General features: G+C 35.6%; 2 protein-coding genes across 2 annotated transcripts; one reads left to right on the top strand and one right to left on the bottom strand.

Moving 5' to 3' along the window:
- The first annotated feature begins 525 nt into the window (after positions 1-525).
- LOC121430601 (WSC domain-containing protein 2-like) lies at positions 526-13,997 on the top strand. Its single transcript, XM_041627919.1, has 8 exons — positions 526-544; positions 1,055-1,129; positions 3,688-3,990; positions 8,242-8,406; positions 9,405-9,704; positions 10,240-10,347; positions 12,194-12,275; positions 13,119-13,997. Exons 1-8 carry the CDS (start codon positions 526-528, stop codon positions 13,216-13,218), a joined length of 1,152 nt encoding a protein of 383 aa, XP_041483853.1. The 3' UTR covers positions 13,219-13,997.
- Positions 13,998-25,880: 11,883 nt separating this feature from the next.
- Positions 25,881-63,024, bottom strand: LOC121430600. Its single transcript, XM_041627918.1, has 9 exons — positions 62,910-63,024; positions 38,551-38,769; positions 35,716-35,790; positions 35,016-35,318; positions 33,661-33,804; positions 31,860-32,165; positions 30,946-31,080; positions 27,240-27,330; positions 25,881-26,314 (listed from the first exon to the last, which is right to left on the bottom strand). The coding sequence occupies exons 1-9, from the start codon at positions 63,022-63,024 to the stop codon at positions 26,035-26,037; spliced, it is 1,668 nt and encodes a 555-aa protein (XP_041483852.1). The 3' UTR covers positions 25,881-26,034.
- Positions 63,025-72,089: the final 9,065 nt, after the last annotated feature.

Genomic DNA, 72,089 nt, shown 5'->3' with positions numbered 1-72,089 from the left:
CAACTGAATGGCAGACAGTTTCTACATGGGGATTCTTTTACGATGAAGCGTCGGTTATTTGCCGAGAGCTCGGATACCCAGCCGCCAATAATGAAGATTCCTGGCAATTTGGGTTCGTAGATGACTCCAATTTAGAAATAGAATGTGTTGGGGGTAAGTGTGAAAATATATTTCCAGTCCGTATCTTTTTTGATTCCATGAAAAAAAGAAATAGAATGTAGATTTTCTTAGCAGGGAACTTCGGGCTGAAAGCGATTTTATCTGAGCAAAATCGAGTGAAATTCACCTTTTAAAATGCTGAAAATTTCCACAAAGTAAGGATATTATTGAATTCCATATTTTAGCAAAGTTTTGTGAAAACAGTTTTGTGCACGCCGTCATGAATATGCTTGATGACGTCATGACCCTAATTTCCCTTATCTTATTATTTCATATTTAAATATAAGTATGTGTGTGTGTGTGTGTGTGTGGGGGGGGGTATGTACCGTTGTAACAAAATAAGTTGCAGCAATTATTCAGTAGTCAATGCATTTTGCTTCATTTTGTGAAGGACAGAATTCGAGGAAATGCAATTTTATACAATGAAAAAAAAAGAACAATTATGACATAATCAGGTTGCATATCAATTTATGTTTCATCAAATTAATGTCAAAATTAAAAGTGTCATACTTTTGTCATAATTATCTTGACCAACTTTAATGAGATTTTCAATGTTTTGTTTATCTGATTTTACTTATCTGTTCAAATCGCATTATTTTTCAGCCTGTTGTACCGCCTTCAACCTGCATACTAATAACTTTTTTTGACAGCCAACGAACATAGACGGCAGCAAAACTGGCCGTGTTGTTTCATTGAAAAATAGAAATGAGAAATTACAAAAAAATATACTGCACAAAAGTTCGAAAGCGATTACTTATTATTTTTTTTAGTTGTCATAGAAAAGTTGACCATTTTACTAGCAACACTGCAACATACGGCTGCCCTTCTCATTTGCGCATCAACGCAAACGTATAAAGTAATCACTTTTCTATTCTATGTGTCTCTTTTATTTCAGATGAAGACAGCATTGCCGAGTGCTCTGCACATCCTGGTCAATTTAACTTTTTTACTTCAGAAGTGATATGCTACGGTAAGGATATTACCATTACCATAATTACTAGGGGGATCATTTCCAATAGAATCGTGTGTTAAAATGGCACTGTTGAAAATAATAATAAAAAAAGTTGAAATTCGTGGGTCGGATGCTTACCACCAGTGGAGATATATGTCTGACATTCCATATCTGACCAGAAAAGGGTACTTCGACCAATTCATTTGAAATCGGCTGATATGAATGCATCTCTTGACCGGATCATAGTCATCACGTGAAACAGTAAAGTGACCCTAATACTTCCGCGGCCCCAAATAGTTCCAGAGTCATCAATATTTCTTCCAAAAAGGTTCCTAAATCAAATTCCCAATTTGTGCAAAATTATGAAGCTCAGTAGTTGCCTTCCCTATAATAAGTATTAGATGGTAAATCATATTCATACACTTTTGTTAATCAGCAATATCAAATTAAAAAATGAAATTTTGGTTGGGTCGAATGAATATCTTGTGCCTTCGTGGCACCTAGGATACGATACCCAATGCCGAGGGTTAGAGCCTAGAGAACCATGTACTTTTAGGAGATGGAATGACAACGAAATGCAAATTAATCTATGTAGCTTCCACTTTTTAAATAAGTAGAAATTTTTTTTACCGGTGCACTGTACAGTGCGTATATAAAAAACGGGACAGATTTGAAAAGTCTATAAAACTTTTGTTTCAAATTATGATATTTTTATTTTGGTGTTAATAGTTGCTCTAAGGTCTTATCTTTTAATTGCAATTAAAAAAAGAAATTTTGTTCATGCTTGAGCGAACACGGGACGTTTTTGTTGGGGGCTCAAAAAGAGGCTTTCGCCAGAATATGAGTAATATGATGATCAAACTTCTTGCTAATCAGGAGACTTCCTCTTGACTTTTTCATTATCTGTGCCACAATTTTCGAATTATGCCGTCAAATTTCATTTACAAATTTATTTATTCAATTGAATTATCTTGTTTTTTTCATTTTAACGTCTCTTACCATTTAATTTTCCTTCATAGGTAACTGAGAAAAGAAGATTTTTTCCAACCCAAGCAAGAAGATTTGAATTATTAATTGGGAAAACTTGAGATTATTCAAATACCTTTATTACGTGAAACAAAATATGTTATGTACCTTTAAAGACATGACTCTGTTTTTCAAGGAGTCATTGATTCCTTGATCAAGTTTAATTGCTTGACAGGAAACACAAGAAGGAATTCATGTTTTTCAATAACAATGGTGTATTGAGTCAATTTTGAAGGAGCTAGATATGGCAGATCGGGTAAAATCTATTAAAAAGTTGTGAGTGAGCGAAGTGAGCACGCAAATATTCCCACTTTTTTATTACAATATCAAATTTTGTGAAAGATTTTGACATAATATTAAAAAAATAATATCATATCTTACTTGATACTTTTCCTTTTATTTCCTGTCCACTTTTTTTCTTGGTCATGATTTTTTTTATTGAGGGGGGGGGGGGGGCATCTCGAGCGCCCGCCCATCTGTATGACACTGTTCAAAAGGCACCATAACCTTTGTAGCACACAATGAATGGATTTTTAAAAAAAATCCACGCGCTCCCATAATTCGGTTGAAACAAAATTGTTTTAGCTTGAAGAAGGAATATTCAAACCTAACAGAGAGCATATTAAAAAGAAACAACAGAATAATTCTAGCAAATAAATAGATATGAAAATAAATTTTGACCGCATGATTTGAAAATTATGGCAAAGATAATGAAAAGGTTAAGAGGAAGTCTGCTGATTAGTAAGACTATGCCATTGTGACGCAAGCTTCCATTTCAACCCCAGACAAAAGCATTCCGTGTTCGCTCAAGCATGAACGAAACTATCTTTTTATGACATGGTCACATTTGTTCTACGGCGGCCGTACGGTGAGTCGAAAACAGCCATTTTAACATTTTTTTGTCCAACTACATACAGCTGGTTTGAATCAAAATTGATAAAACGGCTGTTTTCGACTCGCCGTACGGCCGCCGTAGAACAAATGTTATCATGGTATTACTAGCATTTGAAAGATAAGACATTAGAGCACCTATTAGCACCAAAATATAGACATCATAATTTGAAACATGAATTTTATAGACTTTTCAAATCTGTTCCGTTTTTTTTATACGCACTGTGTAGCCTTTGATGGTGCCAGTTTCATTGGAAAGCTGAAAAGTGACTGGATTAAAATAGCTAATCGGGGACATCTTCAATTTTATTGATCACAAAAAGTGATTATTAAACACAAAAAGAAAGCCCTGAAATTGCCATAGTGGGCGACGTTTTGTTTGATTTCGTACAGTTTCAAAATGTGAAAAACCCTCAGAATTTGACAATTTTAACTCATCATTTACAATTTTTCACACACTTCCGCATTACTGACACATAAAATTAGTCTTGAGGCGTTAAATCTATTTGTTGTGTTATATGATAACGGCCGCATAAAGTCTGTCGGGTAATTTCAAACCATATCTGAATAAATTTGCAACATTTAATTTCGCTTTCCAAGGTAAAAGGTAAAGGGCCATGAACCAATGTTAAAAGAACTTATTTTTATCGTTTCTGTAGAGAGTGGATATCTTGGATGTTACCCTCGTGATTTACCGGAGTTAACTGATCTTGAAGAGCCTTGGATAAACTCTGCTGACATAGAAACCGAAGTGACGATACCTGACTGCATTACCTGGTGCAATCGCTCTGAAAATGCCTATACCTATGCTGCGGTATACAGAGGTGGCACTTGCCTCTGTGGGAATGCATCGCTGGCCATTAATCAGTCTGCCAGCGTTGAAGAATCGATGTGCAACAGAAGATGTACCGGAAGACGCATTAACAACTGCGGAGGTCTTTTTCATGTCGCTCTCTTCGATAGTAAGAATGAGACCTATTTATTTTCCTTCTGCTCCCCGTGTCTACCCTGATACACATAGAGGTTTTGTGGCTCAGTGGATAAGTCTACGGACTTTGAACTAGAAGATCCGGGTCCGAATCCCACTACACGCGTCCTTTGACAGAGCGTTAATCTAAAAATGTTGAAATTATATAATTTTTATTCATAATTTACCCTAAACAGTTTGGTAGCTAGTAAGGAAATTGATGATGTCACACACTGTTATTGCTATTGCTTTTTTTTCAAAACTATATGATTATGTTGGAAATAACCCTTTCCCGGCCCCTCTGCTATGAGCGTCCGCCTCATGAATGGGAGGTCATGGGTTCGATGCTTGGGCCGAGTAATACCAAAGAATATAAAAAATTTCCCAAATCAATCGTGGTCAAGTTTGGGTACGTTTCAGACCATTTTGAGCATGTCAAGAATTTGCGCGCGAACAGGTATGTGTGCGCGTTCTTGCACCTACCATCAGTATACAAATAGCGAATAGGCATGATTGTGATGGTGCGAGATTTCGCATGAGGTGAAAGAAAGATGCTCTATTCAACAAGGCGTTAGCCGAGTTGAATAGAGCGTTTCTTTCTTTCACCGAATGCGAAATCTCGCACCATTGCACGAATAAGAATATTCGCTATTTGTGTTGTACAACGCCTCGGAATCTAGCGAAAATATGAAAAAAGAAAAGTTTTTCCCTCCAGTAATCTATGGAAAAGGAGCAAAAATATTGAAAGCGAAAAGCAAAATCCCACAAGCCGGGCCCACAAGCGCACATGATCTTGGACAGCAATGCGCATTTAGCCAGCGGGTTGTACGCGCATTGTCATCTTATTCAATGAAATCGCATTGTGACGTCACCTCCTAAAGCCGTGCAATGGTACATTTTGGATGGTACGTCTTGTGTGCAACGGTAGGAATGTGTGACATTCAGCCTCCCATTTGATCGCGTACAACAAGCTAAGTAGGCGTTGTACAATATGCATCATCGAGTCGTCATTCATTTTATGAATTTTTTTTTTATTGTCCATTATCTTCTGATTAATTTGATACCTCATTCAGCCTCTAACGACCAATAATACGGGAATGCGCGTCCATTCAAATCTGCATTACACGCGCGTGCAAACTCGCAAAAATATGCCTATATATAAAATTCACTGTAGCTCTTCAGGGAGTCCGTTGACCCCAAGTTTTTCCTCATTCTTGGATATATTCAAAACCCCATCTGGAGATTGCGTAGTTACGTCAAGATTACGTTAGAAATGAAAATTACACATTTTCGCAATTACGTCAACGTATTTATGTATATTTGACTGTATCTTCGTTATTAGTGGTCGATTTTCTCTCAAATTTTGATATGATGTAGTAAAGACAATTCCCTACAAATAACGTGGAATAATTGTAACTTTTGACCGCAGCATCAATGTGTTGTGACCTGTTTAAGTTTTTGCAAATTTTTTCTGGACCGAATTTTTGAGAATTTTTTTCAAGGAAATGTGTTATTAATCAAATCTAGGGTCTTGCTGAAAATTTCAAGCCCACTTGCTTCGCGGTTTTTATGTAGGACATTTTTTGTAACTTTGTCGGAACATTTTAAGGGGTAATTTTAACAATGTAAAACATCATATATGTCTTTTTTTTAGTAAACGCTGCAATATTGAAATGCTATTGGGTTGTAAGCATTCATTCCGGACATTTTGCGGAAATTTCCATATTTTTTTTTCTATTTGGTCATTTTTACTACATATAACGTATATCAAATTTTCAGGTACCTTCTGTGAAGTGAAAATTTTTGCAATTGAGTCAATTACACATATATCGAAATTTTACGGGAAAATTGCTGGTATTTGAATCTTTTACCAATTTCGGTCATTTTCGGTAATGAGATATCATGACGGACCACCTAATTCGTCCTCATGACGAATTAAAATCTAATTATTATTATTATTGTTATCAGGGTTCGACTTCTTGTTGAACATGAGCAATCACCGTCAGATTATTGTTTAATTAGATTCCCTTTTATCATGATATTCATTCCCGGGTCTCGACCCGGGTCTCGATCGCTCACAGCCCGTGTCCCTAAAGAGGTCCCATAAAACCAGTTCGTCTATGTTGTTATCTAGTTGATAAAATCGTGTACTCATTATATGCAATTTATGTATATATTTACTTGATTATAATGTGATGAAATCCACAACAAGTCGCCAGGGAAGGTTCTCTATAAATAGCCAAATAGTAATTTGGCCTTCAAAAAAAATCTTTAATAGGTTACTGATAATTCTTCTTATTTGTAGTGTCAACTTTGTAACGTTGAATAAAAAAACAAGACAAAAGTTTATTTGACAAAAGTTTTAGCGGACTGCATGGAATTTTCTGGAGATCGCACAGTTGCACATGTCATGCTTGAGTGAACTTAGAACTTCAAACACAGTTTCTTAGTTTGTGAAGTTCTCGCCATGGGGGGAGGGGCAGTTAAATATACTGCTGTACACACGCGTAACCGAGGTCATATTTTAGCGACAAATTATTTAGGGGCCAAAATGTGTAAATAAAGCCCGTGAAAAAACTTGTTCAGGGGTTTATTTTGCACACAGAGAACAACTCGTTTAGGAGGTGTTTGGAAATTACTTGGTCACGCGTGTGTATATATTTGACTGACCTCCCCCCCCGCCCGGGGTTCTCGCGTAGTTTCTACTACATCTGCATGCAATCAAGTACTTTTATGTGTAAATGGTGATCTATTTTGACATCATTTTAAAGCGTAGAATGTGCATTTTCTACTCAAAATAATTCAAATACTAATTTTGGGCGACTTATTAGTGGTTTTGGGGCTGCTGGTCACAAAATATTGTTATCAGTCGACGCTTACCGAAAGGACCTAGCTTCAGTTTTGATAATACCCATTATAACTTCCAAAATTGTATTTTTAGATTTTTATTCTCTGTCGGGACACCGTGGCCTGATTAAAGCTATTGATAATAATAAAAATGATAAAATAGATTTATTTAACCAGGGAAGCCGCTTCACTTCTAAGAACTCACACCGAGCCTTACTTTTATTATTACCCCGGCTTTAGCTGGGCTGCCTAGGCGCTCAAGCATTCAGGGAATTTCTTCCTACCGGGTACCCATTCACCTAACCTGGGTTGAGTGCAGCACAATGTCGATAAATTTCTTGCTGAAGGAAATTACGCCATGGCTGGGATTCGAACCCACGACCCTCTGTTTCAAAGTCAGAAGACTAATCCACTGGGCCACAACGCTCCATTATTGAGATCACTATAACATGTATAAGGAGATCCTCCTATTGGCACTGTAAACAAGATTTGTGATGTCACACGTGTACAAATTTTCCCTTTCGACAATGAATGCATATTCCCCATCCATAACTTTTTGGCTTATACTTATCATATGACAAACAATTCGTCCATGTGAAACCTCTATTACATTATCCTCTCATAAAAAGAACACTTGATCTTACTCCTTTCCATCCTGTGAAGTTTCCCCAACGTTGTTGAAAATGAAGTATAGAAATTCAAGGGGAAGTTTACCTAACAAAAGGTTTATCGTAAAAATAGCAGGAAAATACCAAAAATATTGACGAATGTTTGAGAAAAAATCTATCGAAGAAATGAAAATTAATAAGAATTTAAATTGTTTGATTTGAGACGTCATATGCGAGCAGCATTCCTTTAATATAGTAAATGGTTAAAAATCAATGTAATTTCATTTTCACAGAAAATTGAAAATTGTTATTACTGTACATTTTGTGTATCAATAGACAAATAATTTCACACCGATCAAAAGAAAATTAGTCATCAGGAGCTATAAAATAAAATTCATGAGTTTTTATAAACATAAAATATCGGGCAGCTGCTCGTTTATGACGTCAAAACAAAAAACAAAATTTAAAATTCTAATAACTTTCGTAACCTTTAACGAATTTTCCTCAAACCTTCAACAATATTTTTTATCATTCTTTTGCTATTTTGTTTTACAACAAACTTTGCTTCCGGGCAATCTTCCCCTTTAAAATGAAAAGCAATAAGGCCGAAAACCAGAAAAATAGGGGGAAACGAAAAAAAAAGAAGAAAGGAAAGTGTGAAAAAAGAGGAAAGGTAAATTTGGAAAAGACAACAATATATTGAACCTGCATGTACTTCAGGCCAGCAGAGAAATAAAAAGGACTCTAGCAAAAGATAATATGTGTTAAATCGCATCATTTTTTTTTTCTAGTCGAGACTTCTCCCGAGGCAGATGGCACAATATATGCTGGATTCGGCACCACCGAGTCGAGTTGGGATTTCGATAACTCGACTCTTTACCCTGAAACATCATCGACGTCATCTCTGTCTGGGAATGACGTGTGTAATCAGAAGACAGAAGTACAGCATTTCAAAGGTAGGAATGAATGGGTCCACTTCATTCTTACATTATTATCCAAGAAAATTGAAAAATTGTACCATTCATACAAAAACAAAAAACAACAAAATAAATGGGTATAGTGATTGACATCATCGACTCTCCCATTTGCATATCAATGAGTTGTGCATATTAAAGGTCAAGTCCACCCCAGGAAAATGTTGATTTGAATTAATAGAAAAAAAATGAAACCAGCATATTGCTGAAAATTTCATCAAAATCGGATGTAAAATAAGAAAGTCATGGCATTTTAAAATTTCGCTTATTTTTCATAAAAACAGTGATGCACAACTCATTAACATGCAAATGTGTCAGTTGATGTTTATCACTCACTATTTCTTTTGTTTTTATTGTTTGAATTACACATTATTTCATTTTTACAGATTTAACTAGAAGGACCAACTTGACTGAACCACATAGTATTAAACAATGCTAATTCCACATGTTCAGGGAGGAACCATAATTGTTTGACTTGACAATGAGGAGAAAATTAGAATATTTCATATTTCATATAATAAAATACAAGAGAAATAATGAGTGGATGACGTCATCAGTCTCCTCATTTGCATACCAGCCAGTGCATATAAGTGTTTTGTGAAAATAAGCGAAACTTTAAAATGTCATAACTTTCTCATTACACAGCCGATTTTTATGAAATTTTTAGTATTTTGCTTGTTGGATTTTTCTTTTTTTATTTGAATCAACTTTTTGTTGGGGATGGACTTGTCCTTTGATTACTGTTTTGTGAAAGTATATACAAATTTGAAATGTCATAACTTTTATCGTAAGGTCCATATTCTGTAATGCCTGATTGATTTTCTCTATCGAATGAGATCAACTTTTGATCCGGGGTGGACTTAACCTTTTTTAACGAAGTCGTTTGGGAGATTAGGCGGTGTTTTCCTTATGTAGGCCTATTTTCTTTTGCGTCGCAGTTGTAAATGTTCATACAAGACTTTTCGCCCTCTTTTATACAGATTGTGGATTTCTAGGATGCTATCCCTTTCATTTATCAGAGTTAACGAACCTTGAAACTCCTTTTGGAATCACATATGACATTCATGACATGACGATACCAAACTGCATTACCTGGTGTGAGCGATCTGGAAAGGCCTATCTCTACGCTGGTGTACTTACTGGTGCCACATGTCTATGTGGGAGTCCATTCATTGTCGTTGACCCGTCTGCTCGGGTACCTGAAACATTGTGTAATTCGCCATGTATCGGACGAAGGAGTGAATTTTGTGGAGGCCCATCTCACGTTGCTCTTTTCAACAGTAAGAATTCTATCCATTTCTCCTTCTAATACCGTTTTCAGTGATGAACTCGTGATTTTTTTGTCTCCACCGGCCTAAAATAGTCCGCCGCACAACAAGCGTTCAGTATCTGTAGTAGATCCGCGCTACTTTTACGATGGCGTTGGCATTCTGGTGCATAGTAGTAGGTTTCATGAATCATAGCATGAAGAAAAGGTTATGCATAATATCCATGTGATGATAGTGAAAACAATATGCATGAACTGGAAGAATATGTCCTCCAGTTTTCGTACGAACCTTCGTAATGAAGGCTATCCAGTATTACGTCACGAACTTCAGGTTCGTCGAAAATCACCACTAAGGCTTGCATTTTGCAATAAATTTGAATAATGAGATTAAGCGCTGGTTCTCAAGCAAAAAAGTACTCAACTGGATATCAATGTAATGTTGGATGTATTGGGAGACATGTTGAAAAAAAGAAAGACAAAAAAAAAAAACCATGCACATGCTTTTCCCATTTAATCGCACGTTTTTTTTTCACATTTTGTACATCCAGTCGAGACAACCCGCACACCATCAATATTGCCGGGCACTTACCCTTACCCTACCGTGATGACGGAAACGTATAATTGTACTCGAACGACAGAAGTACAATACTCCCAAGGTAAGATATCTAGAAAAGTAAGAACTCATGAGGGGTTGCAATCAATCGGAAATATTCTGTTGCAATCTTACAACTGATTGATCAATTTTAACAATGCCAAATCAGATTTCTCTCTCTTTGTTTCATGGAGCAGATTAGCAATCAATCGCAAATTTACAATTAATGGCATGTACGCTTGATTTTTGGAATGAAAATAGACTTGCAATTGAATTATTTCCCATTACTGAGAACCAAACTGATGAAGTCTAAGTTCTGTAACAGTCGGCAGACCTTTATTGGGGGGGTGTTCCAGCCAAAAATTAACGTTTATTGATGAGTATGAATATAAAGGATAATTAAATGAACAAGTCTTTAATGAAATGGAAAGTACAGCGAGTGATGTAGAACTGTTCCTTTAATAATGTTTTGAACCCTTTTGTATTTAGTACATGTATTTATTTCAGATCTCTTCGTAAAATTCCTTTTGCATGCATATTTTTATTTTGGGGGTATATATTCAAAATGAACTTTTGCTTGGCAAGCGCCTTGAACGTCTTCGCACTGCGGAAAATGTGTGCGCTTAAGAAATCACTATCATTATTATTATTATCATGATTATACCCGATTTTATTTTGTTTTTCAACTTTAATACGGCGTTTGAAGTTTCGCTCGTTATTTCGGTGAAATTTCTCTACCAAGATATCCATCTTTAGCTGCAAGCTCCCACAGAGCTGTTTTTTTTGATCCGCCTTGTATAGTCAATGCGATGCAGGATTTGTTTAGAGGCCATTGGATTAAATTGATTATTGCTATGTGAGTCAATCATATTGCGGTGTCATGTCGGAGTTTCACTTGAATCATGTCAGTACAAATGACCTTTATTTCTAGGTGCTCTGGGCCCTGTAAAAAAGCTTCCCTTGTAAAAAAGGAACATACAGTACCATGGTATTACTATGGTATTACCATAGTATTACCATAGTATCCATGGTAAATTCATTTGTACTATAGTACTATCACAGAAGTACCATACGGATTCGGAAAGTACTATTTGAGAATACACAAGTACCATAATACCATAGTAATATCATAGTAATACCATAGTAATGCCATTGTAATGTACCATAGACTGTGGTACATTACTACACTCTAAAAACACTGAGTAAAATTTTTTACCCAATATTGGGTGGGAAGGAAACATGCATGTTTCCTGGGTACAAATTTACCCCGTATTGGGCTATTTCAACGCAACTTTGCGTTAAATTTACAAAATATTAAGTATCTTTTTACCCAACCCACATGCATGTTCCCATTTTACCCTATACTGGGTAAATCTTTTTTTAGAGTGTAGCAATGCCATGATACTGTATGGAACATTTTAAAAAGGGTTAGCAATTTATCGCAAGGCTATACGATTGGTTGCATTGATTACGCATATTGTGTATGGTCGATCGGAAAGCTAAGCTACATGATCAGTTGCTACGTTCTGTGTTACTGGGCCCTGATGTACATTACAAACTCGCTAATTGGGTAATTGAGTGAGTTGACGTTATATATTTTATTTAGGCTCCTCACTTTTTTTACATTTTGTAGTGTACCTTACGCTTAAAAACTTATGTTAGATACTTAATTTTATCATTGATACACTATGTTTATGACCACATTTGTTACGTATATTATGATATTTGTTTTAAAAGTGGAATCAATAAAAAAAAATATATATATATATATATACATATATATATATATGTATATATATATATTAAATGCTTTTGTTTTTCTTTTAATCCGTTAAAACAATGGAAATAATGTATTTGGAAGAGGTTGCTGCAATAACATTTTATTTTTTCATTTGTTATATTTTTTACAGGAGGGCGAATTGGTTTGATCGTCGTAGTCGCAATTATTTTGCTGTATGCAGTTGTTGTTACTTTCTTACTTATTCGACAAAGGTAATTTTATATTCATGCAATGAAAAAAATATATGACGTACAATAGCAGTTTTGAATCCACATTTTGATTTGAATTTATTTTTCCACTGTTGATATATTTTACAATAATAAAAAACATGCATGATAAACTTGAAATAATAAAGTTACATAAACGTGGTAAATGTGAGCGTGACTGGAAAAAAGTGAAGTATTCAGTGACTCATATAAAATAAGTCGGAAAAGAAGTTTCTGCGGAAATCAAAAGTGGTTGAACCTAAATTCAACCAACAACCAAGGCTTTTCTTTTTTAGGTCCCTTAAACATACAAGCAGTAAAATGATTTTCATGATTAAATTTTCAATTTCATTCTCTCATTTAATTTCGCATGGACCACTTGGTTTAGCAATCTCTTAATTTTGTATAAGTTGAAATTATATCTATCATAAAAAAATAAAATTATATCTTTTTTCAAATTATTTCATGGTTCAAAATTACTCTAAAACTTATCATGAGAGACATAGGTGCAAATTTAAATAACAGTAAACTTGAATTCCTCTTTTCGCCCATTTAAAACACATCAGATTTTTTTAAGAATGCGTATTCATTCTTAGTAATTATATTAATACACCACATGATATTGATGTTTCATGTAATATCATTGACCTGTCAATGGTATTCTCTGTTCAATGCAGTCATCAATGTCATAAATAAAAATCACTTAGCGTATAAATGACACTGAAAATTTTGTTCTTAGTATGGGAGAAGACAAAGTAATTGACAAATGACTTGTTCGGTTAACAGCGCCACAAGTTTGTTACAGTAGTTAAGTGATATCACATTTTCCCTTATCATGTTTATGAATAGACGCAAGGGGCCAAGTTCCATGAGTATGAAAACTGTAGAAAAGGGACATGATCCTTCCATGGACCTACAGCCAAGACCTGTGGGAGACGGAACACACTAGGACGACTGTCATCTCAACAACTTTGTCGAAGAGTCCAGGGAAGTCTTTCATGAAAGGACTTGCCGGACGTTTAATCCGACAAGCCATATTTTATCATACAGTTACTGTAGTAACAGTACCACTCAGCCAATCAGAATCAAGGAAAGTTGTCAGATCAGACAACTTGTCGGACAACTATGTTGATGAAACGCTCCTTAGAAAACAGCGCGTGACCGCAGAAGCACAACCTGGTTCGGTTTACGCAGTGGCGAAATGAGCAAATAATTTTGACCTTTTTAAAACAAAAATCAAATTTGATTAAAGATTTTGACATAATGCTCAGAAATTAATATCGTATTTCACCTTCTCTTCTCTTTTCTTTAATTTTTTTTTCTTAGTCATGAACCCCCCCCCCCCATATCTCTCCGCCACTGACTCTATACGAGAATCAGAATGTTCGAATTCCATCGAAACAACCAGTGGTGCTTAAAGTTAGTGAACCACATCAGAAAATCGTTGTATATAAAGTGTTCAAGTTTTGGAATTGTCATTATGAAGTCAAGTAATAAAATATTACATTCAATAAAGTTTTTGTTGTTCTTGACTTCCCGAACATTGTAGTGTTGTTGCCTGCATTGAACACTCGGCATTGAGGAGTGCATTTTGTGGTGGGGTTCATTATTATTTTTTTAGCACAACTTTATTGGACGGAATGTACAAAATGGTTTCATTGCCGAATCAAGCAACTTTAAAGAGAAAGTTCACCCTCACGAAAATTTAATTGTAAAAATAAAAAAAATGGTTAATGGTGAAGTTTGAGGCAAATTTAAGATATCATGTATAAAAAAATATTAGAAATTTGATTTTTGTTTATCTGTGAAGTCATATACGAGCACCTTCCTTTCATATGCAGTTAAAGACAATGACATACCATTTACCTTAAAAAATAGGAAATTGTCTTTATGGACCCTCAGTATATCAACAGATAAATAATTTTTACACCATTTTTCCGAAAAAAATGTTCTCATCATGAACCATTAAAGTTAAACTTTGTATAAAGGAGCTTTAAACAGAAGCTCCTTGACATAATAAAAATCACCTATTAATGTTCTGTTTTTCTATAGTTCTTATTCTCTCTCCCCTAAACCTTTCGAGCAACATACCTGTCTCCACAGGCGTCGATCCTGGGGGGGGGGGGGCAAACATATCGTTTTGCCCCCCCAATAATCCCGCATGTGCTAAAAATAAAATGAGATTGTAATGTTACACAGAAATCAGCAAGCGAGATTGAGATACACAACTCGTTTTTCGTCTAAAATCGTGCTCAAAATGTCCACTTTTCAGATTGGAATATAACAAAATTTCAGCTCGCGTTTCGCGCTCGCATCATTTCTGTAACAAAAAAAACATACTTTTCATGATTAAATAGAATAAATATGGTCCCGCTTTCAGTTCTAAACCTCAAAAGAACTCCCACTTCGATGTGCAATAATCTTTTGTTGGATATATATATCTTGTCCATTAAACTCATTTTTTTCAGCTCGAAATATCAAAATTTTCAGATCGCGCTTCGCGATCGCATCAATTTGTTGGTGAGATATGTGTATATTTACATATGTGTGTGTGTGTGTATACATAAATATAAACATATGTACACACATATATATGCATATGTGTGCGTGTGTGTGTGAGTTTGTTTGTTTTGTGTGATCGAGCGCCTTTGGAAAGTTGATTCATGATTTTGCCCCCCCCCCATCTGAAAAATGGATCGACGCCCCTGCTTGTCTCCAAGGAGAGAACAACATTAAAGAGATGAAAATCAATATTCAGAAAGAACCTTATTAAGAGTCAGACAAAGGGCCTTTTTACTCGTGAATTTTGAATCATCATTGTTATGATGATTGCTATTGTAATCATGACTGTAATTACCGTTCGTAATGCTAATCATGTTCTAGTTTGTTTTACACGTGCGAGATATTCGTCACTGTACAACGCCTACTCAGTGAGAGCGGTGTTGGCTCAGTCGGTAACGCGTCTGCCCGTCGAACCAAAGATCGTGGGTTCGAGTCCACCCCGGGCGGATGACTGAAGCCAGTGCGTTGTGTGTAAACGTCTCTCCCATGTTTCATAGATGCAGGCTATGTTACAATGGAAAACACTCCGTCCCTCGGATAGGACGTTAAATGGAGGCCCCGTGTAGAGGAGAGTCACCACCTTTGCACGTTAAGAACCCATTGCACTATTCGTATAAGAGTAGGGGGAAACCCCGGTGTAGTGGTCCACCTGCATTCCCCCCAGTCAGTTATATCGGGAGGAGAGACCTGCGGGTCACAGTGATTCAGTTCGCTTTTCGCCTCCCAGGCACAGGTGACGCCAAAACAAATAATAATAATAATAATAATAGCTTGTTGTACGCGATCAAATGGGAGGCTGAATGTCACACATTCGTATCGTTGCACACAAGACGTACCATCCAAAATGTACCGTCCAAAATGTACCATTGCACGGCTTTAGAGGTGATCACAATGCGATTTCATTGAATAAGGTGACAATGCGCGTACAGCCCGCTGGCTAAATGCGCAACGCTGTCCAAGATCGATCATGTGCGCTTGTGGGATTTTGCTTTTTGCTTTCAATATTTTTGCTCCCTTGTCATAGATTACTGGAGGGAAAAACTTGTTTTTTTCATATTTTCGCTAGATTCCGAGGCGTTGTACAACACAAATAGCGAATATTCTTATTCGTGCAATGGTGCGAGATTTCGCATTCGGTGAAAGAAAGAAACGCTCTATTCAACTCGGCTACCGCCTCGTTGAATAGAGCATCTTTCTTTCACATCATGCGAAATCTCGCACCATCGCACTCATGCCTATTCGCTATTTGTATATTAGCCTTATTTTTCACTGGAATCGTCATTCACATTACGTTTTTTACGTGTGAAAGGGCGGTATAAGTTTTGTTTAATTTCGTTTGTCTGTTTATATTAAGCACTCTGTATTCGTAGCAAAATAATTCAATTTATATCTTTATTTTGTTACAAGGCTACATAAAACTGAGTTCACAAAGGAGTATTCTGTATTTTGGTATACCTGGATTATTGTTGCAATGAATATTTTTACCAGTGACATTATGTGCGCACCACTGTGTGAATCAAAGCTAGTGTATATCCTAGAAATTATGATACCCATACTGTAGCATATCACTTCTGCCAAAAAAAAAAACATAATGGGGATGTACATCATTGCAATTATAAAATTAATGTTTTTTTTTATTTTTCAAGGAAAGATTTTGAATAAATTATTCAATATTTGTCCTTGTAAAATGAAAAAAAAAAATGGATTAACTACTGATGCAATCGGTTAGATAATCATTGTTGCAACTAATTTTATTAAGAGTACAAAAAGCTGAGATCACATATAAGTATCTATTCGGTTATACGATGCATGTTTTTATGAGGGCGCGCGAATAGCTTGCATCGGACAATATTGTTAACTCATACCGAGGGTATTATTAGGAAATGCCGTATTATATATTATAGTGGGAATTGAATGTGGCAGATGATTTGCTGTGGTGAAATAAGTTAAAGGTCAAGTCTACCCCAGAAAAAAAATATTCGAATAAATAGTTAAAAATCAAACAAGAATAGTGCTAAAAACTTCATCAAAATCGAATGACAAATAAGAAAGTAATGAAATTTTTAATAAAGTTTTGCTTATTTTTCACAAAACAGTTATATGCACAATGTAGTGATATGCAAATGAGAGAGTCGATGATGTCACTCAACATTTATTTTGTTTTTTTGTTGTTTGAATTATACAATATTTCAATTCTTACGAATTTGACAAATAGGACCTTCTTGTTTGAACCACAAAATGTTAAAACAATGGAATCCCACATGTTCAGGGAGGAGTGATTTTTTTTTCACATGACAATGAGGAGAAAATTATAATATTTCATATTTCACATAATAAAATACAAAATAAATAGTGAGTGATGTCATCGGTCCCCTCATTTGCATACCGACCAGGATGTGCACGTAACTCTTTTGTGAAATTAAGCAAAACTTAAAAATGTCATTATTTTTTTTATTTTAGATCGGATTTTGATGAAATTTTGAGCGTTATGTTTGTCTGATTTTTCTCTTTCTATTCAAAGCAGATTTTCGTTGGGGTGGACTTGTCCGTTCAGTTGCGGATAAAATATTTTCTTGGTTCTCATCTGATTTAAATTTCATAGCACATGTCGTCATAATTAAGTTAATGTCAATCGCCCCCCTCCATTTTATTTTAATGACAAAACAATGTCTGATGCACATATTGCGTGATTTCAATGTGTGATCCTCATTTTTTTTTCTTGAAAGCACACGGTCAATGCTGTTGTGTAAAGTTGAACCATGTCTAATTCCTTAACCATTCTTATTATAAGTGAAAAACAATGAGGGCTATAGATTTAATTAAAGAAAACATTGTTTACAAAAACGATTTCTGTAGCATTTTACTTTTTAAATGAGTCCACACACAGTACCTATACATATACACACACTTGATAAAGACGGTCTTTTTGTGGACTTCAATAAATTTTGTTGAAAGAAAGCATAAAAGTTTCAACCTCTCTCTCTCTGTATATATATATGTATACATACACACACACCCACACACACACACACACACACACACATATATATATATATATATATATATATATATATATATATATATATATATATATATATATATATATGTTTATATATATAGTGTGAAAGAAATGGATGAAGAGAACAATGGTAGGCGTAGCTTAAATCAAGGTTTCTCAGAGCTACATGTATCTAACCTAGGAATGACAAAGAAGCATGTCACTACATAAAACTACAGGGGCGGATCCAGCCTTCGCCAATAGGGGGGGGGGCGGAAATTTTTTCAGCCATATTTCTCCCGATCGGCCGCTCGAATATGATTTTTGCCGGGATTTTTTGTTTCTTTGAAGGGGTAGTCCTAATGGTCACTTTTTAGCTTTATTCTTATGAAACATAAATGTATAATACCATAACCCTTATTTATATAATGCGAGCGCGAAGCGCGAGCTAAATTTTTTGGAAATCTTATGCACTTTTTCCTAAAATTTTGAACATTCTGGGAAATGTTTGTCTTCCTGAAAAAAAAGATGTGTATGCAAATTAATAATTACTACGAACGTAAAGAGTGAGCAGAAATGCCGTGATGGAAAAGGTCATGTTAAATACCTGCTTGCAATTAGCCATGAAGACGTTACACATTTTTAAAAATCAAATAATGCGAGCCCTGTACTTCCTTAATCGGAAGAACAGGTATTCTGTCAGTGTGCAGATTGCATTTTTAATATAAATGTAGACTCTGTTATGCCAGTCTGAACTTTTGGGGAAGGGTCGATAATGTGACTTGTACTCCTATCATCATTCCAATGTCACTAAAGTATAATAGCGGTCATTGACTATTTTTAAGCATTGAAATTTAGCATAATTGTTTTATTTAGCACCCTCTCTTTGTAATGTACTGTACAGTACTTATTTGTCCTTTAACCCTTTATAGCCCGGGGGGGGGGGCCTAAAAGGCCCCTCCTCGACATATTTCGCGATAATTTCTAAATGCAAAAAAATAATACGCTGAAATTTCATGACTTTTTTCTTTCACATCTCCGGCACATTTTGAGACCGTTTGTGAAAATCGGGGGTACACTTGCGGAGATATAGCACATATTCGTAACCAATGTCACCGAAAATGGCAATTTCCATTGACTTTTGTGTGTACAATGTATGGGTTTTACAATAAGTGTTGTCAGATGAATGTTTTTTTCTGTTTTTCCTCACATAAGTTTCTTTTGGGCTATCACCAACTATTCTAGATTAAAAAAAGCAATAAAAAGTAGAGATTTCAAAACAAAGAAATACATAATAAATTAAAAACAAAGAAATACATAAGAATTTGGAAACACGGAAGGAAACAAGAATATTATCGAGAAAAATTAGCATATGTGCATAATTAATTACTATTATAATCTAATAATTATACAATTTCAATACACTTGAGTGAGCTGTCTTTTAGATTACATGACTGGCTACTAACATGCTTGATTCCATTGCATTTTCTCAAAAATAGGGGGAAAACTACAAAAAAATGAAAATTCCTTGAAAAAATTTGAATATTTGCATAATTAATTAGATAAATAAAAAAATGATAATAAATATCACAAATTTGACAACGCATTCTTGTAAAATACATAATGAGACACCCACCCACCAAATTTGGTCGCAATTGGTTGATAAACGGCCGAGATCTGAGGGGGGCCTAATAGCCCCCCCCCCTGGGCTATGCAATTTCAAAATAGCCCGGGCTATATAGGGTTAATTATGCTCTTGAGCATTTTCCTTACAAATTCATTTATCTTGATATTAGACGCTACAGACTAAGAATTTAAGTGAGTCTTTCGATAATTGTGTTTGATATATCAACATATATACAAAATCTTATAATTCCATTGTATTTCTTTAAGTTAGAGAAGTGTGAAAATCATTCAAAGACCAGATCCTTCTAACTAGGTTTACTTTAAAAATAAATACTCACTTTCTTACTGTCATGCTCTTCGTGTATTTTTCAATTGATAATACCGAAGTCATATATCGATATTCAATAAATACTTAATCATCATACAGAGTGATGAATATAAGTACATTAATAACATAGATATAATATAGTATTACCCCTATCTGACGTCTGAGCTGGACATTTAAAATGTATGGCCCTAGTTTTCATGAATATTGATAATGAGTCAGGTACTGTATTATCTGTATACTATATTTGTTTTTCTTGGTCTTTATAGTACAATGTCATCCATTGCAACATAATTCCTAATTTATGAATAGATATGTCTATATACAGTTTTTATGATATCAATATTCAAATGAATTCTCCCAACCACATCAACAAATCAAGAACTTCTGTTATTTCTTTATCTATGAGTATTTAATATAATCTGCAGTACTGCTGATACAATATAAACCCCTCAAAAAAAGTTTGTAAATCTGTGTTTGGCAATTAATTTCTCCCAACTCCCAATTTCACGTAATGCATATTTGATATTGTTTTTTCAATGAAATTTGTTGGGGACTCTTCTGATAATAAACAGCATAAAATAAATACATTTAAACCAGCAAAGCTAAAAATAATCATACATTTATGATTTTTGGTTGAAAACATAATTTGCATTGATTTTGTACACGAAATCACGCTTTTGAGCAATTTTTGGTCTGACATAATGTTACGTAATTTCGGGACCGCGTACCCGGGTGACGCAAAACTGGTCTCATAAGTTGCGCAAGACTTGAAGGTAAAAGTCACAGAGCACGTTAAAAAAATATCGCGCTGCGAAAATATTGCATAAATCATTGAGGGGCGGGGGGGGGGGGGGCTCCGAGGCCTGTATAGGGTTGATGGTATTCCATGATAGTATGATGTATATAAATTATAAAAAAAAATTACAAGCATATCACTTGACTTGCAGAAAAATTAATTTTAACAGTCATAATCTATGTAATCATAGTTAAATAATCATGTAAAGTGTGGTTTTTCATGTGTGGAAAATGTTACAAAATAATATATTAAATTGTTGTCTGTTATCAAATTGAATTGATTGTGCTTTGAATTATTCCAGATGTTATTCCCATTCCTAAGAGTGATCATGGTGATGATATGTTTTTTTGTGTGTGTCAAAATCAAATATAATGCTGTGATATTTTAGATTAGGTGATGATGTTTAAGTATAAAGGATTGGAATGTCTGAAAACGTTATTCATGATTAGTTTTCTGATTGCATCATGATCATGGCGTGATTCAAAGTGAATTGGCAATCAGTGATTACCTTGTTCTTAAAGATGGATCCAGTGGTGCTTTAGTGATGTGGAATTGGTTGCTGTAAAAAGGATTGTGATTAGTTTCTCAGTTACATATCCTGTCTATCTGAGATTAACTCGATTAAATAATGGATTTCTGCTTTTTGCCACTTCAGGGCCATGGTTGATCAGGTGCAGCTAGCTGATGATGTGCTTATTTTTTTTTTGTGTGTGTAAAGATATACAACAATCAATGCCAGCAAACATAATTCTTGGGGAGGGGGGGGTACCAGCAAACATTTATTTTAGAATAATATTTTTTTGTATATTGTGTATATGCTGCAGATGTTTGTTTTCATGACACTGAGCATGCGCAGTGCAGTCTCAAAATGGGGAAGTCCCTAAATTTGATTGAAAATCCACGGTTGAATCCGTGGATTCGGTTGAGTCCACGGTTGAATCCATGGACTCAACCGTGGGTCTGGTAGAATCCGTGGATTTTTGAGTCCACTGTTTGTGAATCACAAACTGCAGAATCCGTGGATTTTCCAGAATCCATGGACTCAAAAATCCACGGATTCTAAAATCCGTGGATTTTGCAGAGTCCACCTTTGTGAATTCGGGCCATACAGTTCTACTCAAAGGTTAGTGAACAAATACAATTATAGGTCGAAAATTCACTCCTTCATGCCGAATGTTATTGTCGTTGTGTGATTTTCATAAAGTTGTCAGAATATCGCTTTTCAGGTGTGATTGTCAAGGCGTGGGCATATCACCTAGCGCTGCCCGCTCGCATTTTGATTTTCGAGTTTATGTATACCTTTTTACTAATTTTAAAACGAGCTACTTAAAACCCCTTTTCATTTCAGTTTATTAACAATTTCGGCTCGCAATTTGCATTAATTGTTCAAACATATTAACCCATGCGTCCTATTCATAACTACGAAATGCTTAAAATGTCCCGTTTTCAGGACTTCAAGCAAATACTAACCAATAGCGTCATCTCGAGTCCTCAACAACTTAACGTGTTCCTGGCCAGTTTCCTAACCCATAATGCTAGTGAAGTCTAGTAATGTAGACCCACTTGAATGATAGCATGCTAATTAACTACTCAATACATTTATTCCGATAATGTTACCAAAACATTTTAGTTTCTCTATACAAATACAATTATAGGTCAATTTATTCGCTGTATTATTAGTAGATATCTGAAAACGCATATTTTAAGATTTCAATGAGAGACCACACACTCTCCCCCTTTGATGGAATTCCAAGCTCTCACGAAGCAAATTAGATTAATTAATACAAAAATAACATTTTCATGAATTCCTAAAAACAAAATTCTTTAGAATGGAATGTCCACAGGTTTCATTTCGCGCTTAGGTATAATAGGAAGATAGTCATCATTTTGAAAAGATGACATAATGTCCTTAGAATGTCCCAGTCCTAGTTCAAAATATCAATAAAAAAATTAACTCGCGCTTCGAGCTCGAATCATTTATTAAGTGTGATCCACATCCACTTCACAATTTTCCTACACAATGCTTGAAACAGTGCTTAAATTTACTTCTTTTCAGATCAGCATATCAAATATTTTAAGAATGCCCAGATTCTAAGTATAAATCCCGATCTAAATCTAAAACACGTGCACGCATGTTGATTGAAAGACGCAGCTTGTTTAAAACGTGCTTGAATTACTGTATCTAGTTTCAGATCAAAATATTAATTTTGTGCTCGCGCTTCACGCTCGCATTACATGTATTAACATATAGAAATATATCAAATTACCTATCCTATTCATGATTTACAAAACATGAATAGAGTGCCTGGTTTTTCATAGGTCAAAATATCAATTTCTTCCATCAATTATTGGTTAGTTACATACCTATCCTTTTCATGATTACAAAGAGTGCCTGGATTGACTTTTTTTGGTCGGAATGTCAGAAATTTTCAGCTTGCGCTTCGCGCTCGCATTATTTAATTATTGAAATATATATACATGTATCATCTTCATGGGTAACTGCAAACAGTCACTGACAGGTCCCTTTTGATGAGACCAGAACGTTTATTTCCGCGTGCGCTTAGCGCTTGCAGTAATTATCTCGTTACATACGCATCTTGTTTAGGATCACAAACATTGCACAAAGTGTTAAATTTTCAGGACAAAATGCACGAAATTTCCTCGAAATATGTAATAGGACTTAATTTAAAAAATAATCGCCGACACCCCTGGAAAAACCATTTATGACTAATATCGCAACACATGCACACTAATATCTTATACATGTATTCCGATAAAGAACCCATAACCCCCTACACACACCGTCACCCTCCGTCAAATCCACTCTGTGGCAAAACATGCATACACTAATAAAATATATAGCAGAGTGACCGATTTCTTGAGAGTTTGAAAATAATTCAAAATGTTGGAAGGGACACCTCTTCTCCTTTGAACGCCGCTCATATGCTGCGAAATATCGACTGGTGTTTTTTTCTTCAAATTATCATCATATGCGATTATATTTCAGTATTATACATAAAACTAAATTTCACTGGCATCGCTCTGATAGTCTATCATCTATTAGGGATCCTCTTCCAGTTTTGATTGAACAAAAAAAAAAGAGATTAAAATCGCGACTACAAAGAAACCATGGTTCCGTCACCAAAGATCAGCGATCAATTGCTAATACCCTTTACACGTTGGAGAAAAAAAATGATGTGGTAATTTCGCACTTAAAGTGCTTGTATAGTGACTGCACTACGAGTGCTGATTATCTTGTTTAAATTTGAACAAAAAAAAAAATCAGCACTCTTAGTTCAGTCACTAAACAAGCACTTTAAGTCCTTAATAAGCACATCATTTTTACAGTGCACCAACACAGGCAGTTCTGGCTACGTCATTGAAAATGGCCTTGACGCAATGGGAGCTAGTACAGCGTACTGAGAGCGTAACGAGAACTTCTATTGACGAGGCATAGTCGGCACGATTTCCGGAGATCCATTTTCCGCAACGTGGACTTTGAACATGTCCAAAGTCCACGTAGAAGGAGCGCCGTCTGAACAGTGAGTAGCAATGACGCAAGCAAGGACCTCTTATATTGGACCTAATAATAGCCCAACGACGTAGCACAGACGTGATGGAGCGGAAAGAACGAAAAACAACGTTGTCCATGTCTACAGCGTGGGCCGCCTTGCACATTTAAATGTCACTACGTCCTATAAATCAGGTGAAGTTCCCGCTAGCTTCGAAGAAATCCTAGCACCCGGCGCCAGCTTCATTCGATTTTCTAAAAAAAAAAAAAATTGTCAAGTGCATGCAACGTCAGCGCCAGGTTATTCTCAAGTTCCCTCTAGGTTTATTTTGCGCGCAAAAGCGGCCCATGCTGCGTCGAAGCGGTTCCCGCTAGCTACGTTCAGTCTCCATCCAGCAGATTGCTGTACCTGTACCTTCGTCTATTCGGCGTAGCAGTAACTGGGTTTGCGTGATGACCGCGTTTTAGTCGCGTAGTAGCAGTACAATAGACATTGACAGAGTTGTTGCCACGTTGTTCCAGTGTCCTCAACGTCCATGCTACGTCAGTGAAGTTGTTAGTAGGTCCTTCCTGTGTCATTACTACGCATTGATCAGACTTCGGTCATGTTCAAAGTCCACATGGCGGAAAATTGATCTCCGGAGATCATGCAGACAATGCCACGTCAACAACAGTTCTCGCTACGCTCTCAGTACCCTGTAGCAGTTCCCAATGCGTCATGGTAATTTTTTTTTGACGGGACGATCTGCATGGACGTAGCTTTGGGGGTAATAAAGTATCATTTGGCGCTACGTCCAAATCGACGAGACAAGTCGCGCAATATGCTGGATGTAGTCAAAACGTAGCGGAAACCGTTTCGACGCAGCATGGACTGGTTCTTCGAACAGATCATAAGCTTGGTGGGCACACCACACATAAACTTTACAATAACGTAGCGCCGACGTAGCACGCACGTTAAAATTTCACATCATTCAAGAAAATCAAAAAAAGTTGGCGCCATGTCCTAGGGCTTCTTCTGAACTTACAAGAACGTAGCGGAAACTTCATCTGGTGTAAAGTGGGGTATACCCGACTGACCAATCATGATCAGTATTGCATGCGCTTTTATGTCAAAATACTGACCAGAAAACAATCGAAAGTGTTTTAAATCTTTCATACTAGCTATTTATTACAAAGCCTGTGCTATAGGACCCTTACTACTTCCAACATAAAGGAAATGAAACATATACAAAAGAATACTCAACCGGAACGTATAATGTTACGGATCTCAAAACGTGACAGGAAAACCGTACATACAATGGATTAGGATCCAGACTAGAGTAATGTAAATAATAAAAGAAATGGAGATGGGCTGGCCACCTTGCAAGCTCACATGACAAAAGATCTACCAAACGCATCACACAATGGAAACAATAGCTAGTATCACGAAATCGGGGTAGACAATAATTGAGATGGAGTGACGAGCTCACAAAGTTTATTGGCAAAAAGTGGATTGCATCAGCACAGCACCTTTGGCACCAACTTGAGGAGGCCTTCGCCTTGCAGTGGGCTGAAAATGGCTAATATGATGGTGGTGACTATTTATTAAGACATTTAACTTACGAAAGTCAAAAGGGGCCTAAGCTTTCGATCCTAGCAGAATCTTCGTCGGAGGCAAAATGACAATGTTTGTCATTTTGCTTCCGACGAAGATTCTGCTAGGATCGAAAGCTTAGGCCCCTTTTGACTTTCTAATTTACTCCATTGGCTCTCTTTTATTAGATAAGCAGTTTTCAGCAGCTTTTTTTTCGCCACATTTAACTTTCTGCACAAAAATATTGAAACATTAGTAGCTTTATTCTCTGACTTACTTTGTACTACAACAGAAGAATAATTTGACCCATTGATCCAGTTCCAACTGCTTTTCTTGCTACACGTAGAGTCGTCATAAACCCCTTGTATAGTTTAATATGCTTTATTTGTGGAGGAAACTGTTTCGTACATTTCGCCCTCATTGGTTCTATTTTGATAGCACGGAGCAGCAAACTGATTCTCGTAGACAAAACCAGTGAATGGGTGCGGCAGAGCTCTTTCTTCTGGACCGTTGGACAAAGTCTTTGGGATGATAGCCATCTCCTGGTATGCCCTGTCTTCCTCATGTCTGGGCTGTAGGCCGATGTAAGAATCATCTCCTTTTCCTTCAGCATGTTCAGTCTTCGTAGTCATGGTCATTGGTCTTTTGCGACTGTTAACATGACAAAGGGGGAAAATACATGCATGTTATCAGTTCCCAACTGTGGCGTGCTTTTTTTCAGCAAGAAATTTACCCACAATGTGCTGCACTCAACCCAGGGAAGGTGAATTGGCAGGAAAAAATCTTCGAATGCTTGAGCGCGTATATGGCGGCTCGGCTACAACCATGACAACCATGACAACCGGGGTAATAATGTAACGCGCAGTAGATTATAATAGTAGGCCTAGCTGTGCTAAACAAATGGTCCATAATATCAATATTATGTAGAGGTGTTGTGGCTCAGTGGATAAGTCTCCGGACTGCGAACCACAAAGTCTGGGGTTCAAATCCCACCGCAGCACTAACGTCCTTTGGCAAGTCGTTTATCTACATTTGCCACTCTCGACCCAGGTGTAGTAATTGGCTACCCGGTAGGATGAAATTCCTTGAAATGCTCGATGCGCCCGATCAGGGTAGACTTGCTAAAGCCGGGGTAATATTGTGCAGCGCTTACATTTGTATTAAGCGCTACATAAATGTTGCATATTTTTATTGTTATTATATTATCATGAAATTAACGTTCACACGAATATCCATTAGAAAGACAATGTTATGAAATTTAATCTTTCTCTGGAGATTTCACTGGAACGATTGGATTCAATCTGAAAGATTTTGATTTCGGACGAAGCCAAATTTAGAATAAGCCTGACTCTTATTCAAAATCAGAATTTTTAATATGATTTAGATAGGTTAAGAACAAAAGAATCTAAACGAAATTATAGAGCTTTGTTATCAATTAACAATTATGCAGCAGACGTTAATGAGGAATCATCTGATACATAATGAAATGAAATAATGAAACAAAAAATAATTTCTAATTTTGAAACAACATCGCTGTTCTTCCATATTTTTTTAAATTATATAAATGTAAAATTACCTCTGTCGAAAAAATAAGAAAGTAATGACAACTGCGTACAGCAACAGAACTACGACCAAGACTACCACGGTGATCAGACCAATTTGCCCTCCTGTAAAAAAGGAAAAAAAAATAAATGCGGCTTAAGTTTCTCCACCTGCTTCAACAATAATGCAACGGACCAGAAATTTTGAAGAAATCAGACGTGGCGTATGGGGGGGGGGGAGATTTCGAGCGAGCGAGCAAAATTTGTTCACCTTTTCAAATTTTATAATTTTTTAGACAATTGATATTCAGGAAAAAAAAATGATATTTCACTTTTTCCATCTGAGCGTGTGCAAACAAAGGTTATCTGTACCGATATCTCTTACCCCCCCCCCGATATATCTAGGAGGTTTGCGCGACATAGCAAAACTAAAGTTATGCAAACTGGATTTCAATCATTATTGACCCTCATGGATTGTTAAAACTTAGGTGAAGAGAATAGATAACTGCTAGCTGTTGTAGCTTCATTATTTTGTGCTTTCCTTGATGGATGTTCCCAGGGAGAGGTATACCCTTTTCATTTAGCTTATTTCTTCAAACCCCTGACGTTAGGAATGTTTTTTTATAATTACATAACTAAGCTAAACAACTTTACATACATGTACTATAAGTACATACTTTAATACGATAGTATAAATATGAACCATGAGAGAAATTCTAAATTAATGGGCCGCATAAATGACGTACTTCAAACAATAACAACAACAAATGTGGAGGAGATTTCATAAGCAGAATGCCAGGAAAAACGATTCCATGTGTTTTGGGGAAAGATTCACAACTCGCGTGACGATAAAATCAAAATTATTTTAATCCGAAAAAACAAAACAAGGAACAGCACAGTACGTGACAGAAACGTGACGAAAGAAAGAAAAAAAAAACAAAAGAATATAATAAAAGCAGATTCGACCAACAGAAATACAAATATTAATATAAATAACATCAGTTTGTTTCATCACACGTGCTATTTTGAAAAAAAAAGAACCTTTGATTTCAAATGATATTTGAAAATATTCAAATTTCTTAGTTGGCTGAATGTTAGATCTGAGGATTTCCAATAAACGGGACCACTTCAGTGCGTATAAGAAAACGGGACAGGTTTGAAGTCTATAAAATTTTGGTTTCAAATTATGATGTCTATATTTTGGTGTTAATATGTGCTCTCAGGTCTTATCTTTCAAATGCTGTAAAAAAAAATTGGTTTCGTTCATGCTTGAGCGAACACGGAATGTTTTTGTCTGGGGTTAAAAAGGAGGCTTGCCCCAAAATGGCAAAGAATTATAAGTATGATAATCGGACTTAATGCTAATTAGCAGACTTCCTCTTAACCTTTTCATTATCTTTGCCATAATTTTCAAATCACGCGGTCAAAATTCATTTTCAGATCTATTTATTTGTTTGAATTATTCTGTTGTTTCTTTTTCATATGCGCTCTGTTAGCTATGGATATTCCTTCTTCAAGCTAAAATATTTGTTTCAACCGAATTATGGGAGAGCAATCAGAGCATGTATTTTTTATTCAAATCCTTTCATTGTGTGCTACAAAGTTTATGGTGCCTTTTGAAAAGTGCCACACAGATGGGCGGGTGCTCGGGATGCTCCCCCCTCAATTAAAAAAAAATCCTGACCAAGAAAAAAAGTGGACAGGAAATAAAAGGAGAGATAGAAAGTAAAATATGATATTATTTTCTGAATATAATGTCAAAATCCATCACAAAATTTGATATTGTAATAAAAAAGTGGGAATATTTGCGTGCTCACTTCGCTCGCTCGCATCTTTTTAATACATGTTACCCGATCTGCCATATCCAGCTCCTTCAAAATTGACTCAATACACCATTGTCATTGAAAGACATGAATCCCTTCCTGTGTTCCCTGTCAAGCAATTAAACTTGGTCAAGGAATTAATGACACCTTGAAAAATAGATTCATGTCTTGTCAAGGTACATAACATAATTTGTTTCACATAATAAAAAGATTTAAATAATCACAAGTTTTCCTAATTAATAATTCAAATCTTCTTGCTTGGGTTGACAAAGAAAATCTTCTTTTCTCAGTTACTTATGAAGGAAAATTAAAAGGTAAGAGAAGTTTAAATAAAAAAAAACAAAATAATTCAATTATATAAATAAATTTGTAAATGAAACTTGACAACATAATTCGAAAATTGTGGCACAGATAATGAAAAGGTGAAGAGGAAGTCTCCCGATTAGCAAGAAGTCTGATCATCGTATTACTCATATTCTGCAATTCTGCAATTCTTTTTGAACCCCCAATAAAACGTCCCGTGTTCGCTCATGCATGAACAAAATTTATTTTTTTAAATTGCATTTTAAAGATGAGACATTAGAGCATTTATTAACACCAAAATATAGACATCATTATTTGAAACAAAAATTTTATAGAGTTTTCAAATCTGTCCCGTTTTTTTTTTGATACGCACTGTATTTACAACCTTTCCTCCTGAGCAAGGTTAATAACATATGCTAAATTAAAAAGTGAAGATTAATGGGTAGAGTAGTATGTAGCTGTTGGTTCTTTCAGGAAAAAGGGTGATGTAATTGCATAGGAAAAAATCGTCTGAATTCAACTTTCACAGAGAAAATCTAAAAAAAATATAAATCACGAATCTTTAATGTTCAAACCTGTCAGTATGACAAACTAATTGCAATGCACTTTTTTTTTGGGGGGGGGGGGGAATGAACAACTTCCAATTGATAACTAAACCAATTTTCCCATGGAAGCATGTCATTGTTAAAATAAGGGTTGCATAAGTGTAGAAATAAGATATCCGAAGGAAATGACGATCTAAGTTTATTCATTACCTCAACATTCCTTACAACCGTTTGACTTACATTCACTGTTTTATCCAAGAAAGTTTATTGTCAATGATAAGATCAAGAAATCTTAACTTATGCATTAAATATATAAAGATAAACATTACCAAATAACTGTGAGATAGAAATGCTGAAGATTATACACTCATTCTTGTTTATGGTTAGAAAAACATTATTTGCTCTTATCAACTCTTCAAGAAGTCTGAGTACATTATTACAAGTAACTTTTTAACAAGAAACTGATTTTTGTGAGAAAAAAAGTCATCAGGGAAAAAGGTAATTGACAAGGAATTTCGAAATGTCAATCATGTACAAAATGAAAAGTTAAGGCCTATGAAGGGATAACGAGGGACACCTTTTTGAAGTTTGAAGTTTTCATAATTTCAGTTACATAAGTCCTTCGTCTGAAGAAATATGATTCACAAAGAATCTTTATCAATTTGTGACTGCCTGATATTGATTGTCAAAAAACTTGTGTCCATGTTTGAAATTAATGTATATTTGCAAAATCTAGATACCCTAGACACCATTGCGACATGGGCAAACGACAAACCGTTTTTTCATGAAAACAAGGCCCCTAAGGGATATTACCCTACAAACTTTTCACCGAAATAGTGCAAAAACAAATATGCTTATAATGCTTTTAATTCACATCTTAATTATTATTAAATCACTTTTACCCTTTTTTATGTTTATATTCATCATTAAACATTAATTTTCGGCAGGAATACCACAATGAAGGTTTCACTGACTGTCACAGAAATAAGGCCCCATTCCACGTTTGTACAGTCATCATTGGGATACAACATTCGGTCTATAAAGAATAAGCCCATTACTTTAATTCTTACCTTGAGAGCATTGTACTTCTGCCATTTGATTGGTTTTTAAATTTCCTGACAGAGTCGAAGTGTCCATAATCTCTAGAGACGGGCAAGGGCTGGTAGTCTCCGCTAAAATTTCTGGACTGCTGCCGCGTGTCTCGACTGGGTGCATGGAATGCGAAAAAGAAATGTGAATTTTATGGAATTACTCGTTTTTAACATGTCTCCCAAAGATATAGCCAACATTATACTACACCTGTTTCTAATTCAAATACACAGACCGGAGTGAAAAAGTAAAACCGAAAGTCAATAAGAATCGAAGGTATATAAGCTACAAAATATACTGCGCAAAGATTTGGTTTTCTTGTTCATGTTGTTTATTCACATTATTAAACTCAGCGGAATTTAAGCATTTTGTTATCATTTTCGCCAATCTGAAGTCCGTGACGTGCAGGATTCGGGATTATTGTGGTTAGAAAGGTCCGTATGAAAACTGGATGGTTTTCTTTGTCTTTTTAGATTACGGATGTAAATTTTCTTAATTATTATAATAAAAATATCATTGCCCTTGCTTTAATTGATGAATTTCACAGCCTGGTAGTGTTTTGGGGCGCATTTTTCAGCTTTTTAGCGATTTCCGTATTAGGATTACGTATAACAGTTTTTTTGACATAGTACTCTTGGCCAAAAAGGGCCAAATTAACTACAAAAAACGTGACGAAGAGTTGCAAGTCTTTATTTAAGGACTATATTGCAATTGTCATTGCAAAATAAAAAAGTCAAAATCATAAAACGGAAATCGACAAAATTGTTGATCCTTACAATGTGCAAACGAAACCTGCTAATTTGAGTGTTTATTCAGAAACGTTGCTACGATGCCGTTTTATGTAACGTTTGAGACGGCGCAAACTGTATTGAGAGATATATAGGATCCTACTTACTATTGAATATAGCGACGTGAGACGAACCTCCACAAAATTCAATGCTCTTTCCGATACATGGGGTGTTACACGATGTTTCAGGTTCCCGGGCAGACTGGTTTATGGCAATGGATGCACCTCCACAAAGACATGTGGCACCATCAAGTACACCAGCATAGACGTAGGCGTCACCAGAGCGTTCACACCAGGTGATGCAGTTTGATATTGTTACATTTTGCCTGTCGTATTTGTTGTATCTGCCGCAAGGGGTTTCAAATTCACTAAACTCTGATAAATCTAATGGATAGCATCCAAGGAAACCACAGTCTGTAAAATGGATACAAAAGAGAAAAATAATCTTGTGCTATATTTTTTAAATGCGCTGCAGAAATAACTGCAAAGAGAAAACATCACATAATCTCCAAACGACTACGTCATTAAAGGTCAGGCCCTCCCAGAAAAAGAGTTGATTTGAATTAGCGCCCGCCTCACCCCCAAAAAATGAATGAATGAATAAAAAAAGATCAGACAACCTAAGGCCAAAAATTTCATCAAAATTGGTAAAATAATATTCTCCCCACTTTCACAAGACACTTGCAAAACTGTTGATACGCTACGCTACGTCACTCACTATTTCTTTTGCTTTTTTTTATTATATGAATGATTGAATATTTCAAATTTTGCAGATTTGGTCCTCGCTGTTGTATCACAAGATGTTAAGAACACAAGCCTATAACTGCTTTATGAAATCAAGAAAATTATCAAATTATAACTATTAATTATCATTTACACCCGGTTTGATTTGTTCATGTGTATTTCCCCTTTGATTCCCCGTGGAAAATGCAAAATCGATATTCCTTATTATACATGTAAGTTGATATGATAATGGAGATCTTTTGTCATGTAATCCATAAATATGTGAATGTTTTAGTTTTAATATAATGGTATACAAATTAAATGGTGAGTGTGTAACATCAGTTCCCTCATTTGCAAACTGATCAGGATGTACATGACTGTATCATGAAAATAATGCGAAACTTAATGATACCGCGCCATATATTGCTTAAAAGAGCTTTTGATGCAATATTAAATGATATTACATAGGTTATGTAGATTCGAATCAGTGATAGGTCAATACGCCATCACGTGACCATGGCTGCAAGGATCGCATTTCTTATATTCTAGGTTTTGACGTCACCTCAGGGAATATACCGCGTAGTATTTTCAATTGCGGCGTTATTTCCACTAAGGTGACGTCACTCGCTGCAAACAAGTTGCGCAACAAGAAAGTTGATGTACGCGCTAGTGTTAACGCGTCGATTGCATGAAGAACGCGCTTAATGTACATGTATTTAAAAAAAAACTATTATGACGTAGATGGATCAGAGCTGTAGCAAGAATTTCGGGTTTGAGCCAGATGATGAATGCCATTTCTGATGGCGAAACCACATACTATATAATATAACATATATTGCCTGGTCTATCGTTTTAATAAATAACATTTCAACTCCCCTCCGAAGCTATATTTTTCCCTCGGGATAACACTTTCCCTTGGGAAAAATATAACTCCGTCGGGGAGAGGAAATGTTATATTCAAACTCTAGGTAGGCAATATCTTTATATTATGCCCGTCAGATGTATCTCGTTTCCCGTTTAAACCAATTTTAGTCGATTTTAACTAAAACAACCATGCTAATTTGGTAAATATTGGCCACCTTTGAAGATTTTATGACGGCTACATCAGACCCAAAGAAAAACCTCCAAAAAGTTCAGGATATCTTTGCCTCTAATGTAAGAATGAAGTGAACCCATTCATTCTTACCTTTGAAATGCTGTACTTCTGTCTTCTGATTACATATGTAATTTCCAGACAGAGATGATGTCCCAGGAGAAAAAGATGAGTAATCTATTATCTCTCTAGAGTCGGTAGTGTCTGATACTCTTTGTGGTGTTTTTGTTGTCTCAACTGAAAAACAACAACAACAAAAATAGATAATTCATCACTTTAGTAGCCGTTTTACTCCTAATGGGAAATAAGCTTAAATTTTAAAATCTAAAACTCGTCTTTAACGTAGAATGAAACCCGATCCCAATGAACACGTTAACTTGTATGAAAAAAAAACCAACAACACAAAACTCAAAAGCTCAAATAAGATCAATGGATGTTTGATAACAATTGGAAAAACAATAAAAAGGCCATGAGCTTTCGAATTTCGACTTCAGTCATGCTTTGGAAATGTTCCCATTGGAAATGCGGCAAAGATTTGTGATGTCACCATAAAACTCTCCCTTGTACACTAAAAAAAACACGTTTCCTCACTCTTATAGTAAACTCTTGTCCATGATACATTTTACTTGTTTGTAAAACCTCCATTACATTTCTTCCCCATAAATAAAAAGAAAACACGTGATATATGGATAGACCTGATAAAAGTGACAATTTAAGTAAACTATGTAGAAAAATAATGGGGGGGATGTACAGATGTGACATCACACATTTTAGTCACATTGTCAAGGGGGAGGGGATAAGTCGATATCATTAGTGATCTCAACATTCAAAGACTCATTACCTTCTTATTATTTAATTTTTCTGAAAAAATTCTCTGTGTATTTTTTTTTCATATTAAACTAATTTCAATTGGCATATATACTGCATTTCATCGAGTCATAACTTATTTATTTTATCATCAAATATTACAATATAATAATAATAATGATAACCCATGTTAGCCACATCCGTAACTATGACACATTACACCACAACATAACGTATTCCAACAATCTAATTTCATTCCATTTGATTTTGTTTATCTTATCTTTGGCATTGTGGACATTTTTGTGGAACTTTGGAAAAAAAATTGATTTAAAATTTTTTCGAATGCTGATATGTTTTTTACGCTTTGAAACTGTAATAATACAGCATTTCGACCAATTTCAGGACACAATTAGACTTTTGATATACATTCCATTATGTATTTCATATTTTTTGTGATCAAATGAAGTGGTGTATATTCTCAATTATCTATATTAAACACAAGTCACTTTTTCCTCATAAAATGGCAGAATCGCACGTAGCCACCAAAGGCTGCAGTGCACCTGTGTATTCTTTTGTACGTCTCTACAAATGAATTTTCCCGTTTGTTGCCATTCAATTCTTGAAAACGTTTTGAATCTTACTGTTTAACAAAGCTACATACGACGAACCACCACAATTGTTTACTCTTCTTCCGGTACATCCAGAGCGACATGACGATTCAGATACCCTCGAAGACTGGTTGATGGCGAGAGACGCACTCCCACACAGGCAAGTGTCACCGTTGACTAAACCGGCATAGCTATAGATGTTTCCAGAGCGACGGCACCACAAAATGCAGTTTTCTACTGTCAGGTTAAGCCTGTCAGCATATCTGTTTCCGCAAGGGATTTGAAGCTTGGTAAACTCAGATGAATCAAGTGGGTAACATCCTATGTATCCCCTCTCTACCAAATAGTGAAAGATATTATAATCGTATTATTTTTACATTATACAATTTGAGCAGTCTTGGCCGCTAACATTCGTAACGTCTTTGAAATTCTGTCCGTTTATTAAGAGAAACATATCTTAAAAATATTTCATAGTAATCTATAATTGAAATGTATTCTATAGTTTTGATATTTTCACTTCATAAACCACGTATGCCCACTAACATGATCAATTTGTAATTTCTGTGTTATTTTTTTTGACATTTTTGATGAAGTATAAACAGAATAAACCTCAAACCCTTTATCACATTATGTGTGTGTGTGTCTGATTTAAAGTGTTGTATGGTTTTTTTCATGTGTCTATATTTATTGTTTTTATTGAGATTAACTTTCAAACAAACAGTGATACCCGTACCGTAGCACATCACTTCTGAGGCAAAAAAATTAGTATGATCGGGATCTACAGAACAGTCGGCAAGGTTCTCCTCATCTGAAATAAATGGGACAAAGAAAAGGTAAAATCATCACTTCACAGACGGCTGTGACCACGTGGACAAATGACTATCGCAATAATAAGCAACAGGTAAAACTTGGTCACGGTTTGCGCTACGATTCAAATGGCGTACGTAATCGTAGAGAAATTCTAGAAGATCATACTAGATCAGTCGTGGCAATCGTATTGATCTTAAAGTAGAAATAAATTGAAAATCGTAAAAATGAATAATTATATATCAAATCAAAGGGAAAAAGAGGAACACGATGGTGTAAATCATTTATCATGGAGCCCCATGTAACTCACTTAATTGATAGTTTCAAGTTCTCTCTCTGAAAGCTTCAAACACGCACAATTACGTCCGCGAAATTGTTTTTTTTTATAACGTGTATAAGTGTACGAGAGACGTGATTGGCTCTCCCACGTCAAGCTCCACTTGCATGCAAAACCTGTTCTGTTGCGAGGGTACGTTTTATCCACACTGTCACTGAATACTTCGATCACGAAATTAAAGAAAACCCAGAAGTTTATCTAGATTTTAGATTTTCGAATTGATGATTTTGAAGATGGAGAAAATTATGATGAAGTTTCTAGCTCCAGTAACGTGGATGGAGATAAATTAGGAGAATTACGTCTATGATGATGAGTCGGACAATTCAACTTGCATGCCGATTCGCTACCAACTCATGATCATGCAGCTGCTAGTGCTAGCTACATGAACCGCGTGCCAAAATAAATCCATAAAAATGAATTTATTTTTCGCACGCGGTTCATGTAGCTAGCACTAGCAACATGAACCGCGTGCCAAAATAAATCCATAAAAATGAATTTATTTTGGCACGCGGTTCATGCATGTCATGTAGCTAGTACTAGCAACATGAACCGCGTGCCAAAATAAATCCATAAAAATTAATTCCAGCCTGACCATCCAGACAGAGTCTCTTCCCTCTGTCAATAAAATTTACTCTAAAGAAGGAAAATGATATATCTGTACTTACAAACAAGTAAATATATCCGAATCTCAAGGCAAATCAACTCAACGAATAGCAGCAGACGATATGCACCGACGGTAAACTTCAAGTGGCTGCGACAAATTGTCACTCGTTCTGTTAGATATAATTTCTATCTCATTATTTTGACAAAATTACAAAACTCGGGGAATTATTCATTTATATAAAAATATAGTAACACCTCGTACTATTTTTAAATTACGATAAAATCGTTTTTGAAGCAAAAAGTTGAAGTAAATTAAAATTAGATGGAAAAGATCATCCCCATCATGCGTAGCTGATATGTGATTGTAAACAAACCATCCAAAATGCCGACTGAGAGCTGTGCAACACGTGCATCTACTCTCTCAGCCAAGGCCGAGCAAGCTATGGGTGTCTGTGATGATTTGTTTACAATCAAGCATGTTGGGGATGATCTTTTACATCTAGTTTTAATTTACCTCAACTTTTTGCTTCAAAATTTTTTTTATCGTAATTAAAAAATAGTAGGAGGTGTTACATATTCTTATGTATATGAATAATTCCCCGAGTTTCGTAATTTTGTCAAAATAATGAGATATAAATTATATCTAACAGAACGAGTGACAATTAATCCCAGCCACGTGAAGTTTATCGTCGGTGCATATAATTATATCGTCTGCTGCTATTCGTTGAGTTGATTTGCCTTCAGATTCGGGTATATTCACTTGTTTGTATTTATTTATTATTAATATTATTATAGTTATTATTTATTTACTTTCATTCATTTCTTCTCCACTCGTGCGCTGGATGGCCCTCTTCAGCCACAGGCTGTTCTTCTGAGGGGTCCAGTGGACACGTTTAAAAATACAAATATACCGTACCAACAAATACATATATAATAGAAAACGTAAATATATCCTATACAAATTAAGGTACGACTACAAATTACAATGGGAATTATACTAGATGTTGAGCTAATGTGGTCCGAATCTTTATCTTGAAGGCAGTAAGAGAATTTTCAGGAGGGATGTACGATATTAACTTGTTCCATAGCTTTCCGCCTTGAAACAGTAAACGTCTTATGCCATATTCAGTTTTGGAGCAGTTCAAAGCCAGACCTAGTTTTGTATATAGATTTACGTGAATATATATATATATCGCTAAGATATGGTGTGCCAAGACAATATATGGATTTAAACATGACAACGGCCAAGTGTTCGGCCTAGCAAATTTTTAGCTTATCCATATTAAGCGAAGAATAAAGGAGCTTCGATGGATATAGATGATCAACCTGCCATACAGTTTTCAATGCCCTATTTTGTAATGTTTGCAATTTCTTATAATTGGTTTGGGAAGTTTTTCCCCTATACATGATCGCACGACAGTGGTAGTGAGTAGGTTATACCTAGCTTCCACTTCACAACGCTACGATTGTCCTTTCGAAGCAGATCTAGGCCCCGTCTTACAAAGATTTAAGATTGATCTGACCAATCGCAACTATGGAAAGCCAGCAACGTCAACATCTGAGATGCAGGTTTATTCCAAATATTTTCTAAAGATGATGTATATTCATACGTTCATAGTTTTGTTTTTAATATTCATTGTGCTTCTGTGTGTTCAGAAAGTACATTGTCCAGATTTTCTGTCATGTCTGTAGAAAAAATTGATGACAATGATGGATTTCCATACAGCTGAGGTTGATCGGATCGATCGTAATTCTTTGTAAGACGAGGCCCTGATGATACTTTTAATTTATTTTCCATGAATTTAGAGGGGAAATACTCACCTCCATTACATTCTATCCCTAAACTTGAGTGAGGGACCCTCCCAAATCGCCAAGAAGCTTCATTGTTGGCGGCTGGGTATCCGAGCTCTCTGCAAATAACGGACGCTTCATCGTATCCGAATCGAAATGAAGAAACTGTCTGCCATTCAGTAGAGTAATCAGGTACAAGGACTTCTAATCGACCCTCGCTTGGTTTCTCCCCATCCACCAGCCTCACATCTATATATATATATATATAAAAAGAACAAATCGGTTTCTTTAATCTTACCTGCATAATTGTGCACTTTTTCGTTACCATACCTAACGATACAGTCACACCAAGGAAACCTATTTCAAGCCACTTGAATACTAATGACAAAGAGTAATTGACTAAGCTCATAGTCAATATGGTGACACGACATTTGCTCCTGCGACATTTGCTCCGGTCGTAATATCTTAGAGAGCATATGGTTAGAGTTAGGATTGTAATAAAGTTTCTGGTTTAGAATAATGTAAAGATAACAATTAGGGTTTATTTAGTTTTCGAAGTTAGGTATTATGCTTGGTTTAACGGGCGGATTTTCCATCGGAGCAATTGTCGCCGGAGCAAATGTCATGGATACCAGTAAATATACATTTATATTGATGACCTGTCATGGTGGCTCAGTGGTAATGATAATAATAATCATACTTGCTTATATAGCGCTTAATACTTACTCTGTCAGAAGTCTCTAAGCGCTCTACAGTATATGCAGCATAATTACCCTGGCTTTAGCAGTGTAGCTGTTACGCGCGCTGCGTTTCAAGCAATAGATTCCTGCCAGGTACCCATTTATCTCACCTGGGTTGAGTGCAGCACATTGTGGATCAATTTCTTGCTGAAGGAAATTACGCCATGACTGGGATTCGAACCCACGACTCTCTGTTTCAGAGTCCGGAGACTAATCCACTGGGCCACAACGCTCCACGTGGTAGAGCGTCCGCTTCATGAACGGGATGTCGTGGGTTCGATCCCGAGCCGAGTCATACCAAAGACCAGTGGTGGACCGTGACCCGGAGGAGACAAAGCATTGGAGGGGCACAGCATTGTTCACGAAACAATACATTTCCTATCAAATCATTGTCTCCTCCGGCTCACGGTCCGCCACTGCCAAAGACTTACAAAAATGGGACCTTCTGCCTTCTTGCTAGGCGCTCAGTATTTAGATTGGAGAAGGGTAATAAATAACATTATTATGTTATGCAGGGTCCGCTCGTAGAGCAGTTCCAACTGAAGTGGCTGCGCCGGGTAAATAAAACGTATATTTATTATTATTATTTACATTTAACAGAATATTGAATATCATATATGAACATATATATTTCAAGTAATTACTTATTACTTATTGTAATATTAACGGTAGAACCGAGGATGAATAATCCCTCTATTCATTTGAATTTTATTAAAGGCCTGGTATATTTGATTCACACTTGTAATACGTAAGACAAACAACAGACCTAGGCAATCTGGTCCCCTTGGGTCAGTGGTTCTCAAACTTTTTCTTTTGAAGGGCCAGAGAGAATCAAAGTAAACCTGAAAGGGCCAGGGTGAAGATGATTAGAAACAAAAATGTGCGCGAAGCGAAAAGACCCTGGCGTTCGGGGTCCTAGATGCTCTCTTATGCAATCTGGTCCTTATTTGGGGAGCATTTAATCCAACAAATTTATAACAGTTTCATATGAAACGCAGGCAAAATTAGAGAATTTTTAAAAATACAGCGAGAGTCAATATTAAAAACAAAATTGTAGTATTTTGTCAAAAGGAATCTAGATTGTGTACCTATACATATACCTGGTATAATTGGGGAGACAGATAATGTCTTGAAGTATCAATATTTTTTGTAGTCAAAGTAGATTGAATAATAGTGAAAATGTCTATTGTAGACTCTAATAAAGATGTCAGTCTCCTAATCACTTTCAATGGGAAAAGTGACACTGTCAACAAAGTTGCTTGAACCTTGACACAAAAGGTGTAATTGCCAGATGAAAGCACTGATGCAAATATTCACTGGTCAAAAGACAAGGTGCTTCGGTATGAGTTAGTTCTTTGAAATGTTCATTGGGAAAAATGCACTTTCGCACCTGTATGTACATTACATTAGATCCAAACATGGTGAGAACAGCGCTTTTCATCTAATAAGAAAGTAAATCGAACAGACAGAAAAGACTGCACTTAACTTTGTTTAAAAGTCGAATTAATTTGACTGCCATTACTTTTATTACGGTTAGGTCTACATGGATGCACAATGTAATCATATTGAACTATGTTTCATATTGTGACTTTCGTGATTAAAAATACCCAGCAGAGTCTTGCGGGTCGGATTGGGAAGCTCTGTGGGCCGGACCCGGCCCGTAGGTTGAGGACCCCTGCCTTAGGCATCTCTGCTAATCTGACACAGGGCCCCGTTGTATAAAAGTTATTCTATTCTACAAAATATGAATCTTTTATGCTGGTTGGCTTAAAAGAAATCATGTAACCAAACATATTTTCACTATTTTGCAATCGCGTTGAAATGAAACGCCCATTAAAAATTTGCTATCCCGTGACGTCAGTGATGGAATAATGCACTTATGCACTTTTCCGTGACGTCAATGATGGAATTGTGCACTATTCCATCCTTGGACGTCACAGCACCGGTCAGCGAGATGTCTCTACCGGGCAAGTCTTGTGAAGGGATGGCGCAGATACTAATCTGCGTTCTGCTGAACGCGTGACTTAAGGAAATGGATGCTAATCAGCGCAGCGTTTTATTTATACTTTGGTTCAGACTTCACTGCAAAAACCACCTTGGTATCTATTTCGTTCCACACCAGAGAGGTGTAAGGTCACAAGCGTACCTACGGGGGAGGGGGGGGGGGCAGAGGAGGCAGACTGTCCCCCCTGACCGGTCACAACTGATGCCTGGCCGCTCCTTTGAACAATTTTTTTTCTGGTACGAAATCTTTTATTTGTGGTTAAAGACCTTTTTTTGGCTTGTCAATTTTATTGGCGGACGAATTCCCCCCTCCTGTGAAAAATCATAGTTACGCACTGTGTAAGGTGTAATTGGAACAACACCGGTTTGGTGTTAGGTTAACCAATTAGTGTTAAACCAACATTAACTGGTGTTGTTTCAACGCTTCTATGGTGTGGGCCGATATAGATACCAGGTTGGTGTTGAATTACCACCGGCGTTTTTGCAATCTTAAGACAGGATGAACTACCAGCTGGATTATCAAAATCTATTGTTCTAACGTATTAAAATTAGGATGTAAAGCAACATCCCAGGCCTTTATTTCGAAAGTATAGAGGGAATTATTCATCCTCGAGGGGTGGAGAATGATCCTTTGCCAAAACAACCTATAAATGAATAACTACCCAACATATACTTTCGAAATAAACACTGGGTATGTTTGTATTGTAGCCATTGTATTTTAAAGTTTGAAAGAAAGATACTTGCAATCTAGATCTAATTGATTCATGTCAATGATGGGGGGGGGGGGGGGGGGGTTTCACAAAGATTGAAGTATGACTTAGAGTCGCACTTAAATGCCTCGTTTTGATCGTTATGAAAGACATGACCGCATTGGTCAGATCATGCTAGGAGGACACCCATTGCTTCTTATTTGTCAATAAGATCGCGCGTTGCTTATCACGTACTCATCGGTATTGAGTGCGACTCTAAGTCATACTTCAGCAAGAAATTGATCCACAATGTGCTGCACTCAACCCAGGTAAGGTAAACGGGTACCTGGCAGGAATTCATTCTTTGAAACGCAGCGCGTAACACCTGGGGCCCGTTTCATAAAACATTTGCCGCAGCGGCAACTCCCATTTTCTGCGGCAAATCTGTGTTTCTGCGGCAAATCTCAAAACACCGGTACTGCTAAAGCCATGGTAATTATGCTGTATATACTGTAGAGCGCTTAGAGACTTCTCACAAAGTAAGTATTGAGCGCTATGTAAGAAAGTATGATTACTATTATTACTTAAATCTTTGTGAAACACCCTCTATAAAATATCAAGATCTGCCTAGTTCTATCTGCCTATATTATTGATGCAAATTTGGCTTATCATCAAAGCTGTATGGCTGGTTCCTTGACAGGCTGTGCGCTTGTGCTCGACTTATAGCTCATTCAGAGTGCGGTGTTGCGCGGCAGCAGCTGGCGCTTACAGCTCGCGACTGTCACCAGTTGTGTTCAATTTAACTAATTTTGCTGAATTGAAGTTTGGTTAATATCTCTATGATCAGATGATAGTCACCATTAATTATATTTCCAACACTAAGATTGCTGACTACAGTTCAATGGATATGATTAATCAGTCTGTAATAACAAAAGACCTCAGAACTACATAACTTTGTCTGCTTTTCTTGCAACCTGAGTGATTGAATCACTTTGAAAACTCTTAAAGGAGAAGTTCACGCTGACAAAAAGTTAATTGTGAAAATAGCAGAAAAAATTACCGAAGGTTTGAGAAAATTCCATTAATAAATTAAAACGTATTATAATTGTAGTTAGTGGATTTGTGACGTCATATGCGAGCAGCATTCCTATATACCGAATGGTAAAACATCAGTCAAATGCTATTTTCTCAGATACTTTTTGTATATCATGTTATATATAAGAAGAATTGTAAAAGCAATTACATTTATTTATTTATTTATTTCCCCTTTAAGGATATTTTGGAATGATTAAGAATGTTCCAGAAGGCTCTATAGTACAGCCGTGTTACACATGAGTAATCTTTGAATAATCTTTGTTATCTCTGGTATGTCCCAAGAGAGATAATACACTATACAAACAATAGAGAATGTTAACAATAGAGCCTGTCCACAGTGGAAAAAGGACAATCGTACATGTATTAGCTATGTTATTGACATGTTGATTTCAATGAGGTAATTCAAGAATGTTTTAGAATTGGATTACTCCAGAAAGAAGGAGAATGTTTTTTTAAGTGAATACTAGAAGTATCTAGAATAGTTGAAATGTGTATATATAAGGTGACAGTTTCTTCAAGAACATCATCAGATCATACCAGATCAGTTCATCAGATCAGATCATATCAGATCAGAACTCAGAGTTTTACGCCAGACTTTATGTCAGAGCAGACTTTATTTCCACCTGGAATATTTATCTTCTGTGGAATTATTTACCCGCCGTCAATGGACTGTTTGCTGTTATTTTGAGAAAGGAATTCTCAGTTCTCATCGAGATCATTAACCTGTTTTAATGAACGCTTTTTAAAGCACGGATTACTGAAATCGACTGTTAATCATCATCAACATCGTCTTCACGGACATTTCAACTCATTACAGTGACTCTTGGTATTCATCGTGCTTCAACATCGGTTTCATCATCGCCATCATTGTGAACTTGGACTTTTATCTGGATCATAAATTTGAAATAACACCAGAACTGATTTCAAGAGACGTAAGACCATTATCCTTTTATGATTTGTTTGTATATATGGTTAATTATTTCCTGTAATAAAAAAGGAAATAAAATCTAAAATCTTCCTTGTTATTTGTTGCAGTATCGTAACAATCAATAGAAAAAATAATTTCACACCTGAACATGAAAAGAAAATCAAAATAATTTATCAGGAAAAGTTGAAAATATTTTATTGTATTATATTGGAAATGTTACAAAATGCATTAAGCAACATACTTATGTCTAATATTAATGATGCTAGAGCCAGGGTGGATATATCACATTGCAAATAGTTCACTTATATCATATAGCAGGGGGGAGGGGGATGGAGATTTGCATGTGCACATCGTCCAAAATGTATAAAACCTATGTTATACATTGACAAACTATTTCTTTTCACAGCAATTCAACAATGACTCCTGCCCCCCCAAAAATGTTATTCTTCTCTTATAATATTTGGTCAATATGCGACCAAAAATATACCCCTACCCCAAACAAATTGCAACAAAAAGGTTTTTCAACGTATTTTCTCTTTATTCCTATTGGACCTCAGGAATAACATACTAAAAATCTACCCGAAATACCCATCCAGAAAAGTGGTTGTTTTAAAGGTGGCAGCCAAATTACTGAAAAGGACATACCTTTAGCATTATCCACCGTAGATGTCCTACTTTGGTGCAAAAAATCCGATGTTGAATTATATTCCATAAATATCTGATGCTTAACTTTTAGCTTAAACGAGAACAATTTTAATGACAAAAGAGCAGCTTTAATTTTTGATATGGTACAACTATTAGTTTTACACTTTTATGCACCGAATTTTCCCTCATATATATCATATATGATGCACTCACTTTGCTGATTTAATTTGTAACCATCCCTTTCCTCCCAACTCTATTGTGAGAAGAAATACTACACGATATACCAGATATTGCCATATTCTCAACTTTTAATTTCCGTTCGGGAATTGTTACCCAAATATTTCACATACTTGTGTATCACAGTAATATCAAACATTAATTAATACACCAATACTTCACAAACATGTGTATCGCAGTAATATCAATAAATGTCAATGCCTGCAGAGGAAGGAGAGAGTAAGGCTAAGAATTAACCACATAGGGGGAACCGGGTCACGAGTCACGTGACCAGCTGGGAGGATGGTGGCTCCACCCAGTGTCCCAGTTGCCTGGGACGGGGATCCCCCTACGAAATATCCGATAATCTTGGCCTTTCCCCGCCATTGGCTCACAGAGCTCTTGGTCATTCCATCCCCTGCATGCTTCGAGAAATGATAATGAAATTGCCAAGTACTAAAAAACAACCAAGATGCATGTCGTTTACAGGTTACAACGTCCTGTTAATAACAACCCCAACCATCCAGCCAAATATTTAACAACCCCAACCAGCCATCCATTTCTTTACAAAACCATGTATCAGCCTATGAAGATACATAATGAATCTTACTAAGCAACAAGACATGCAAACATTTTAGCCACTCCGTGGACAACTGAAAGTCCAAACTTCCTCTAGAGTATAACCACGAGGCAATAACTTTTTACCAACCATCTGTTGGCCTAAAGTCTTGTTGATAACAACCCCAACCATCCAGCCAATATTTAACAACCCCAACCAGCCAACCAAAATATGTGTATACAACCAAGGAGTTACTCCATGGTACAACCCCAACCAGCCATCCATTTCTTTACAAAACCATAAAATCAGCCTATGAAGATACATAAATGAATCTTACTAATCAACAAGACATGCAAATTCATTTAGCCACCCCATTGACAACTGAAAGTCCAAACTTCCTCTCGAGTATAACCATGAGGTAATAGCTTTGTACCAACCATCTGTTGGCCAATAGTCTTGTTAATAACAGCCCCAGCCATCCAGCCAAATACTTAACAACCCCAACCAGCCAACCAAAATAATATGTGTACAACCCCAACCAGCCATCCAATTCTATACCAAACCATAACATCAGCCTATGAAGATACATAAATGAATCTTACTAAGCAACAAGACATGCAAACTAATTTAGCCACCCCATGGACAACTGAAAGTCCAAACTTCATCTAGAGTATAACCACGAGGTAATAGCTTTGTACCAACCACCTGTTGGCCTAAAGTCTTGTTGATAACAACCCCAACCATCCAGCCAAATATTTAACAACCCCAACCAGCCAACCAAAATATGTATACAACCAAGGAGTTACTCCTTGGTACAACCCCAACCAGCCATCCACTTCTTTACAAAACCATAAAATCAGCCTATGAAGATACATAAATGAATCTTACTAAGCAACAAGACATGCAAACTCATTTAGCCACCCCATTGACAACTGAAAGTCCAAACTTCCTCTAGAGTATAACCATGAGGTAATAGCTTTGTACCAACCATCTGTTGGCCAATAGTCACGGTTTTCTACCAATTACATGTGTTATGTGTCATAGTAATCATGTTTTACCATTCCCGCACAGTGAATGCTAATTATTCATTCATGCTACCCATTTGTGCCCGTCTCGCATGTTATACTGATAAGATATATATATATTATTATTATTTTTTTTTCTCTCTCTCTTTCTTTTTTCAACCCTTGGGCTAAAAGAAAATCCGCTGATTAAATATATCGACGGAATCCGTAAATGCACCTTAAGGAACATCAATACAGAGGAATGAGGGGTGGGAGGTGGGAAAATGTCTTTCCCGGACGGAAATTAGAAAGTGAATGACTCGATTTCATCCGCGCTGATCGCGCATTCAGAGCATTGGCGCATTTCGGATGTGTAAAATTACCGCGCACGCTTTAATGTGATACAATCCTTCCGGGTGCGCGTTTTGACCGACTTCCCCCAACAGAAGTACACGTGAACTTGACCTCCTTCTGAAGGGCAGTGAACTGGTTCATAGTCAATATTTGTTTACATACTAAAACTTGTATTCTCTCCCAATAGAATTTATTCGATAATCGAATAAACATATTTCTTTTATTTATTCATATTGTAGCAAGAGATTAAAAGATGATGACGATAATTATAAATATGAATTTTATATTGTAAGCATCTCTTACTTATTTCAGTTTGTATTTATGTTCCTACATGCTCCTCCTTGCTTCCACTGTTTCAATGTTTGTCTTTGTTAAATATATAAATAAATAGAGTAAAATTCACAGAGCAAAATGCTGAAAATTTGATTAAAAAATGCCAAAGTTATTGAATTTTAAAGTTCATCAATATTTTGTGAAAATAGTTAGGTCTATATGCACGTCATCATGAATTTATATTAGGAAGGCTGCTGAAGGAAAATAATTTAGGAAAATTTAGAAGGAAAATAATGAAAGCATTTAAAGCCGTATATTTTATTTTACTTATTATTTAGCTTATTACTTTTGATGCAGACGCATCCACTAAATTTCCATTTGCTTTACTAAGGCTCCTTTTTGTGTTATATATGATGAATTTTGTTGTTGGATTAAGACGCACAATGTTATTAATTTTGTATCAAATTAATATAATTACAAGGGCGAACTCTTCTTCTTTACATAACTTTCCATTTTCTGTCAATTTTATTCTCTTTTACCAACCTTCTAGTGGGCGTGATGTTGCTTTGTATACTAATAGCCGTAGAACTCACTTTCAAAATATACTCATTTTATTCTAGCTCATTCAATATGCAACAACAATGCACATATGTTGTTATGTAATCTATCCGAAAGCCACAGCTACAATATACCTAAAATGCAACCTAAAAGATCTTAATAATATTGTTGTCAAAGGTATCTGTCAGGGTTTAAATTCCTACATGATAAAACGTTGCATTTTCATGATGATCATGGGTGAACCCATACAAGAATTTCAAGACTTTTTACATAATCAACAATATTGTTACGTGTGTAAGCAAATATGTCTAAATCATGACTGGAACAATTATTTTTCCTATTGTAAACGCTGTTTTGAACACCTATTCCCTTTTAACCAATTAAATAACAATGAGCTTGATGATGTAATATCGGCTGACGAACCCCCAGAAAACAATTTTACAGGCTTTCTCATTTACATTTTGATCCTTTTTTAGCACATGAAAGTATTATCCAAAACAATGATGTTGACCCTGACTTCCAATTCTTTACTGAAAGTTCAAATGACTCTCGATACTACAGTTCTGAGAAATTCAATGAAATATTTGGGAATGTTGATGTTCCGAGCAGTGGAAAATTTTCCAGCGTTCACTTCAATACTAGAAGTCTTAAATTCTTTTGATGACATTACAACCTGTCTTAACTCTTTGGACTTTACATTTGATATAATTGCCATTTCCGAAACCTGGCTAAGATTCGAAAGTCCCCTGGTATATATGCCCAACTATACTTTCGTTTGTAACAATAGGAAATATTCCAGAGGCGGTGGAGTTGGAATGTTTGTACATGAATCTTTTAATTTCTTAGAACGCAATGACCTTAACTTAAGCGAAACAATATGTGATTCTCAATTTGTCGAACTGGAACAGTGCGCAGGGAAAATAATAATTGTAGGAACTTTGTACAGAGCCCCATCTTTGGACATTAATGAATTTATCGAGGAGTTTGATAGCCTTTTGATTCGTCTTTCCAGGGAAAACAAACGGATATTTTTGATGGGTGATCTAAATATGGATATTTTAAAGCATAACTCTAGTTCTCAAATTAAAAACTTTGTAAACTGTCTTTTTAGTAATTTTTTCTCCCTATAATTCATCGGCCCACCAGAATTACACAAACAAGTGCTACACTTTTAGATGTTTTGACTAATCAATTTGATTTACATACTTTAGGTGGACTGTTATACTCAGACGTGTCTGATCACTTACCAATATTTCACGTAACCGACATGGATGTTATTAAAGCTAAATCGAAAGATCACGTGGTACCTCGTAGGGCTTTTACGGCATGCAATATTGCGAAATTTAAAATGAAATTGAAAATTAAAATTGGGGTGATATTTCAGATATGCAAGATGCGAATCAAGCATATGAAACATTCATAACCAAATTCCGTGCAATGTATAATAGCAATTTTCCATTGAAAAAAAAAACATCTAGAAAGAAAATTAAACTTAAATGCTGGATGACCGATGGCTTGCTTCAAACTATACGTTATAAAAATAGTCTTTATAAAAATATATCCATAAACCAACAGTTCGAAACGAAACTAAATACAAAGACTCTCTTAAAAACGTTAACTATTTGAAACGACAGGCTAAAAAATGTTATTATAAATGTAAATTTGAAGAACATAAAAACAATATAAACCGTACGTGGCAATTGATCAAATCAATATTGAATAAAAAAGAAAAATCACCCCAACTCTTTAGTTTGTGATGGAAGTGTGTCGACAGACCCACTCCAAATAGCAAATACTTTTAATGATTTCTTTGTTGGAATAGGTCCTAGGCTAGCTAACACCACTCCTCAAAATTATACAGATTTCAAAACGTATCTACCTGAACCAAATTCTAAATCATTGTTTTTCAGTCCGGTAACCCAACGTGAAATATGTAACATTGTCATGCGTTTTGGTAACAACAAGGCCCCGGGTCTAGATGATTGCTCTCCTAAGATTGTCAAACTTGTAAGCGAATTAATAAGCGAACCTTTGTGTCATATATTTAATCTATCACTTGCGTCTGGAATATTTCCAGATAAAATGAAAACTGCAAGAATTTCTCCAATTTTTTAAACCGGTAATAGAGAACAGGTTAAGAATTACAGGCCCGTATCAGTCCTCTCTATTTTTTCCAAAATATTGGAAAAGGTTATTTGTAAAAGGACCTATAACTTTCTTGAAAAAAAAACAATTGTCTTTTTAAATCTCAATACGGTTTCCGTAGTGACCATTCAACAGAATTGGCTGTCCTTGAATTAACAAAAGAAATCATTGACTATTTTGAACGCGATTCATTAGCGATTGGAATATTTATTGACCTGTCAAAAGCGTTTCACACGATTGATCATATACTATACTTTTATCAAAACTAAATAACTATGGTATTCGTGGGACTGCCCTTGATCTTTTCTCTAGCTACCTCTTAAATCGTAAGCAATGTACTTTATATAACTCTGTTCAGTCCGAACATAGGACAATTACATGTGGAGTTCCACAGGGGTCATTACTTGGCCCGCTCTTATTTATTTTATTTATCAATGACATATATCGTTCATCAAACCTTCTTTCCTTTATCATGTACGCTGACGATAAAACCATAATTTATTCTGATAAAAATCTTTATCATTTGTGTGAAACTGTTAATACTTAATTGAGTAATGTCTGTAAATGGTTCAGTGCAAACAAACTCACAATCAATTTAAAAAAATGTAATTACATTATTTTCCGTAACTCTACAAGGTATATAGATTTTAATCATGTTGAAGTTAGGCTTAATAACCAAATTATTCCCAGAGTCGAAAATACAAATTTCTTGGTATTATCATTGACAGTAATTTAACTTGGTCACATCACATAAATGAAATTGAAAACAAGGTAGCGAAAAATATCGGAATTTTATATCGCATAAGCTTTTATCTTCCAAAACCGGTTCTACGTACATTATATTGCTCTCTATTTCTCTATCTTGCCATATTTTTATTATTGTAATTTGGTCTGGGCTAACACATACCAAACCCATCTTAAAAAATTATGTTCCCTTCAAAATAAAATTGTGCGTATAATTTCTGAGAACGACATCATAGCACCAACAGACACAAAATCTTTATTTCATTTCCAGAAACTGCTGAAATTTAACGACATCAATAAACTTCAGCAATGTAATTTTATGTACAGGTGTTTAAATTCTCAAATTCCAGAAAATTGCCGTGATTTCTTTACGCATGTATCAAATATACATCATTTTGATACCCGAACAAATAACCAAATATACATTATATTCCTAAACACAAAAAGATTATCTTTCAACACAACATTCGTTATTCTGGCCCGAAATATGGAATGATCTTCCAGACTACATAAAAAAATCCTTGTCAGCAACTAGCTTAAAATTTAAGATTAAAAAAACGATTTTATCATCCTATGCTTGAATATCCTAATACCTTATATTCCTTTTGATCTATAAGTTAACATGAATAATGTGCAAATGTTGCGGCATTATTATTATTTTTTTTTCATCATACATTGTTGTACGCTCTATTTGCTCGGTACTCGGTAACTCGTGCCCGCCTTCCTGCTCACTTCTCCCTCTCTCGTTTTCTCCCCGTTTTCTTTCCTACTTCTCTTCTCCTTTCCTAGCCCTTCTTATCTTTGTATTGTATTTTGCGTATTGTATATATTTGTCCACAGGCGTATCCCGCTACAAGCATGTGCTTCTAGGGACATACGCCTTCCTCTGTACACATAAGTTGTTTATATTTATATTCTTTATAGAAATTGATTTGAAGTGAATTCTTGTTAACAAAAATGAAGTAATTTTGTAAAATGGAGGAAAATAAATGTTTATTTGAATTGAATTGATGTCACACCCCCACTTTCCATTTTATTATGTTTGTTTGATATTGTTTCATATTTTTACACGTGTGAACAATCAGTCCCCTTTATAATGAGATAAGTTGCAGAAACGAATTTCGAACTCAATAAAACAGGTGTCAACCTATTTTGTTCAGTTCTTGGTAGAAAAACATTGAATAAACCTAATTTTCTTTTTCTGAACACAGTTCCGCTTGAACTAAAACTAGTGTTATATACAGGTATGATGTATTGGACAAAATGTAATGTATCCTCAATGTTTCGTATTAATCACACACCCTAACATCACAGTGGAATATGTTATGTACTACTCCCAAGAATGTTATGTAATTGGTCCATATCTGATCACATGATATTCAGCGAATTGCACCCTTGCTTAAAAAACGCACTATCCTACACTCTGACGTCAGAGTGCAGGATAATGTGAGGTCTGGAATTATCTAGAATTATCTAGAATTTAGATAAAATATAGCATTTGGGGCAACTCAATTACATGAGGATTGTGTAAAACAAACAATGCACGAATTCGTGTGTATAGAGGACCTAAATAATGAACCCTGTGCTCGACTCGCCAATATACTGCACTCGATCATGCGGACCTCGGTCCGGTATATCCATTGGCTTTTCTCGCACATCGTTCATTATTTGGCCCTTCATGCACGCGCTTATTTGTGTATTATTCTTCAATGATCTTATAAAAAGGTGCATAATCTTTGCAGTCACGTTACTTGCTAAAAAGTACTTTTCTTTCTCTTTGAATCTTTGGGTGTCTACATAGATCTGCATAAACTATACCCTTATATTTAATCGGAAGCTACGCAGCATATCCTCAATTTTTCGTAGAAACCAGAAGCCCCAAAGCATCGCAGTCGAATATTTTATGATTTAATTAACAGATTTGAGTCCGGAAGATCCCACTTCACTCAATACAATAAGATTTCATTGTGCTCTTTCACATCCGTGTTTATCACGATGGCAACAAAATCTAGGTTTCAAATCTCTTTTTCAGTTTTGACAGGGTACCCCCTAAAATATGGTTTATTTTTTTGGATTTTAATTTAGAATAGTGCCCGATCCAGTTCCCTGGTCCCAAAACGGTTTAGCCCTAGAGACGAATTTCTTCAAATGGCGAAGACAGAAGGGGCTGGTACACCTGAATGTTTGAGCAGGGAAGTAGGATATTTTCGAATGTCAAATTTTGCTGACTCAGTTTGTTTTTGGATTTTTGGACTTACTGAAACAACGGGCCGTCCTTGTAGCGGGTAACCACAGTGCAGACACAAAAACCATCTCTCCAATGTGGATTTTGAAATAAACCGATGTCAATTGGTTAGAAACAGCAGCCACTTTAGACTCCACTTAAACTTTTGGACATACTGAATCAATGACTTTCCTTAATTTGTCCCAGTCTATTACATGGCCCTTTAATCCATATAATTTAGACACCAAAATCATATTCCCCAGGCGTATATTCAACAAAATCAAGCCCAATTGTAAGTAACATTAGCCAGTTCAGACTCCATTTTGAAAGCCATTTTGGATCTGTTATTGCATTTTATTACCTGACCCTCGAACCACGTTTCAAACACCAAAATCATACCCCAGGTGCACAGACGTGAAATGAACAAGGCCAGCATTTATAGTATCAGCAGTCATTTTAGACTCCATTTGGGACGCTATCTTAGTTTTTTGACACACCAGACCACTGACTGTCCATGTTCTTGTAACAATAATTCACGACTTGACCTTGAAAACCATTGAATAGAAACCAAATAGAAAAAAACTAAGGTAATAGAAGAATGGTGGATTTTTTAGACTAGTACAGCCATTATCAGTTGGACGTCATCTTTGATTTTTACGACCATAGAATGTGTAAATTCACTGTAACATGTATCAATAAATCCTTCTATCCCCTTAACGATTGGATGTGAACCGAAATATGTGGTGTAGGGTGGATAATAAGTTGTGTCTATTTGCAGCTATCTAGGTCCCTATCTTAAAAATAGCAACTTTCTTAAATAGAATAATGCGGACTTTGGTATTTTTTTAGTATACCGCATTACTGATATCAAGTACTACCAAAAAAAAACGTTGAAAACCCTTTTGTTGCATTTTATTTTATTTTATTAATATTTCATTATTATTTATTTATTCATTTATCGCTTTTATCATTATTATCAGGGGGCATAAAATAGCAGTTCTCAGTGTAATTACATATAAAAGTAGACATGGCTTAGATCGTTAAAGGTCAAGTCCACCTCAGAAAAATGTTGATTTGAATCAATAGAGAAAAATCAGACAACACAATGCTGAAGATTTCATCAAAATCGGATGTAAAATATGAAAGTTATGACATTTCAAAGTTTCGCTTATTTTTAACAAAATAGTTATATGAACGAGCCAGTTACATCCAAATGAGAAAGTCGATGATGTCACTCACTATCTATTTTTTTTATTGTTTGAATTATACAATATTTCAATTTTTATGAATGCGATGATTAGGACCTCCTTGCCTGAAGCACAAAATGTTAAAATAATGGAATAACACCTGTTCAGGAAGGAATGAAACTTAATTTCACATGACAATGACGAGCAAATCAAAATATTTCATATTTCTAACAATAAAAAAACGAAAGAAATAGTGAGTGAATGACATCATCAAATCTCTCATTTGGATGTAGCTGGCTCGTTCATATAAACTGTTTTTGTGAAATGAAGCGAGACTTTGAAATGTCATAACTTTCTTATTTTATCCGATTTTGATAAAATTGTCAGTGTTATGCTTGTTGAACTTTTCTCTTTTTATTCAAATTAAGTTTTTGTTGGGGTGGACTTGTCCTTTAATAAAAAAAACTGATAAAGCGTGCCAAAGTGCTCACAACCTGATTTAAAACCAGTATCACCTCAAGTATCATTTCTAGCACCCCCGCAAAAAAAACACATTTGCACACTTCTTTGCGCTTGCAGTAAGGTTCTTCTAGTCTAATGGGCTGACAATACATTGAATAATACTTAATACGTAATTTTCATACTTTTACTGAGTTTGGCATTCAATCATGGCAATAACGATTAACGAAACATAAATAAGATATAACATCACAAGATGCATGTCTGAAGGAGAAGGAGAAGTTGTTTATCTTTAATGATTGTCAAATTCAAGTTTTCAGAGGGAAGGTTTATAGGTTACTATACATGTAATATATTTTCTAATCAATTTTTATAATTTGCATCATTTCCTCTTGCCAAATGGTCCACCGTTATTTCAAACGTAATTGTAACACAATATATTCTCCCAATCAAACAATGGAATCAATAACTTCCCTACTGATAAAAGCTTTGTTATGATGACAATCAAATTATTTGTTTAAAGAATAGAAATTAATAAATGAATAAATCAACATATATACAAGGTTTATTAATTCATTGTCGGATATGTTTCTCAAATTTAAGGTCAGGCACAGGAAGGACAACAAATTTCAATGCTTTATTAGCCCCTGGATATGACGTCGATGAAAATTTAGGGATTTTTGCTACCGCCACCCAGCTTCATCACTCAACTCTTTTCCCGGTGTGGATGTAATATTGCTCATGTGTAGACCTGAAGCCAGCTCAACCAAGGAGATTAATTTGTTACCTTATGCAGATGGTATGACAGATTTTGCTCGCAATGACAAATCAGCTGTAAGACTAATAAAGGGTGATTCCATACGTGTCGTACGGGACACTTAGAGAAAATCTGACAGCTTTTTTACAAGAAAAAAACTAAAAATATTCCAGTACTATAGGTGATCATCAAGTACTACCAGAGTGTTAGAAAAACAAAGACTTAACGTCACTTGAATTCACATCCTGTATAATACAGATTTAAAATAATAATGCGTCGTACGGACGCAGAAAAAGTGGCTTTTTTAGAAACCTCAAGTTTGTACTCAAAAGTCTGTGAGTTGGGCAGGTAAAATTTATAGAAACTGAACTCAAATTGACATTCAATTACCCAAGAACAAACACATATATAAAAGAAAGCAAAATAAACATTCATGAATAAATAAAGCAAATTATAATTTTCGAGAACATTGTGGCGTACGGGACATTAAAAATGTGTCGCACGGGACATTGAAGCCAAACTTTCTTACCTTATGCCTTTTTGTTTCTTCAATGACCTTATTTGGCTGATGATAATGATAATCCTAATATTTCTGTCAATATATCATAAACAAAATAATTTGTCGCACGGGACACTTGTGTGTCGTACGGGACACTTGCGTGTCGTACGGGACACTTGCGTGTTGTACAGGCATTTGCGTGTTGTAATGGGCAGCCTGAATAAAAAAATGAACTTTTTATCAATCAGAAGGAGCATTGCCCCTATATTCTTCCTTTTTATAAAAAAATCTTTGAATAAGTACTCATTCAGGACAATATAATTAAGTAACCTTAATATATACCATTGGGAGCAATATGTTATAATTTTTTTCATGATGGGAAATGTACAAGTGTTCACAGCATATTTACGAGCTGAAAAACTTGAGGTTTTGTGTGAAGTTATATTTTAGTGAATTTATTGATGATTATAAAACACTATTTAAACAATGAATGAATGAATCTTTGTGTAAATTATGGGGCTAAATGTTATATTTTTTATATAAAATGTATATCTACATGATATATGTCACAACTGTCACTTGTAATTCAACAAAATATTTTTTCTAAAGAAATGCGGTCTATTTTTTCAAACCCATCTGCATTTCATGAAACCATATGGTTTGTCTTATTTTCCAGATTCTTTATTTACACATTGAAAAAAGTAAGGAGCTTCAATACTGTATATAGATGATCATGATTATTGATATGTATTTTTTGTTTTACATCTTATAATAATTCAACATTAGCATGCAAAAGGAAGTCAGCTTCCAGGCTAGGTTGAAATAATTGTAAAGGTTTTCTTTTCATGCTCAATGAAAAGAAATTAACCTGCTCTGATCAGTGAAAATCACCAGTTTTAGCTGAAGGGATTCACAAAAGAATAAGCCTACATGAAATCAATCAAAATGTTTAGAATCACCTATTTCATGTTCTATGGAGATAAACAAAGTACCTTTTCAGTTCACTTTATGTTAAATCAATTAAATGAATTTAAATATGCCTACTATATATAGTTTTTTAATCCAAATCCAGCAATTAAATGCATTATAAACTGTGTCGTAAGGGACAACTTTTAATAGGACAATAATTGAATAATGAAGGGCATTAATTAGATCCTCATGGGACAAATCGATCACCCATGAGTCAAAGGAAGAGAAACTGATTTTATGAAATTGCATCTTCAAAAATAATATTGTTGGAAAAACTTTTGCATTGTCATGTGTCGGACGGGACAATGCCAAAAATAGGTTTGGAAAAATCAGGGCTGCCCCTATTATGGATCATGAAAATATTGTAGATATGATTTGGAACCATCAATGATATTTTATTCTATTGACCTGCAATATTTTCAATCTTCTCGTGCTTTGCAAATAATTGTTTCAGGCGGTGTTTGTACTTGACTATTCAATTAGCAAAATTATTGAAAATTTGAAATTTCATTGTTCCCCCAATTAAAACTATATCTGTCTTCACTATTGGTTAAAACTCATAATTTTCATAAAATTTAGGTATCAGAGTATACACTACTTATGACTTATTCAAAGCATGTTGAAATTTATGATATTTTTGAAGTTCTAGTGTGGAATCGCCCATGTTAGGTTTATGTAAAGAAAATTATAATTTCTCCTTTGGTGAAATAGTTGAGATCCTTACCTGTTATTAGGAAAGCCGATGTCCAGACAGGCAGAGCAAGGATGTAATATGCCACGATCGCTACGATGGGAATCAATTCCATACCTGATGGATTAACTGCAAGGAGGTAACTCGATATTCCAGCAAACTCGTTTTGAATTAGATTTGAATTCACGGTCAAAATATTTGATCCTTTGCGGTTAAATTCAGACGAAACCAAATCTATGTACGCGACTGCCAGTCGTTTTGTCAGTCTGAGATACCCGGATACAGATCTATATAAATTATAATGAGACCTTTGCTTCCCCAAACTTCCCAAATATGTCGTAGTTCCTTTGTAATTCATATGGTTTATTAGACAATTCTGAACACACTGATTTATGTGGACCGCACCATTTTCCTGGAGAGGTGTTACACCCAAAAATGTAATAATCGCCCACAAATGTAATTACACTTTACCCACAAATGTGATAATTTCACCCACTAATGTAATAATGCACTATATCCACAAATCTAAAAATTTTGATCGCCCACAAATGTAATACGTTCAAATAGCAAAAAAGTGCAAAGTCTTTTCTCCAGACCCGGTTAATTCAAAAATTATAATATAAGTCCAAAGTATTTTTTCTAGACCCGGTTTTTTCAAAAATCATAATATAATTCCAAAGAATTTTTCCAGACCCGGTTGTTTAAAAAATCATAATATAAGTCCAAAGTCTTTTTTCCAGACCCGGTGATTTTAAAAAAAAAGACCCCACTATCTATTTAATGTTAAAAAACATGGAAATATAGCGTAGTCTTTCATCAAGACCCAGATCTTTCACAACAAATGAATAATAATAATAATAATAAATAAATAATAATAAAAACAAAGACCCATAATCTTACTTATGATGAATAACATGGAAACATGGCGCAGTTTTTCCTCCAGACCCAGTTATACAAAATTATTACAAGCACAGCAACAAAACGAAGACCCTGCAATCTTATCAACATTGAATAGCATGGAAATATGGTAGAAAATTTTAAGTAACAAAAAAAGAACAAAAAATATTAACAAAGATATCATTGATATAGAATAACGTTGTTGTTGTTATCTTGGGTTTTAAGGCGCATATCATTCAGATATGAATATTTACGCCTATGATTATTTGGTTTATTGCCATTTCGTCCACTGCCATTTTGTCCACTACCCACATGGTCTAATATCATTTCGTCTACCATCAGTTGGTCCACTATCCACATGGTCCAATTACTATTTCGTCCAATCACCATTTCGTCTAATAGCCATTTCGTCTAATAGCCATTTCGTCTATTAACATTTGGTCTAATAGCCATTTGGTCTAATGGTATTTTTTTGCCAATTGGTTCAATAGCCACTTTGTCCACTATCATTACGTCTTTTCCCATTTGGTCTAATAGCCAAATGGTCTAAAGGCAAATGGTCTAATAACCACTTGGTCTACTTTCATTTCGTCCATGTTTCATTTGGTCTAACTGCATTTGGTCTACTATCACTTGGTCTAAACTCATTTCGGCTAATAATCATTTGGTCTAACTGCCATTTGGTCTAATAACCAATATGTCCAATTGCCATTTTGGCTAATCACCATTTCGTCTAACAGTAATTTCGTCTAATACGCATACTGGTCTACTATGCTGCACTAGCGCCCTCTTCGACCCGAGTCGACTCTATTCGCAATTGTGGGCCTAATTAATTACCAATTCTCTTCAACTTCTTGATTTATTTTATCACTGTTGACTAGTGTTGTTCATTATTGATTACTTTGCATTATTGAAGTGTTTTCCACCCAAAGGGGGAAGCAATGTGTGTCTTATCGAGGTTATACATACACGATACGGCCGAGGAAAACGGAATGGTATACTGGCGATGTCGCCAGCGGACAACGTGCTCTGGCACGTTGGTAACCCAAGATGCAGGCGGAGGAGCAGCTGAGGGGTACCCAGACCCAACCGAGAACATGGAGCATTCTCATCCTCCGAACGTGGATGGGACCGCGGTGGAACAAGCACGGTCCGAAAGGGGGCGCCAAAAAGGGGAAGGAAAGAGAGGAAAAGAAAAGGGAGAGAAAAAAAAGAGGGAAAGAAGAAGAGAAAGAGAAAAAATGGGGAAGAAAGAGAGAAGGAAAAAAGGAAGAGGGAAGAGGGAGAAAAAAAGGAAAAATAGAAAGGGAAACATCTCATGCTTCGCGCTCGCATTAATAATTTATTGAGATATGTATCCTGTACATAATAACAAAAGAAAAATGATTAAAATCTCCCATTTTTTAGATCTGAAAATAGGGAAACAGCTTCAGCTCTTGCTGCGCGCTCATATTTTTATTTATGATACATCCATCTCTTCTTGAATTCCTTCAAACAATCCTTAATCTGTTACTTCTTTATGTCAATTAACCAACATTTTCTGCAATAATTGCAGTAATTGTTCATTTTAAGATAATTATGTATCCTGTATTACAGGGAGTGTTCAAAGTGTCCTGAAATATCAATTTTTTTTAACTCGCCGTGCACATGTTTGTATATTCATTTCTAAACTGGATATATAGTGACGTGGATTGTCAATGTCTAATTCCTTCCTTCAGCTTTTTCTCGTCTCATTCCCCGTTTTCTTTTCACTCCTTCCCTTTTTCTTTTTTTTTCTCCCCCACCCTTTTCTCTTTTTTGGGGCCGTCAATAACGAGGGGCGGACGCTTTGCCCTCTTCGAAATGCCTATGTATCCACTTTATGAATGCTTACAAACAGTCCTTAAAACGTCATTTTTCATGTCAGAATATCACAAATTTCGACCCGCGCTCGCATTGTTTATTTAGATGTGTATTATGTACAAATTTACAAAAAGTGATTAAAGTGCCCCGTTTTGAGGTCTGAAAATAGGAAAATTTCAGCTCGCACTGTGATGTTGCATTTACAAAAGTAAAATATGTATCTTCAAGAATTCCTAAACGCAGTCCTAAAAACGCCCCTGTTTCATGTCAGTATACGGAAAATTCTCAGCTCGCGCTGCGCGCTTGCAATCCTCGCATTAGTTATTAATCTAGAGAAATGTTCAGGATTTCAAACAGTGTCAAGACTTATGATTTTATGTGTAAAATAATAGTGGGCCTACATGAAATAAAATGTTTATAAAAATAGATCAGCTCGCGCAAGCAAAAAAAAAACACACACGGAAAAAACCCTCTTCGATCCGCAGACAGGGGAATATATAAATGAATGAACATTTTTCGAGCAACAGCCCCCCCCCCCTGCCCCCATTAGCAAAAGCTAGATCCGCAAAAGGGATGTGTTATAATTATACCCGGCAGGCCTATATACTCGCGACCAAAAATCTACTCTAGTGATTTCAATACCCCCCCCTTCCTGTAAACTCCTGGATCCGCGCCTACGTAGTAGTAATTATTTTAATTATGTTTATTATTTATATTATGATTATCCTTATTATTATCATTTTTGTTAATATTAGTAATATGATCATCATAATTATTATTAGTAGTAGTATTATTGTGAATTTTATTATTATTATTATTATTATTATTATTATTTATTAGTATCATTATGATGATTATCATTCTTATTATTATATCCATTGAGGAATCCACACTCAACAAGCCCTGCTTTTTAGTGGATCCCTCCATTTCCTCAACATTTATTTAAATAGTAAAGATGAATAAAATAAATCATATGCAAAACATGAATAGTCTGCAGCTATTATGATTATCTAGTTCATCGTAAATATCATTATTATTATGATTATATTGTTTCGTGTCTATTGTATATATTTACTTATATATGCCCCATTGTCATACTGTATATACTTGCATATTCATTTATATCTTTGTAATGATTTCTTTTGCTGTTAAAATTGATTTGAGTTGAAATGAAATAAACCAAACTGAAACTGAAAACTGAATTGCTACAGCATGAGTATATCACAAACATTATACTCATCGTTATTGTCAATACTACTAGGCCTACATTTATTTTAGGCGCAGGCGGGCTTCTAGCGACGGGAAACGAACAAAAAGGGAGAGGATAGTACAGGGAAAGAAGATAGGACAGATCGGAAAGAGCTCTTTTTTTTGGGGGGGGGGGGGTGGGGGTATATTGATCAATAATATTTCTTTAAAAGGCTATATTGTCTTTCATCTGTTTATCGTATTTTGATATCGGAATACAATATTCTCCTTTCTTTTTTTAAATAAAAATTGAGCGACAAATTAAAATAAAAGGACCCTTTTCCATTTTCCCCATCTTAGTTCCCCCTTTTACATGTGTGTGTGTGCGTTTTAGGGGGGGGGGTGGGGGTGCCTGAATTGCTGTACCCACTGAATCGACCCTTGCGATAGTAGTTATCATCATAGTTTTTAGGGTTTTTTTTTTAACTAATATCATCAATAATTTCAAGGTATTAAAGTCATTTCGCTCCCCTCCTCGGATAACGCAAATTATTTGTATTAGACGAAATGGCTATTGGACCGAATGGCTATTAGACTAAATGGCTATTGGACGATTTGGGAATTGGACGAAATGGTTAGTAGACGATTTGGTTGGTAGACGAACTGATTATTGGACCTAATGGTTGATGGACGAAATGACTATTAGACGAAATGGCAATTGGACGAGTTGATAAGTAGACGATGTGGATATTGGACCAACTGAAATTAGCCGACATGGCTACTGGACCAAATGAACAGTGGACGAACTGGTAAATGGACGATTTGGCATTAGACCAAATGGATTTAGACGAAATGGTTGGTAGACGAAATGGTTGTAGACGAATTGGCTATAGACTAACTGGCTATTAGACTAAATGTCTATTAGACGAAATGGTGATTGGACGAAATGGGTGGTAGACGAAATGTTGATGGACGAAATGGCATTAGACGAAATGAATGTAGACCATGTGGTGAATGGACGGGATGGCAGTAGACGAATTGGCAATTTACCGATTATTTTGTCGTTTTTGTGGTATGCGTTATTACAGGGTTTTTAGAGTTTGGAAGATGCTTGGGTCTAAGTTTTAAGATTAATGTTTCGCTTAATTTGTATTTTTAAGAGAACTGGGTGTCACAATGCGACTGTAAGTCTATTCAGTGTTAACCCCTAGTAACCATTCAGCTTGTATATAATAAAAGGAATTTGGGTGGTTGACTCTTGTCATAGTCCCAGAGTCAATCAACTGTATCTTTAAGTAAGTGATCAAACCCGCTGTGGTGTAAGGATTAGAATTTTACTTTGACTTCTTGACAATCTTAGGTCATGAGCATTGGGTCATTTAACTTGATATATTTAGTTAAGTTCAATGGAGCTCTAAAATTCTATAGATGTTTGTTTTTATGTATGAGAGGAAAAGACTGTTGAGAATGTTTGAGATGGGAGTTTTGAATAGGTGAAATTAAAGCTTGGATAGTTAAGTAGTGTTAATTGGATATGTTCAGCGTGGAAGAGTAAAGCAGAGGAATATTGAGAATGTTAATGACTTTGTCTTTGTGAGAGTCATGATGGAGTGGTGTTTGAGTAAAAGCAAATCAGAAATCGTTTGATTCTCGGGAGAGGAAGACCCTTCCACATTTGGTCTTAACTCGGAGTGTGAGGGTGTGGTTCTCGTAGGCCATTACTTTGGGTGTATGTTGCAGGCTCTGTAGTGCAGGCACAGCGGAGTCTTAATCCCCATCGTTGGCAGGCTGGATCCAGGCAGCACAGGCCAGGTAAAGCCACCACATCTGCCCTCATCTCACCAAGCACGACTGTTCCAAAGAACTGGACGAGCTGGGCTCGTACTTCATCCTTGAACTCAGAGTTCGTGACTTGTGATTCATCGTAGCAATCTTGTGGCTCTCAGCCCCCATCATTTCGTCCGCGAATCTGGACTGGCTTTTCGTCGAGAGTTCGCTCGCTTTACTTCGCGTCGTCTAGGCCACCGCAGCTCGCTCTTAGACGACTATATTCATCGGACCAACGATAGTCATTGACGATGTCGAAGGGGTCCTTATTCTGAACTATTTAAATTATAACCAGATTAGATATACTACGGTCCAGTGTAGGTATTCATCCAAGTATAAACCCTCTTTTGATGAAACTTAATTGGTGGAATTAATAATAACAAATATTGTCACGTTTGGATGCAAAATTATTAGGCCTTGATTAAATATAAATAAATCACTCTCATTAGATACATATTGCAACATATTCAGTATAGGTTAATTCATGCTGATGTTAACTGCTGAATACAGTTTGATGTTATGTTGATATGCATGTGATTCATGATTTAATTCTGATTATTCAATTTCTTTAACTATATGTACATTTATAGAGCTGGTCGCTCTGAATTAAATTTGTTACATATAGATATTGAATGATTGTGTGATTATTGCAAGTGGTAACTACTTTCGTTTCAAGCAGAACCAAATCTATTACCAGACTGGGAATTTCAGTCCCAAGATCTGACACTGGGTGTGGGGTAAAGACTACACTCTAAACCCAAGCATTTTATCTGGGTCTAATTTTGAAGATTGGTCTTTATTAGCTTTGATTTTATTTTTCAATATTTGTTTATCTTTTAAATAACCGGGTCTAGAGGAAAGACTAAGCATAATACTCGTGTTATTCTACAGGAATAAGAATACAAAGTCTTATGTTTTATGATTATTTAAAATATTGTTTAAATAACTGGGTCGGGAATAAAGCTAACGCTCTGAACATGTGCTTTTCTACATGGTCTTAATTTGGAGGATTGTTGGTTCTTAGATTCGTTGTTGGGGGTTGGGTTTTATTGCCTTTTTATTCTCGAAATAACTGTGTCTGGAGGAAAGTCTTAAATCGATCTTCATGTCGAGATTAAACTGGTCTGAACTGCTGGTCGCACGTCTATCCAGGCACCTGTTTCGATTTAAAATCCGCCTTAATCTGCTTTTTTACCCTAATTTTGAGCTTTAAACTGCTGCTTTCTTTATTCGAGGGGATCTATATACTTGGATTTAGAGAGATATGTAGGAGTTTTGTCTCAACTGGCAAAAGGAAATGAGGTAAGGCATTTATTCTTGAAGGCTATACATATACCACTAACAGAACGCACTCCTCTTTTTTTGTATCTCCCGCCTTATTGGTTCCCACCAATAATGGCCCAAGCTTCGGTATCAGCGCCGGAGATCATTGAAGACCACGGACCCGATTTGGATGATGACGATTTTATGACTGTCTCTTACTCTCGTCCCAAAAAACGACCTGGGAAAAGGCCGAGATTTGCCAGTAATTTGGGTGCAGATAATATGAAAAATACGGATAAATCGTCATCATACGAATCGGACCGCAGTAACTCATCGCCATACCAGAATAGAAATTTCGATCTGATTATTACCACTATTGAAAAACACAAGAGCTTCAAGGACGTAAGTCCTGCCATTTTAGCTAATGCAATCAAGGCAGTTGCCATTAATCCGGTAGAACGTATTTTACCAATACAACAGGGTAAGACGATTCTTGTTAAATGCAAGAACAGCAAACAATTGAGGGCTATTCTGCAATTGAATAACACAGGGAATCTCCATGTAAAGGTAGAAAAGAAAACAACTGGCCTAAAAGGATTTATTTCTAATGTTCCACTTGAAATGACGGAAAAAGGAGATTGTAGATGAGCTCAAATTGCAGGGTGTAACAACGGCTAAAAGAATGAGTAAGACTGTTGAAAATGATAACCCAGACAATGGAAATAATGCACGTGTAACCATACCCCTCCGTTCGATTTTACTGACTTTCAATAGAGCATCACTACCAGATAAAATTACGATGTACTTTCAATTCTTTATGGTAAAACAGTACATTCCTCGGGTAACGAGGTGCTTTAAATGCCAGCGTTACGGACATGGAATTTCACAATGCCGGTCAAAGGTTAGATGTGTCCGTTGCGGAGAAAATCACACCTTTGAAGAATGTAAACGAAAAGAAGACCGAACGTGTATAAATTGCGGAGGCAAACACTCAGCAGCGTATAACGGATGTATCGCTGCCAAAAATGCTAAGAAAATTCAATACAACCTAACCTACGCCCAAGCTACAAAATATTTTGTAGAGAATGATCAAGCGAAAGAGAACAATGTAAATAGACCCACCCCTGTAATAGACAACCATCCCTCAACCCCCTACCAATACCGCAACTCCTATGACTAAAATGAAAACCCCTCAAAGTGAAAAAAGAAACCCCGATCAAAACCGTCCCTGTGATCCCCTTCCTATATCCAAACCCAGAGCAACCAGCCATCACAGCTACCGGGTCCTTCTTGGGAAATACCGAGAGAAGAACACAATAATGACGAATCGAGAACAAAAAAATCACTTTGTAAATGCAAATAATGAACAGATTATAGAGCTCATCACTCATTTTCCTTTTTTACGGAGAGATACTCTAAAAAAGACGTAATAAACATTGTAGAAGCTATTGCCCAAAGGCTTTTAAACATCAAAGCAAATACAAACAATGAAGGGCAGTAAACGTATGACAATTCTATCAACACTCACCATTTTACAATGGAATGCGCAGGGCATGTGTTCTCATGGTAAAGAATTAGTAAAATTTATTTCTTCAAAAAATAGCAAAGTTTACCATATAATCTGTATACAGGAGACGTGGTTTACGGATGATGAGATTGTTTTACATTCCTAATTACACATGTTTCCCCAGGAAAAGAATCAACAAGGGTGGACAATGTCAGGGGTGGATGCGCAATTTATGTGCATCATTCTATTACCCTCGATACGATGAAGAGCTTGAACTTTAATCGGTGGATATACATATCTTGCAATCTAGAGTATGTGTAGTAAATTATTATAACCCACGTAAAAATATAGATGTCCATATTTTCAATAAATTAACTGAATTCGTAAAGACGAACAACATGAATAATCTTATTTATGTAGGGGATTTCAACGCTCATAACACTTTATGGGGTAGTGAGAAAAACGACACTAACGGTCGGGCTGTTGAACATTTCATTGCTTCAAATGATTTTAGTTATACTTAATAATGCATTCCCAGATATATCGAATAAATGTTCATGGGAAGTACTAGACACCTCACTCGGGAGTGATCACTTTCCAATAGCAATAAATATGCTCATGGAAAAGACTATATTTTCTGAAGTAGACAACCTCACTTCAGAAAATTTTTGGTCCTTCAAAAACATGGACAGGGTAAAATTATCCGAAAGATGTGGAGAAATTTTCAAGGATATGATTTGGTCTAATTTACAAGAGGACTATGCTCTCTTCAAACAATGTGTTTTAAATGTTATCAAGAAACCATACCTAAAAGAGGCTAGAAACATCACAAGCCTATCCCCTGGTGGACAAAGGAATGTTCAAAAAGCAATTAAAGATAGAAATAAAGCTAGTAACAGATTAAAAGACACATCTCAATAGAAAACCTGAATACATAAAAAAGCCGAAGCCCAAAAGACGCTCCGTCAAGCAGAACGTACTTACTGGCACAACTTCTGCACCAAATTAAATCGCTTCGTGCCAGAATCGGTAGTATGGTAAATTATAAAACAGATGAATGGAATTCAGATTAAAAGAGGAAATAAAATACTGATTATAATAGAAAAGAAAAGGAATTTATTACAGACCAAGAAAAGGCGGAAGCCTTTGGTATTTTTTTCCAATCAATAAGTAAAAATAAAACCAGTCTAAGTTTGAATCTAAACATAACTCAAATACATGGAAATATTCTCGATGAGCCATACAAATTCTTCGAATTGAAAAAAGCTTTAAACTCCTGCAAAAATTCTGCTCCAGGAGAGGATAAAATCCCCTACGAAGTATATAAAAAAAAATCAATTTTTAACAAAAGAAACCATGCTAAAAATAATAAACTCAATGTGGGACACTGGAAAGATACCCACTGAACTGAAACACTCTATTCTCATCCCTATACTGAAACAAAAAAAGACTTAAGTTTTCTGTCCTCATACAGACCCATTGCACTTACTTCGTGTTTCATAAAAATATCTGAGCGTATGATTAAAGACAGACTTGACTGGTTTATAGATAAATCTGATATTTTCGCCAAATAAATAATAATAATATGGGCGGCTTCCGTAAGGGAAGAAGTACAACGGATAATATCTAGAGAATGATATTCAAAAGAGCATCAATAATGGAGAATACACCTTTGCCTTCTTCTTAGATGTTGAGAAAGCCTATGATAGGCTCAACATAGATGGACTTGTTCAAAAACTATTAAAAACAATATCAATGGAAAAATCATAATTTTTCTTAAACAAAATCTGAAAAATACACTCTGCACATCTGGTATGATATGATGATGCTCGAAGAATCTGCCAGCTTTATATACTTATTACAGCTATTGTAGACCCTTCTAGTATTCTCTATTCTAGAGGCTTCTAGTATTCACTATTATGGAAGCTTCTGGTATTGTCTTTTAAAATTCTATTAAGAAATAACAATAATCATTAGCCTTTAAATAGGCAGAGGGCTACTTAACAAAAGCTTTTACAAACATGTTGTGGAATGATCTTGATCATGGAATGATCTTGATCATTCCAAAATTACTAAATAAATGAATGTAATTGCTTTTACAATTCTTCTTAAATATAACAATAGACTAAGTGATTGGTTTGCAAAATGGGGATTCCATCTATCTCAAAATAAATCAAACCCAGTAATCTTCACAAAAAACATAAAATACAATACCCAAAATTAGAACTGAATGGCAAGGACCTTACTTTCAAAAGTTCTAAACGTTTTCTGGTATTGATTTGTGATCAGAAGCTTACGTGGTAACAGCATATTGCTGATATGATAATTAGATGCAAAAGAAAATTGAATGTCATCCGCAATCTAACAGGGAATACATGGAGAAGCTCAACGAAATCTCTTTTAATTGTCTATAGAGCCTATATACGATCTTTAATTGATTATGGATGTGAAACCTATGACAGCGCGGCACGTACCCTCTATTAAAAAACAACTAGATCCGATTCAGTATCAATCCCTAAGAATATGTGCAGGTGCATTACCACTCACTTCTTTGGAAGCTCTCCAGGTAGAACTTCCACTCGACTTACGAAGACAAATGTTGTCTGATAACTTTCGTCAAAAGATTGAAACGCATAAAAACCACCCTGTATTAAAAGGCATCGAACCATCTTGGCAGTTGGAACTTTGTAAACTACAAAAAAATAAATAAACCATTTGGCTGTAGAACGGAAAACCAGGGCCCCCATATTGAAACAAATATTAGTAATTTCTACCGTGGTTCTTTATACCCCTGTAATATCCACCGAACTTAGTTACTCTTTAAATAAGAACGAAAACCCCTCATTTCTGTATCAAGAAAGTCTCAGACTAATTAATAAGATATGGTCAATACAGGTGCTTCTGCGGCTTCTTTCTTTGTACCCACATGGTCTTACCACCAATAAAAAGAACTAAATGATAATACTTCAGTTTTCCGGGCTGAGTGGGCTGCAATATTACTTGCTTTAGAGTGGTTAGAAAATATTAATGTTTATGTAGGAACAGTTATCTGAAGTGACTCACAGAGTGCGCTGTTAGCTATACAAAATATGAAATACATATCATTTGTAACTGAAATATTAACTTTAACTACCAAACTTCAATAATAGGGTAAAGAAATCTTTCTAGAATGGATACCAAGTCGTTGTGGTATAAGTGGAAACGAAACAGCAGATTTTCATGCAAAAGCAGCTTTAACGAAGAGAATCGAAATTCAAAATAGTTCAGGTTTAGATGAAGCACAAATATTGATAACAAAAAAAATATACACAGGAATGGCAAAACAGGTGGAAGTAATCCATTTGTAATATGAGACAGATACAACCACGAGTGAATCTTTCTTTATACGAATGCCACCTGAACAGATTTCCCGAAAGTCTACTACATAAACTTCGTTTCGGAATAATAGGCCTAAACTTTGATCTTTTCCGATTAAAATTACATCCCACTGGTTTTTGTGATTCCTGCAAAATATTGGAAACTATTGACCATTTCTCGTGAATTGTTCACGTTATATCATTTAAGGAGCTATGCTGCTCACTGAAACAAACTTGACGGAAGCTATAGAGATCCCCCCCTGCTAAAAAGCACAGACACCGACAAACAAAAATCACTCGTACGTTTCGTCCTTAGAACGAAACGAATATATAACAAACAGTAATAGATATACCTTTTCCTCAGAGCAGTCTCAATAATTGTACAGTTGGTTGAATTATGAGTAATAAATTAACAATCGTGAAACAAACATTATACAGTGCGTCCCCGAATAAACGAAACCGATATTTAGCGATCATTTATCATAACTAAATCATAAATAGAATAGATAAATGACCTACCAATTTAAAGCTTAGAATCTCCTCTTTCATCTGATATTACTGAGCCTATTTCTCATCCACGCATGAGTGAGCAAAAACAATTTGAAGAAAGGATTCCAAAGACTCATTTGGCGAGGGGTATCTGGGTTTCAAAAAGAAAACCACATTTCTGAAAAGTTCAATATCTGTTCTTTAATTTGGTACCTCAATTACAGAAAATGGTCAAGATATAAAAAGTTCTGGTCATTTGAAATAAGGCTTGTATTTCCATAATTTCATGAGATAACGTGTTTTCACCGGTTTCCCACAGAAGCTTTCGCATGGTGAACAAAAGATTTAAAGCATGGCTGATCGTCAACAAAACGGAGTGTTTGACTTTGAAAGCCAGCCTGGAGAACCTCTTCATTTTATGAAATTATTGAAATTCAAGTCTTATTTCAAATCACCAGAACTTTGTTATTTCTCAACCATTTTCTGTAATTTAGGTATCAAATTAAAGAGGAGATATTGAACTTTTCAAAAATGTGGTTTTCATTTTGAACCCAGATACCCCCCGCCAAATGAAATTTTGATATCCTTTTTTCAAATTGTATTTGCTCACTCATGCGTGAATGGGAAAAAATCTTACTAATATCAGATGAAAGAGGAGATTCTAAGCTTTAAATTGGTAAGTCATTTGTCTATTTTATTTATGATAAGATATAATGATAAATGATCGCTAAATCTCGGTTTCGTTTTACTGGGACGCACTGTATAACCCCATTTAAAGAATGGCATGAATTATGGTATGTTCGATTTTCTCAAATTTACCTAAAATCAAAAAAAAAAAAAAAAAAAGAAGAAAAAAAAAATTGAAGGAAGAATGTCTTATGCATGTAATTGCATGCCTTTCCGGTTAATTTATTTCAAAATATATATTATAATGCTTTGGGAAACACTGCAATATGCACAGAAAACCCGGATGCTTTCCTCAATTAATTCAGTAAGTTGGATACTGGGGCCAATGTTTTTTATGTTGGTCAACGGCTGGAGAGTCTCCTTCTCGGCTGATGATTATTCACAGGTGACTCGAGGGAAATGGCCGATGAAAACACCATGTCGGTATGCACAGAAAGCCCGGATGCTTTCCTCAATTAATTCTGTAAGTTGGATACTGGGGCCAATGTTCTTTATGTTGGTCAACGGCTGGAGATTCTTCTTCTCGGCTGATGATTAGTCACAGGTGACTCGAGGGAAATGGCCGATGAAAACACCATGTCGGTCTAATTCATCAGTTACCCATCTATTCGAGGAGCAGTTAAAAATTGAGCTCTTTGTGTTGTTTTGCCAATAATCATATGCCAAGCTTTATGCAGGTTATTCAAACTCACGAAAAAAAAAATTACAAGAGAGGGAGAAAGTGGAGGAAGCATTGGGACAGAAGAAAACAGAAAAAAAGAAAACGTTTTATGTACAAGTTGGACTGCTCTTGATAACTTTTAATGACATTATAGCCAAATAATGTTTATTTTGCAATTACATCTTTATGTGGTCATGACTAACCAAACATGTATAGCCTTTAAATGATTGCTTAAGGTCTGCTTATATTTAAATCATGAAAAGTATGCATGTTGATGTATAGATTTTTTTTTCCTTTCCCAAACTCACCCAAAGTCACATTCCATCCTACAAGGGCTTGTCTTCCAAAGTATGGGTAGGATTTACAGGCGTCTTGTCTCCCGGAAAATCGAGACTTCACTGGCGTTGATGTTCACATCAACGGGACAGACGTATCCCCATACTCGGGTACGGGTGTAGGATTGGAGCTGTAATTTTTCTAATTTCTTTCTCTGTCATCTCCATCCTGTTTGCATACTAGTAGGCCTATATAGCATATTTTTAGCAATAGCCCTGGTTTTAATTTGTGACACACACCTACATGTACTAGACTTTAAATCCCAGTAGATATCCTAATTAAAAAAGAAGAAATGATAGAAAAAAACATAGAAAAGAAAAAGAAGAAAGAAAAGAAAAAGAAATAAATATTTGAATTTTACTTTTTCAATTTTAAGAAAACAAACGTTAATATTGTAATAAAATATGATGGCGAAAATAGTCAAATTGACTGGTTGCCAAATAAAAATAAGCCCCCCTCACGTTATTCCACAGTAATTAGATTATTGTGTATTCGTTTTAGAATATTTGTAATTTAAAAAAAAAAAAATTAAACCAAGTCTGGAGAAAGGATGCTTGCTTTACCCATGCATTGTTACAACGTTTTTTAGGGGTCTTAGTAATAAAAAAAAAAATTGGTGTGGTTGAAAGACATTGGGTTGAGGTTTGAAGATTGGTCTTAGATTTGAAGTTTTTTAATTCATTTTTTGAATAACCTCTGGGGGAAAGAGTACGTTTTAAAACTCGTGTTATTCCACAAGAATAAAAATATGGTAGGGTCTTATATTAGAAGATTTT

This window comes from Lytechinus variegatus, chromosome 17 (genome assembly GCF_018143015.1).
Source record: "Lytechinus variegatus isolate NC3 chromosome 17, Lvar_3.0, whole genome shotgun sequence".
Lineage (NCBI taxonomy): Eukaryota > Metazoa > Echinodermata > Echinoidea > Temnopleuroida > Toxopneustidae > Lytechinus > Lytechinus variegatus.
This window is presented reverse-complemented; position numbering and strand designations above follow the sequence as displayed.

Excerpts from the sequence above, each read along its gene's own strand:
- LOC121430601 (XM_041627919.1), top strand. Across the intron at positions 3,991-8,241 it reads TCATGTCGCTCTCTTCGATA|TCGAGACTTCTCCCGAGGCA; the intron begins GTAAGAATGAGA and ends TTTTTTTTCTAG. Across the intron at positions 9,705-10,239 it reads TCACGTTGCTCTTTTCAACA|TCGAGACAACCCGCACACCA; the intron begins GTAAGAATTCTA and ends TTGTACATCCAG.
- LOC121430600 (XM_041627918.1), bottom strand. The coding sequence starts at position 63,024 with ATGAGGGCAGATGTGGTGGCTTTACCTGGCCTGTGCTGCCTGGATCCA. Across the intron at positions 35,791-38,550 it reads AGGGATAGAATGTAATGGAG|ATGAGGAGAACCTTGCCGAC; the intron begins GTGAGTATTTCC and ends CATTTATTTCAG. Across the intron at positions 31,081-31,859 it reads TCACGTCGCTATATTCAATA|TCGAGACACGCGGCAGCAGT; the intron begins GTAAGTAGGATC and ends CCATGCACCCAG.